This window comes from Physella acuta, unplaced genomic scaffold, assembly GCF_028476545.2.
Source record: "Physella acuta isolate Inbredline_101_S28 unplaced genomic scaffold, ASM2847654v3 ptg001456l, whole genome shotgun sequence".
Taxonomy (NCBI): Eukaryota; Metazoa; Mollusca; class Gastropoda; family Physidae; genus Physella; species Physella acuta.
The window spans coordinates 60,938-133,026 of record NW_026732971.1 but is presented as its reverse complement, the minus strand read 5'-3'; the positions used below and the strand labels follow the sequence as shown (position 1 = coordinate 133,026).

The 72,089-nt window shown below is 40.3% G+C and overlaps 4 protein-coding genes across 4 annotated transcripts; all 4 read right to left on the bottom strand.

Moving 5' to 3' along the window:
• Positions 1-18,088: 18,088 nt before the first annotated feature.
• On the bottom strand, positions 18,089-19,769 carry LOC131928041 (baculoviral IAP repeat-containing protein 8). The gene is made up of 2 exons (XM_059283939.1): positions 19,752-19,769; positions 18,089-18,657 (listed from the first exon to the last, which is right to left on the bottom strand). The coding sequence occupies exon 2, from the start codon at positions 18,622-18,624 to the stop codon at positions 18,235-18,237; it is 390 nt and encodes a 129-aa protein (XP_059139922.1). The 5' UTR covers positions 18,625-18,657; positions 19,752-19,769; the 3' UTR covers positions 18,089-18,234.
• Positions 19,770-20,292: 523 nt separating this feature from the next.
• On the bottom strand, positions 20,293-24,574 carry LOC131928040 (E3 ubiquitin-protein ligase MIB2-like). Its single transcript, XM_059283938.1, has 5 exons — positions 24,522-24,574; positions 23,568-23,736; positions 23,032-23,144; positions 21,525-21,719; positions 20,293-20,483 (listed from the first exon to the last, which is right to left on the bottom strand). The coding sequence occupies exons 2-5, from the start codon at positions 23,672-23,674 to the stop codon at positions 20,353-20,355; spliced, it is 546 nt and encodes a 181-aa protein (XP_059139921.1). The 5' UTR covers positions 23,675-23,736; positions 24,522-24,574; the 3' UTR covers positions 20,293-20,352.
• Positions 24,575-24,616: 42 nt separating this feature from the next.
• LOC131928030 (E3 ubiquitin-protein ligase MIB2) lies at positions 24,617-32,830 on the bottom strand. Its single transcript, XM_059283927.1, has 7 exons — positions 32,388-32,830; positions 29,378-29,608; positions 28,342-28,513; positions 27,557-27,669; positions 26,425-26,619; positions 25,649-25,791; positions 24,617-24,898 (listed from the first exon to the last, which is right to left on the bottom strand). Exons 2-7 carry the CDS (start codon positions 29,604-29,606, stop codon positions 24,617-24,619), a joined length of 1,134 nt encoding a protein of 377 aa, XP_059139910.1. The 5' UTR covers positions 29,607-29,608; positions 32,388-32,830.
• Positions 32,831-38,249: 5,419 nt separating this feature from the next.
• Positions 38,250-58,392, bottom strand: LOC131928029 (uncharacterized). Its single transcript, XM_059283926.1, has 8 exons — positions 57,187-58,392; positions 47,923-48,104; positions 44,867-44,975; positions 43,949-44,054; positions 43,103-43,263; positions 41,927-42,047; positions 41,402-41,637; positions 38,250-40,802 (listed from the first exon to the last, which is right to left on the bottom strand). Exons 1-8 carry the CDS (start codon positions 58,390-58,392, stop codon positions 40,050-40,052), a joined length of 2,874 nt encoding a protein of 957 aa, XP_059139909.1. The 3' UTR covers positions 38,250-40,049.
• Between the last annotated feature and the right edge of the window lie 13,697 nt (positions 58,393-72,089).

The window sequence follows — 72,089 nt, the reverse complement described above, 5'->3', positions numbered from 1 at the left end:
TTTTCCAACATGAATCGTAATATGAATTCGATTTGTGTACATTTTACATGTAGTAACTAATTGTTCAAGTGGACTGTTTCTAAAACAAAATATGCCAATTACAAAGCACTACGATCGTAATTTAGTCTGGTCTATTATAATCAGTAACCTAAGGTTTGTATCGCATATAATCAGAACAGCACATATTTTCTTCCTTCAGTTTTTCCCTTTGCTTCTGTGTACAATGAACTCATTGTTTTCTTCCGTTCACGATTGTTTTGCTGCTTCCAATAGTGCTTAAAAGAAGACTTCTGATCATAGGTTAATGTCACAATGAGCCCTATTTCTATTATTGTCCTGTAGGTCTACTCGAGATGGCCAGCAAACATAATTGTGATCAGTTGCTGTTTCAACTGTTTCTGTCTGGACAGTGTTTCTTCAAGACTTTTTTATCCGGGGGGGGGGGGGGGGGGGGCACTTGAAATTTTCGGGGGGGGGGGGGGGGGGGGGGGGCGGTAGAATTTTTTCGGGGGGGGGGAACTCTGTGTCTGGAATACACAAGTTTTCATTTAACCACAAATATATTTCTAGACTTCATGTTATTAACGTTTCTAACTTGTTGAAAAGTCATAGAACAGGTCGTGCACTGGCAGCGAACCGATAGCCTCTAGAATATGAAACCAGATTATGAAATTAAGTTATCGCTAATCTTTTTATGAGAATAAATTGACCGTCATGTATAAATTCGTAACTTTTAACTCATTTTATCGCATACGCAAGAAAAGCAATAATCTTTAACAAGCTGCTATTTAACTTGCTTTCTTCATCTGTCTGTCGTGCTTCGTCATGGATTGAAACTTCCGAGCAAAATTGTAATATTTCTAACTGACCGATTCGTTTCAAACTACGCACGTGGGTCAAGACCTGATGACAATGCAACTAGGCCTCAAATCTGACTTAATTGGATGCTAAACTAATTTTTTAAGTGTTAATTAAAATTTCCTTTATAAAGCACTATGTACCGTACTATTATACGAACATTTTTAGTCATGCAACTCTAGTGTTTAAAGGACTGAAAAAATGCCTGATAAAGTTTTATAACAAGTGTTTATGTAATAACGCACTAAATAGGAACAAATTAATAATCTTCTTAAAATATATGAGAATTAAATACTAGAGTCCGGGATTTGAACATTTTCCTCAAAAGTAATTTTCATCATCGCCACTACCGTAGTTTGATTCTGTAGCACCTCTTCATTTGATTTAAAAGTTCAAGCTTGAAAATCGCGTTTGGTATTTGAAGTAAAATTAAGATGTTATCAATTTAAAAAATGAAACTTATTTAAAACCAGACATGTTTCTTTAAAATCTGTTTTAGAAAAAAAAAACAGCTCCAATTTGTTTCAATTTTATTTGTTGTTATTTTAGATTTATTGAACAAGTATGTCCCACGGTACTCAAAGGGTTAAATGGTGTAATGTAAGCCTACGCTTTTTATATTACGGATAAAAAGAAGTAAAATTACGCTTTTGAACATGGAGGTCATTTGAGCCAGGTAAAATTGAGTTCACTTGATTCTATGAACAAGGTATATGAGAGGATAGCGTGCCCGCACTATATCCCGCCTCTTTTACTTTAACCAAGTACCCATCAGATCTATGGGGACTCAATGTTGTTCTGTACATAGTTTTATCCGTTTTCTTTTCGAGGGGAAGGGTATTGCACTTCCACCCATATACGAAATATAATTTAAATGCAAAATATGTAATTCAACCAATGTCTGCCATCTACCCTCCCATCCCCTAAAAGTTTTAAGTGCCCCTAACTTTTTGCAGAAAGTGATTAGTCGAGTATATTTGATCTGACTTTTAAACAGGAGATAGCATTGTACATGTAAAAGGTGTGAGAAATAATTTGGGAACTAGACCAAACTAGACCCAGACCATACTATCTTTTATAACAATTAACCCAAGGGGATTGTTAAAAAAACGCCAACTCCCCTGTTTCTAATAAATACCACGATTTGTTTTCCAGAATTGAACCCAACTCTTCCCCTGTCCTCTAAGTAAAGTTTCTTTTGGAAATCTTAAAACAGAGTTCGTCATATCGATACAACTATTACGTATTTCTATTTTAAAAAAAATTCATTTTAATCTAGATTATTGAATTATTAACACCTATTAGTTTTATTGTCTAATTTTAGAAGTGAATGATGTATGTAGAAAAATACTGGAAAAGTGTTTTATAAAGTAAGCGTTAGTATCAAGATTAAGGTTGGAGTTTATTGGGTGTTCATTTTAAGTTAAATTTCCCGTTCCTGTTAAAATGCTATTTCTGAAAAAAAAATTCTTTTTGATTGACAATTTTGTTTCCAACTAAGTTTAGAGAGTGCGTTTGGTTTAGAGAAAAAGTCACCATTATCAGCCTTGTTTATCTCCTTCATGGTGCCATTTATCTAGTGTTTTTATGTTAGAACACACCTACTACACAATCTACTCTCATGAATCTACACCGCTTTATATATCATCAACATCCACATCGCTCTATGGGACATCCACATCAACAGCACAGGACACAGCACTTATATCAACTCCACACAGCGCATTATCAGCATCATATTACACTTCATGCACATCCACATCTACACCACACTGCCCGTTATTCACAGCCACCTGTTACCCATGAAATCTTTACCACTCAACATTGTTATTGTCCAAAAGATTTTAAAACAATCGTGCTCACTTTAAACGTCCTTTGAAATTTACGAATGTCACACTGCATTAGTTATTGAACATACAGTCCGTGGACCATGAAAATCCAATTCAAAGTCTTAAATGTCAATGTGAATGTGAATGTGAATGTGAATGTGAATGTAAATGTAAATGTGAATGTGGATGTGAATGTGAATGTGAATGTGAATGTGAATGTGAATGTGAATGTGAATGTGAATGTGAATGTGAATGTGAATGTGAATGTAAATGTAAATGTGGATGTGGATGTGGATGTGGATATGGATGTGGATGTGGATGTGGATGTGGATGTGGATGTGGATGTGGATGTGGATGTCAATGTCAATGTCAATGTCAATGTCAATGTCAATGTCAATGTCAATGTCAATGTCAATGTCAATGTCAATGCCAATGACAATGGGAAAAGCCGTCAGAAATTCTTCTTCTACTCCGTAGTTTGGATGAATGATATTGTATCTTTAGTATTCTTCTAATTGTATTCCAAATTTCCCTACTTAACCCTTTGTGATCCATTCCTCAATGTTGTATTCTCAATTATTTTTTTTCAATTGCCTTTCTAAAAATATTGTATTGTCGTTTATCCACACAAAAAATTCTGATACCAGACCTCGCGATCTTATGAGGTTGTGCAACTTGTTTTTGTATTTTAACGATTGCAAGATTGCAAGTCGATATTTTAACAATCGCCGATTGGACCCTGTCAGATATTTCATCATTTAAAATGCACTCTATGTAACAAATGGCTTAAATTGTAGAAGTTAACTCCGCTGACCACTTATATCAACACCACACTGCGTGTTATCAGCACATTTTACACTTCATGCACATCCACATCTACACCACACTGTTCGTTATTTACAGAAACCTGTTACACATGCACTCTTTGCCCCTCAACAGTGTTATTGTCCAAAGTATTGTAAAATAAAAAGATGCACATTAATCGTTCTTTGAAATTTACGAATGTCACACTAAATTGTTGTTGTTGTTTATTTGCACTGTATAGATTTAAAATACTATTAATTTAAGTAACTAACAAATAAAACGCAAACTGCAATAAGGTAGTCACATTCAATCCGCCTTTTGAAATGTTAGTTTATATAATTGAATATACCTTCTCATCCCTTATCGCTATTCACCATTCCCCGCCCCCACAACCCACCCTGTATGAGAAGATTTATACACAATAGGATGTCCAAGTTTTACTTAGAATAAATATATAACACCTTTAAGAAGGTAATTTTTTTTCAGCAAATATATTCCCATAAATTTGACATATTTATTTTTGTTATGCATCAAGCATTTTGTTGTTTTTTTTTTGTTTTTTTTTGTGAAGGCCATGTTCTTCATTAAACGGTGTGAAGGATTGGTGGACTGCCTTGGGAAAGAGAGAGTAGGGTTCGCGAGCCCCATTTCACGCTTTTTTTAAAACAGTATGCAATAGAAGCAGGCGGAACGCTAACCCACCTCTGCCACCTGTGGAAATGTGGAGGGATAGGCTGTTGTAAGTTCAACCCTCGAGAGTTTTGGCATGTAGAAGGCACGTCAGATAGCTAAGTATTACACACCGTATTGTATTATGTAGTGTTGTATTGTACGGGACTATGCTCTAGTCAGCAATATACCAACGTGGATGATACATTACAAAACGAATACAAAACAGGACAGAGCATAATCTCTCTCACAGAGACAGAGAGAGAGAGGTTGAGAGAAAACTTAAACAACATGAAAATTATCCATGTTAAACCATCACTATGTATGAAAGCTAATTTAACATAATAGATCTTCTACAGATAAACTCACCGTGATTAAAGCCTAGTCGGGAGAAGTGTTAACTCTGTACTCACCTCCAACCAACTCCCGGATGATTTTTTCAATGCACCCCTCCTCCCCCTGAATACTTTCCACACCCCCACACAGAACAAAAAATGCAGATTATTAATTAACCTTCAACCAAATAGCCATATGGTTAGGGATTTGGTTATGTTTAAGATTTGCGTTAGGGTTGTTAAGGTTAGGGTTAGTGTAGTGACGGAATGACCCCCCCCCCCCCCCCCCATATACAACATATACTTTAATCATATTACTTGTGGTAAATCAACAAGAACATTAGAAGGTAGTTAAAACCTCCAGTACTAATGTAAAATAGAATGTACACAACTTACTAAATACGAAATCAATATTTTTAGTGTCAAAGGTATAGAGTTATCAGGTTATCTTAGAGAAAAAAAAGTCGATACGTAGAAACAAGTTCCAATAGTTATTGACCTTTTTAAAAAAAATTAGATGAATATAAATTAGTACAATTGGGAACATGGAGGAGAGATGGAAGAAGAGTAGACTACTGGCAAGACCTGGCATGAATTGAAGTGGCTCGCACAGGACAGAGTGGAATGGCGAAGATTTGTTTTTGCCCTATAATCTCCTAGGAGTGATAAGGATTAAGATAAAGATAAGAGTACAGTAGTGAATACAGTACAGTATACATTTTGGCTTGTTCTAGTTCAGGAACTGTATGTACGTCCATCGAACAATCCAAAACGTAATGCGTTTATTCATATCTATTTTTATTATTTTATTATTTTATTTTTAGCTTGTGATTGCGAGCTATAAATAGATTAAAATTATCTAGACGTTACATAATCAAAAGATAAAACCATATTTAGGACACCTTGTAGTTGACTGTTTGTTGACTTAATTGTATTTAAGTTATTCAGCGAAGTCTTAAGCTTGTCATTTCAACGTTATTGTTTCTTTTAAAACTTCTTAATGTAAGTGGATTATATTATGAAGCTGATTTATTACGTAATTTTCTTTTGTGGATTATAATATTACTAGTTAGCAAGTTGGTGGACGGTGTTAAATAAGTCAACATGACTTCACCCAAGTCAGGTGGAGTGACGTCAGATATGAAAATACGTGCTAGGAATAATTACGTCATAAGATTTCTTAAGCCAGGAGATCTGGTGAAGTTTGAGCGACCGATGTACTACCACTGGGGGGTGAATGTTGGTGAGTATATGTGTCACCACTTGGGGTGTATGTTGGTGAGTATATGTGGCACGACTTGGGTGAATGTTGGTGAGTATATGTGTCACCACTGGGGTGTATGTTGGTGAGTATATGTCACCATTTGGGGGTGTATGTTGGTGAGTATATGTGTCAACACTAGGGGTGTATGCTGGTGAGTATATGTGTCACCACTTGGGGTGTATGCTGGTGAGTATGTGTCACCATTAGGTGGTGTATGTTGGTGAGTATATGTGTCACAACTGGGTGTGTATGTTGGTGATTATAGGTGTCACCATTAGGGGGTGTATGTTGGTGAGTATATGTGTCACAACTGGGTGTGTATGTTGGTGAGTATGTGTCACCATTAGGGGGTGTATGTTGGTGAGTATATGTGTCACAACTGGGTGTGTATGTTGGTGAGTATATGTGTCACCACAGGGGGGTGTATGTTGGTGAGTATATGTGTCACCACTGGGGTGTATGTTGGTGAGTATGTGTCACCACTTGGGGTGTATGTTGGTGAGTATATGTGTCACAACTGGGTGTGTATGTTGGTGAGTATATGTGTCACCACTTGGGGTGTATGTTGGTGAGTATATGTGTCACCGCTGGGTGTGTAGGTTTGTGAGTATAAGTGTCACCATTAGGGGGTGTATGTTGGTGAGTATATGTGTCACAACTGGGTGTGTAGGTTTGTGAGTATATGTGTCACCATTAGGGGGTGTATGTTGGTGAGTATATGTGTCACAACTAGGTGTGTAGGTTTGTGAGTATATGTGTCACCATTAGGGGGTGTATGTTGGTGAGTATATGTGTCACAACTAGGTGTGTATGTTGGTGAGTATATGTGTCACCACTGGGGTTTATGTTGGTGAGTATATGTGTCACCACTGGGGTGTACGTTGGTGAGTATATGTGTCACCATTAGGGGGTTTATGTTGGTGAGTATGTGTCACCACTGGGGTTGTATGTTGGTGAGTATATGTGTCACCACTGGGGTTTATTTTGGTGAGTATATGTGTCACAACTGGAGTGTATGTTGGCGAGTATATGTGTCACAACTGGAGTGTATGTTGGCGAGTGTATGTGTCACCACTGGGTGTGTATGTTGGTGAGTATATGTGTCACCACTGGGGTGTGTATGTTGGTGAGTATATGTGTCACCACTGGGGTTTATGTTGGTGAGTATATGTGTCACCACTGGGGTGTACGTTGGTGAGTATATGTGTCACCATTAGGGGGTGTATGTTGGTGAGTATATGTGTCACCATTAGGGGTGTATGTTGGTGAGTATGTGTCACCACTGGGGTGTGTATGTTGGTGAGTATATGTGTCACCACTGGGGTGTATGTCAGTGAGTAGATTATTATTATTATCATTATTATTATTATTATTATTATTATTATTATTATTATTATTTTTATTATTATTATTATTATTATTATTATTATTATTATTATTATTATTATTATTATTATTATTATTATTATTATTATTATTAACTATATTTTCTAAATGTTAACAATAGTAGGAAATAATGACCCTATATTCGCATTTGCCGTTATGCTTATTACCGCTTACATTGCAAAATAGTGAGTTCAATTAGGTAATGCACATTTTAAGTAGATAACTAGAATACCCGTCATCCGTTGGATAACTGTGGGTTTCGGGGGTCATCCATCAAAAAACATCACGTCTGTCACTCAGAGGCATAGCGACCCTTCCCGGCGCCCGGGGACAAACTTTTCGATTTGACCCCCCCCCCCCGCAGGATTTCGATTTGCAACCCCCCCCCCCCCCCTCAAACTTTTGATGTGCACCCCCCCCCTCAAACTTTCGATTTGCACCCCTCAACCTTTCAATTTATTTTTCCAACCCATTTTGGCGTCCCCTAAGGTCGGCGCCCGGGGACATATGTCCCCCCTTGCCCCCCCCCCCCTTCCTCGCTACGCTACTACAAAAAACAGACCCCACATTCAAAAATATGTTTTTTTATCTTTTAAAAACACCGATTTCGGAATATCCCTTCCTATACTGACGTCACAAGTGACCTACTCAACTCTACTTCACCTGCCCAGTGTCCCGCCGAGTCTTAGACAACATGTTTTTATCGTTTAAAAAACGATTCCAGCCGAGCATGTCTCTGACCACACTATCCTTTCATATGCTTAGGACAAAGAAACAGATGAACCCTACTTCACCTGCCCTGTGCCCCGCGAGGTCCTGATAGTCAACCTTATCATTCACATATAGGGCTTAAGAAAAAATAATTGAAGACGTAAAAAAAAAGCTCTATTAATTTTAATGACACTGACTTTAAAATGTAGCCTTCATTCTCCATTTTTAAAATGCTTTTCTGGCATATCTAGCTCTGGACACCTATACCATGTTTAAATAATGTGAACACCCGCCATTTTGTTCGTGGTAAACATGGCCTAAAAATGGTTGGAAGTCATTCGTCCGGTCCGGACGCCATATTGTTGTTAGCAGCCGACCACGCCTCCAAGTTAGTGAGTAATCCTACTATATCTAGATATAGAACCTAGATTTTAAAAAATCCCATGTATTCTCGAATTAGATGATCATTGAAGCTAAACAAAGATTTATATAAAATAATTAAGGCCTGAAATAGATTCTAGATGTAGAATTTACATTAAGTCTAGATCTAGAATTTACATTGAGTCTAGTGACCTAGATCTAGGCTAGATCTAGGCTAGATTCATAACTTTCCTTCGACAGCTGATCTTTAGATCTAGAGAAATGTATTGTAAAACTAAATGAAAAAAGACAGTTTAAAATTGATATAAGTGTTGGAACGTAATAAATACAGCAAACGGACGTTTTGTTAAAGTTATGACCGACAGAAAATTAGATTCAGAACGCGTTAAACTTTTGAATGGGAACACAATTTTCTTCGATAGACGCCGCCATTTTATTGTACTAAAGAGTAAACAAAAACCTGTGACGTCACTATTCCCACAAAGTTTAGTCAATGTTTTAACATTTTTAAAAAAAATGGGTTACTCTACGTATGAATAAATCAATAACTTAATTAACGTCTTTAAATAAATTTGTGATTAACAGTCTGTCTGCATTAAAAAATTATTCTCTACCTACATACTATTTTACAGCTTTCCACGATGAGTGCAACCATGCGAGATATTCAATCAGCCAAACAAACAAACAAACAAACAAACAAAAAAACAAATAAATATTCAAACATGTAAACAAACTTGACTTTTAGTAGTATACTAGAATACCCGTCATCCGTTGGATAACTGTGGGTTCCGGGGGTCATCCATCAAAAAATATCACGTCTGTCACTCAAAGGCATAGCGACCCTTCCCGGCGCCCGGGGTAAAACTTTTCGATTTTAACCCCCTCCCCAAGATTTCGATTTTCAACCACCCCCCCCCCCCTCAAACTTTTGATGTGCACCCCCCCCCCCCCAACTCAAACTTTGAATTTGAACCCCCCTCAACCTTTCAATTAATTTTTCCAAACCATTTTGGCGCCCCAACATATGTCCCCCCCCGCCCTCCCCCCTTCCCCTCCCCCCGCCTCCCCTCCCGCCACCCCCCCCCCCCTCCTCGCTACGCTACTGCAGTGTCACTTATCGTTACAAAAAACAGACCCCAAATTCAAAAATATGTTTCTTCTCTTTTAAAAACACCGAAAACACCGATTTCGGACTATCCCTTCATATACTGACGTCACATGTGACCTACTCAACTCTACTTCACCTGCCCAGTGTCCCGCCAAGTCTCAGACAACATGTTTTTATCGTTTAAAAAACGATTCCAGCCGAGCATGTCTCTGACCCTACTATACTTTCATATGCTTAGGACAAAGAAACAGATGAACTCTACTTCACCTGCCCTGAATCCTGCCAAGTTCAGATAGGCAACTTTATCATTCACATCTAGAAAAAAAAAATTGAAAAAAAAATATCATTGACATATTGGTCTAGAACCTGTGCCACCCGCATGAGAGCGGACTACGCTACCAACTTAGCTATTTACTCGTGACGTCACAAGAGAATTTTTATACTATATTTTAAGTCTCCTTTTGCAACTTGTTTTACGCGCATAGATCTAGATCTAAGTCTAGTAGTAGTAACTTTCAAATTAAATTTTATCTTAAATTAGCCAAACAAAGATTTATATAAAATAAAGAAGGTCTGAAATTATCTAGATCTAGATAGAATTATCTAGATCTAGATTAGATTCTACGACTCGTTTGCTTAAGTCTTAAGTTTAGTTTTTCTTGCTAGATCTAGAATCTAGATCTAGATCTAATCATTAGGCCCGGAGCGAGCATTTCAAAATTACCATATTCCAAACAAAGATTTATATAAAATAATAAAGGTCTAAAATAGTTTAGTATATAGAAAATCATTATTATCTAAATCTAGAAAGAAAATTATCTATATTTTAGATCTACGACTGAGCTATATTTAGAATTTACGTTTATAATTTAGCAAAATTACCGGCATTTAAGCCGCGTATGAATCTTAAGCTACACCAATAGGCCCGGGAGCGAGCATTTCAAAATTACCATATTCCAAACAAAGATTTATACAAAATAATAAAGGTCTAAAATAGTTTAGTATATAGAAACTCATTATTATCTAAATCTAGATAGAATTATCTATATTCTAGATCTACGACTGGTTTGCTTAAGTCTCGTTTTTTTTTATTGTATTTATAACTAATAAATCTTTGATTTGACCTAGATTGTCCTAGATTCTAGATTCTAGATCTATAAATAACTTTCTTGGACAGATTTTAGATCTAGAGAAATTTATCGTAAAACTAAATGAAAAAAGACAGTTGAAAATTGATATAAGTGTTGGAACGTAATAAATACAGCAAACGGACGTATTGTTAAAGTTATGACCGACAGAAAATTAGATTTAGAACGCGTTAAACGTTTGAATGGGAACACAATTTTCTTCGATAGACGCCGCCATTTTATTGTACTAAAGAGTAAACAAAAAACTGTGACGTCACGGTCCCGCCGAGTGTAGTGGTCGTTCTAAACTTTTTAAAAAAAATGGGTTACTCTGCGTACGAATAAATCAATAAATTAATTAACGTCTTTAAATAAATTTGTGATTAACAGTCTGTCTGCATTAAAAAATTATTCTCTACCTACATACTATTTTACAGCTCTCCAGATAGAGTCGAACATATCACAATACTCGATCGGACAAACAAACAAACAAACAAAAAAAAAAAATATTCAAACATGTAAACAAACTTGACTTTTAGTTGTAAACTAGAATACCCGTCATCCGTTGGATAACTGTGGGTTTCGGGGGTCATCCATCAAAAAACATCACGTCTGTCACTCAGAGGCATAGCGACCCTTCCCGGCGCCCGGTAACAAACTTTTCGATTTTAACCCCCCCCCCCCCCCCAAGATTTCGATTTTCAACCCCCCCTCCCTCAAACTTTTGATGTGCACCCCCCCCCCCCCCCCACACTCAAACTTTCTATTTGAACCCCCCTCAACCTTTCAATTTATTTTTCCAAACCATTTTGGCGCCCCAACATTTGTCCCCCCCCCCCCCCGCCCCCCCCCCCCCCCCCCTTCCCTCCCCCCGCCTCCCTTTCCCCCCCCCCCCCCCCCCTCCTCGCTACGCTACTGCAGTGTCACTTATCGTCACAAAAACAGACCCCACATTCAAAAATATGTTTCTTATCTTTTAAAAACACCGAAAACACCGATTTCGGACTATCCCTTCATATACTGACGTCACATGTGACCTACTCAACTCTACTTCACCTGCCCAGTGTCCCGCCAAGTCTCAGACAACATGTTTTTATCGTTTAAAAAACGATTCCAGCCGAGCATGTCTCTGACCACACTATCCTTTCATATGCTTAGGACAAAGAAACAGATGAACTCTACTTCACCTGCCCTGTATCCTGCCAAGTTCAGATAGGCAACTTTATCATTCACATCTAAAAAAAAAAAATTGAAAAAAAATATCATTGACATATTGGTCTAGAACCTGTACCACCCGCATGAGAGCGGACTACGCTACAAACTTAGCTATTTACTCGTGACGTCACAAATGAATTTTTATACTATACTTTTGAGTCTCCGCGCATAGATCTAGATCTAAGTCTAGTAGTAGAATCTAGTAACTTTCAAATTAAATTTTATCTTAAATTAGCCAAACAAAGATTTATATAAAATAATGAAGGCCTGAAATAGATTCTAGATGTATTAAAGCCTGAAATAGATTCTAGATGTAGAATTTACATTGAGTCTAGTGACCTAGATCTAGGCTAGATCTAGATCTAAATCTAGGCTAGATTCATAACTTTCCTTCGACAGCTGATCTTTAGATCTAGAGAAATTTATTGTAAAACTAAATGAAAAAAGACAGTTTAAAATTGATATAAGTGTTGGAACGTAATAAATACAGCAAACGGACGTATTGTTAAAGTTATGACCGACAGAAAATTAGATTTAGAACGCGTTAAACTTTTGAATGGGAACACAATTTTCTTCGATAGACGCCGCCATTTTATTGTACTAAAGAGTAAACAAAAAACTGTGACGTCACGGTCCCGCCGAGTGTAGTGGTCGTTCTAAACTTTAAAAAAAAATGGGTTACTCTGCGTAGGAATAAATCAATAAATTAATTAACGTCTTTAAATAAATTTGTGATTAATAGTCTGTCTTAAAACAAAAAATTTTCTCTACCTACATACTATTTTACAGCTTTCCACGATGAGTGCAACCATGAGCAATCAGCCAAACAAACAAACAAACAAAAAAACAAATAAATATTCAAACATGTAAACAAACTTGACTTTTAGTAGTATACTAGAATACCCGTCATCCGTTGGATAACTGTGGGTTTCGGGGGTCATCAATCAAAAAACATCACGTCTGTCATTCAGAGGCAGAGCGACCCTTCCCGGCGCCCGGGGACAAAGTTTTCGATTTGAACCCCCCCCCCCCCCCCGCAAGATTTCGATTTGAAACCCCCCTCAAACTTTTGATGTGCACCCCCCCCCCCACTCAAACTTTCGATTTGAACCCCCCTCAACCTTTCAATTTATTTTTCCAAACCATTTTGGCGCCCCAACATATGTCCCCCCCGCCCCCCCTTCCTCCATCCACCTCCCCCCGCCTCCCCTTCCCCCCCCCCCCCGCCTCCCCTCCCCCCCCCCCCCCGCCTCCCTTCCCCTACCGTCCCCCCCCCCCTCCTTGCTACGCTACTGCAGTGTCACTTATCGTCACAAAAAACAGACCCCACATTCAAAAATATGTTTCTTATCTTTTAAAAACACCGAAAACACCGATTTCGGACTATCCCTTCATATACTGACGTCACATGTGACCTACTCAACTCTACTTCACCTGCCCAGTGTCCCGCCAAGTCTCAGACAACATGTATTTATCGTTTAAAAAACGATTCCAGCCGAGCATGTCTCTGACCACACTATCCTTTCATATGCTTAGGACAAAGAAACAGATGAACTCTACTTCACCTGCCCTGTATCTTGCCAAGTTCAGATAGGCAACTTTATCATTCACATCTAAAAAAAAAAATTGAAAAAAAAAATTTCTTCGACATATTGGTCTAGAACCCGTGGCATCTGCATGAGAGCCGACTACGCTACCAGCTTAGCTATTTACTCGTGACGTCACAAGTGAATTTTTATACTATACTTTTGAGTCTCCGCGCATAGATCTAGATCTAAGTCTAGTAGTAGTAACTTTCAAATTAAATTTTATCTTAAATTAGCCAAACAAAGATTTATATAAAATAATTAAGGCCTGAAATAGATTCTAGATGTAGAATTTACATTAAGTCTAGATCTAGAATTTACATTGAGTCTAGTGACCTACATCTAGGCTAGATCTAAATAGATCTAGATCTAGGCTAGCTTCATAACTTTCCTTCGACAGCTGATCTTTAGATCTAGAGAAATTTATCGTAAAACTAAATGAAAAAGACAGTTGAAAATTTATATAAGTGTTGGAACGTAATAAATACAGCAAACGGACGTATTGTTTAAGTTATAGCCGGCAGAAAATTAGCTTTGTAACGCGTTAAACTTTTGAATGGGCCACAAAGTCTATGATGGAGTCCGCCATTTTTATTGTACCAAAAAAGTAAACACATCAAGGGACGTCACTATCCCCACAAAGTTTATTCAAAGTATTAACATTTTTTAAAAAATACGGTTAATTTAACAATGAATAAATCAATAAATTAATTAACGTCTTTAAATAAATTTGTGATTAACAGTCTGTCTTAAAACAAAAATTTTTCTCTACCTACATACTATTTTACAGCTTTCCACGATGAGTGCAACCATGAGCAATAGTCAATCAGGCAAACAAACAAACAAACAAATAAATATTCAAACATGTAAACAAACTTGACTTTTAGTAGTATATAGATAGATAGATAGATAGATAGATAGATAGATAGATAGATAGATAGATAGATAGATAGATGTTTACTATTGTGTTTAATACAATTAAGTTTATGCTGTACACGGCTCAGTGTGTATAAAAATGGAGATTATGCTTTACACGGTTGAGTGTGTATAAATATGAAGATTATGCTGTATACTGCTGAGTGTATATGAAAATGAGAAAATGAAGATTATGCTGTATACGGTTGAGTGTGTATAAATATGAAGAGTATGCTGTATACTGCTTAGTGTATATGAATATGACGATTATGCTGTATACTGCTTAGTGTTTATGAATACGACGATGTTTTTGTTCTCAAGGAAACCTACGGGTGATCCACATCACCAAGGAAAGACCTTTTGACAAGACGACGTGTGAGATACGAGAGGATGACCTATTGCAAGTTGCCGGCAACTCTAAGATAAGGATAGGCAACGATAGGGACGGTAGGCACACGTAAGTGTAGGCAACGATAGTGACGGTAGGCACACGTAAGTGTAGGCAACGATAGTGACGGTAGGCACACGTAATTAGGCAAAAATAGGGACGGTAGGCACACGTAAGTGTAGGCAACGATAGTGACGGTAGGCACACGTAATTAGGCAAAAATAGGGACGGTAGGAACACGTAAGTGTAGGCAACGATAGGGACGGTAGGCACGAGTAAGTGTAGGCAATGATAGAGATGGTAAGCACACGTAAATAGGCAAAAATATTGACGGAAGGCACACGTAAGTGTTGGCAACAATAGGAACGGTAGGCACATCTAACTTTGGGCAAAGATATGGACGGAAGGCGCAAGTATTTAGGCAAAGATAGGGACCCTGTGACAATGTAAGTGTAGGCAACTATAGGGACGCTGGGCACACGTAAGTAGGCAAAACTAAGGACTCAATGCAGGAATACGTTTTGAAAAATCGAAAAACAGGCAATAATAAGATAGCATGTATTTTCAAAAATGTGAAATAGTATACCCTGTGCATGTATGTGATTGGCAAAGATGCAAAAAAAAAATTGTATTCCAGATTTCTAAAATAAATTTGAAAGTGTTATATAAGCTAGAATAATATTTAATCAAAAAAATTCACTGAAGTGTGTCTTAATGTCTTAGGCCAAGAAGTCCTGATAAAATTGTGAAGAAAGCAAAGAAATGCGTGGGCTCAGTGAGCTACAACCTGCTTAGTAGAAATTGTGAGCACTTCGCTAACTACTGCCGTTATGGTCAGCGTGTCAGTGAGCAGGTAGGTTTGTGGTCAGTGTGATGGTAGGTTTATGGTCAGTGTGATGGTAGGTTTATGGTAAGTGTGATGGTAGATTTGTGGTCAATGTGATGGTAGGTTTATGGGCAGTGTGATGGTAGGTTGGGGTCAGTGTGATGATAGGTTGGGTTAGTGTGATGGTAGGTTGGAGTCAGTGTGATGGTAGGTTTGTGGTCAATGTGATGGTAGGTTTGTGGGCAGTGTGATGGTAGATTTATGGTAAGTGTGCTGGTAGGTTTATGGTCAGTGTGCTGGTAGGTTTATGGGCAGTGTGATGGTAGGTTTATGGTAAATGTGCTGGTAGGTTTATGGGCAGTGTGATGATAGGTTTATGGTAAATGTGCTGGTAGGTTTATGGGCAGTGTGATGATAGGTTTATGGTAAATGTGCTGGTAGGTTTATGGGCAGTGTGATGATAGGTTTGTGGTCAGTGTGATGGTATCTTGTGGTAAGTGTGATGGTATTTTGGGGTCAGTGTGCTATATATACACATAAATGTTAAATCGTATATATATATATATATATATATATATATATATATATATATATATATATATATATATATATATATATATATAAAGTTAAACATAAAATACATTCTCATTACTAATGTACATTAAATGTATTATGTATTGGTTTCAGCTGCTGTTTTTAGGCTCGCCCTCGAAAGAGTTGCGTGAGAGAAGTTTACATTCAGATTCTCTCTTCAATGAATGAATTAGTTCAGTGAAATACAAGAGAAAGATTAGAACGATTGAAATGTTGCTTGTATTTTATAGGAGTGAATAATTATATTTGTAATGTAAATACAATTATTGATTCAATTAAATTTGTAATTTGTTGTTTATGTGCTAATTAGAAATTAAAATTACAATTTAAATAAAGGACTTCATGCAATTATGGGTTAATAGACTAAATAAAAGTAAATAAGTAATGTCATCTATCCAAACCTGACGCAAGTGAAGTTGAGTTCAGCTGCTTCTGTGACCTCGGCATATGATAGGATAGTGTGTTCACTACTATGCCCAGCCGCCCTTACTTTTCCTATCGTGAGTTAGGTACCCATCAGAGCTGAGTGGACTCAGAGACGGTCTACTGACTTGAACCGTATTGGAACTCGAGACTTACTAGACTAAAGTGATAGACAATTATTTACAACAACTGAAACAACAAAATCAATTTACTTTTAAATTATATTTTATTCACTTCATAATGTGAAACATATTCTCCTGAATCAGTAGCTATATCTAGACATTGCGCTGCTACAAAGCCACAGAGGCGTATCGACCCTACCCGGCGCCCGGGGACAAACTTTTCGATTTGCACCCCCCCCCCCCCCTCGAACTTTTCATTTGCACCCCCACCCCCCTGAAACTTTCAATTTGGCGCCCCCCTAAGGTCGGCGCCCGGGGACATATGCCCCCCCCCCCCCTCGCTACGCCTCTGCAAAGCCAGAGATGCTGGAATAGTGATGCCTTTTATCTGGATGGCGTGGTCAGATGTTAGGGCATACGACTGCTTACCTGAAAGTCTCGAGTTGAACGCCCATGAGTCCACCCAGCTCTTAAGGCACATAATTCGCTTCAGGGAAGATAAAGCGGATTGACTTAGTGCAGACCACAATACATAATCATATGCCAAGGTAAAAAAAAAACTGATGAACTCTACTTCACTTACGCCATGGTCCACCAAGTTGAAAGTCATATTTACCTCATCTATCTTATGAAGGTGATTAGGGTTAGGGTTAGTTGTTTTTTTTTCAACGTTTATTGGTCGAAGAAAATTGTATGCATCGGCCCCTAGGTTTCAACACATTTATGGGCCAGAGGCAATGATTCACGAGCTGACCCACAGAAGACATTAATGCGGAGACCCATACACAGACCCACACACCGACCCATACACAGAGGGTTTTTAAAGTTTACTTGCAAACTTCTTAAGAATATGTTTTAAGAATGTTTTATTAATTGAATGTTCTGATACAATTGACATCTTACAGTAAGTACCATAAAAATTGTTCCGTAATAAAAATAATTAAAACAATGTTTCTATAAAATAATAAATTAAAAGCGATTGAATGTAATATCAAGTATAATTTGGCCTAATATCACATTTGGAGCATTTATTACATTGAAATTCAATTAATACATTATAAAAAATATGCCAAATTTATGAGAGAAAAAAATATAAAACTATAACTGCCAAATTTATGAGAACAAAGAAGAAAATAATTGCTAAACGTGATGAATATTTTCTCTCGCATTTTTAATGAGAAAATAAATACATAACAAAACCTGGCTCGTTGGTCTAGGCGTATGATTCTTGCTTCGGGTGCGAGAGGTCCCGGGTTCAAATCCCGGACGAGACCCATTTTTGTGTGTTGGTTTTTAAAGTCTCTGCCTAATACTCTACCCTCATATTCACATAGAATAATTACTGCTGATATTGTTACACCCTGCACGACCCCCCTACCCACACCCACACCTATAGGTTTAGAAATACATCAATTATACTGCATTAGTCATGATATTATTATTATGATTTGCAGTACCTGATATTTTAAGCTGGTTTACGAGTTAAATTTTTATTGAAATACTGAGTTATAAAAGTTGTGTAATTTCAAATGATTGGTCAACATTGATTTTTGTTTGTTTTTTTTTTTTTTGGCGTATTAAATGTAGCTAAAAAAATTAGGACCAGTCGAACTAAGGGACATAAGTCAGTAATAATGTGTGAGCAGTAGAATCTAAGGGACATAAGTCAGAAATAATTTTTGAACAGTACTATCTAAGGGACGTAAGTCCGTAGTCTTATCTGTATCATCGCACGGCAGACCGGGCATGACGTCAGCGTCTCCGCGCAGCCCGGGCAGCAAACAATATGCCCGCACGGAACAAAAGCAACGGAACACTTCTCGGCCAAGCAGACTTTACACAAGTTCTGGCCCTCGGGTCCGGCCGCGTCGCCCTTCTCAGCGTCCGCACCCGCTTGCGAAGCTGCAGCGGTACCGTTGGTGCCTTTAGCGGTTCTGGCTTTGAGGTTCTCCACGGCTTGTTTTAGCTCCTCCACCGTGGTGAAGTCCCCCGCCCCGAAAGCGAGGTTGTGCTCTATGACCTTTTCCAAGGCCAGTCTGGGCACGTTCTGCTTCAGCGCCTCCTGTACAACCGGGCTGTCCATTTGAACTTTGACCTCATGGCTGGTGAACTTGAGCTGTTGAGTAAATGTATACACAGATTCGAGGTATACTGTTATAAATATAAAATCTAAACGTAAACTGTTTATGGTTGGCTGAAAATAAATTGAGCTCTTTATGAGGAGGGGGATTTAATCAAGCTTAATGTGAAAATGTAAAGTCAATACATATTTATTTGATTAGTATTTTCGCTACACTTGGACAGGGCAGAGTGAATGAGCATGGGGTCATCCATAAATGACGTCACGCTTTTTTTGACGGTTTTTACCTTCCCCCCCCCCCCTTCCCCTTCGTCACATGTCGTCACAAAAAGCCAAACCACCCCCCTAAAATGACGTCACACCTCAGCCTACAATCCCACTCAAAATTGCTGTTAATTTTTTCTTAAAACATCGATATTTTTCCAAAATCTTGTCGGAACTCTGTCAACATAGAGTATTTTGATCAATTCCTGTTACAATTTATAAAAACCGTTTTCTTAAACGTGAAATAACGGCTAAAATTTGTTTTCTAACATTGCTTTTTTATAATGCAAAAAAGTGACGTCACACCATCTGAACCCCCCCCCCCCCCCGTCCCCCGTCCCCCTCATCACACACCGTGTGTGACATCATTTATGGACGACCCCCATGAAACAGAATTAATGACTAGAAATAAAAACTTTAAAAAATAATTTGACTATATTTTGTCACTAGAAGAAAATCATTTGTAAAAGTATATATTTATATAATTAAATATTAGTTAGGGTGTAATTTGTATCAAAGATTTAAGGCAAATATAACACGTCAATAAGTCAACAAATGTGCTGATATTTTGTTCTAGGTGTTTATTTTAGGGTTACTTTATTTTACTCTGATTTAATAATAACACCAATATTGTTTGTACCCTAATGATTGTGTCATATTATTCAAACACCAACATTGCTTGTACATGAATGATTGTGTTATATGAATGACAGCACCAACATTGCTTGTACCTTAATGATTGTGTCATGTTATTCAAACACCAGCAATGCTTGTACCTTAATGATTGTGTCATGTTATTCAAACACCAACAATGCTTGTACCTTAATGATTGTGCTATATGAATGAAACACCAACAAAATTTGTACCTTAATGATTGTGTCAGGATTGAACCACCAACATAGATTGTACCTTAATGATTGTGTTATGTTATTTAAACACCAACATTGCGTGTACCTTAATGATTGTGTCAGGATTGAATTCTTGCGTGTCCGATTCGTCAAACACCACCGTGACGTCACCGCTCCGGGACACTGACTTGACCGTCCCTACACGATCTAGATACTAAACGTGGTAGAGAAATCAATACAATTCCGTTATGAGGTACCCGGACACACATAGCAAGTCGTCTAGATAAAAGATACTTTTTAAAGCCAATTCAAACCGTTTATCGGTCGATCGCTGCTGATCAATTTCCACTTGTTACCAATAGGGCTGGTAAGTAGGTCACCAACCAGCTTTCGCAGGTTTTATTGAGCCGTATAACCGATTGGTGACCTACTTACCAGCCCTATTCATCACGATGTACACCAATTTGTGGAGAAACCATAAAGTTAAACTGATCTAACCTTACCAGCCCTATTCATCACGATGTACTCTAATGTGTGGAGAAACCATAAAGTTAAACTGATCTAACCTTAGCTGCGCTGTCCATCACGATGTACACTAATGTGTGGAGAAGCCATAAAGTTAAACTGATCTAACCTTGGCAGCGCTATCCATCCACTTAAACCTCTTGTCCTGTAGCCGAAGCAGATTCTCCAGGTTCCTGAAACACTTGACCTTGTCCCCTTTTTTAAAATAGGGCTCAGTCTTTTTACCTGTGGAGACAGGTGTTTGGTGTATAGCGTCACGGCTATATGGTATTTAGAATCACAATCTTTGTGTATATGGAAATATGGTAGTTGATGATACAAAACGACTTTCTTGTACTTAGAATCACAATCTTTGTGTAAATAATATCATTGAAACATTGTACATACATCTTAAAAGTAAAATACACTTCGAACCTGACGTTCCATGTGAAGATGAAGTAGAGTTCACCTGTTTAAGTGACCTCAGCATATGAAGGGATAGTGTGGTCAGCACTTCTGACTAACTACCTTTACTTTCCCTAACATGAGCTAGGTACCCATCAGAGCTGGGTGGAACAGGAACGTCATACTGACTCAAGCCCGGGATGCGAACTCGATACTTTAGGTTTAGCAGTCGAACGCCCCACCATTCGACTGTGTCAATAGTACATCACTCTCGTGTATGTAGCCGTATATGTAAATAGTGTGTAGCAGTAAGACAAGAGCGTTGTAATATCAAGGTTATCTTATGTGTGGCCAGTGTTTCTTCCAGACTTTTTTCTCCGGGGGGCCACTTGAAATTTTCGAGGGGGGGGGGGGGGGCGGACTAAATTTTCCGGAGGGGGGGGGGGTGGTGAACACTGTTAAAAGTATAAGTTTTCTATATAAACTCCTTTTCGTTCGGGGGGGGGGGGGCGGTAGACTTTCTTCTGGGGGGGGGGGGGGCAGAGCCCCCCTCAAGAGATGCCTGGAAGAAACTCTGTATGTGGCGTTCATTCTCAAATGGTACGTGCATATGTGTATGTAGAAATATGGTAGTTGATGATACAACACGGCTATATTGTTTAACAATTACAGCCCAAATAGCTCCAAAATCAATCTGTAGAATAAAAGTTACAATTTCTCACAAATCTTTACTTGAGAATAAAAGTTACAATTTCTCACAAACCTTTACTTGAGAATTTGAAATAATCTTTCTCACAAATGTTCACTTTAGAATGCGAGTTAACATTCCTTTAAAAGTCTTTGAGAATGCGAGTTAACATCAAATGTTGACTTGAGCCCTACCTAAAACCTGGAGATGACTTTTATAGTAGCATCCACCGGAAGTCGGCTTCACACATTTGAGATCCACCTTGCCGTTGTGTCCGACACGACAGATGCTGTCCGGCCCGGCTGTCCACAGCACCTTGACAGCACTCCTGTAGGAGTCGGTGGCGTAGTGTCTTCTCTCCACCACCTGTCCTTGCTTCCCGCTCTCACCTGGTCGAAGAAAATAGTTGATTGATGTCATTGATATTTTTTTGTGTTGGTTAGAAAAATGGATGCTATTATGATAGGGAGCAGTGGTAGAGTACATGGGTTGACGAGATGGTTACAAGACCCTGAGTAAAATCAGCTCTAACCTGTACCTGGCATGAGTTAGGTAAAGAGCATGGGAAGAGTGCTGAGCACTAAAGCACTAAATCAATTCGAATGCCAAAGCGTCAAGAGGTGAACTCTTGGTCTCTCATTCCCCACACACTACCATCTTCATCTCCCCCACACACATTACCATCTTGATCTCCCCCACACACCCTACCATCTTGCTCTAACCACATACCCTACCATCTTCATCTCCCCCACACACACTACCATCTTGATCTCCCCACACATCCTACCATCTTGATCTCCTCACACACACTACCATCTTGATATCCCGTCAGAACCTACTATCTCTACCTCACCAATCTCCACACAACCTACCATTTTGATCTCCCCACTCCCCACACACCCTACGATCTTCATCTCCCCCACACAACCTACCATCTTGCTCTCCCCACTCACCCAACCATCTTGATCTCCCCACACACCCTACCATCTTACTCTAACCACACACCCTACCATCTTGATCTCCCCACACACCCTACCATTATGATCTCCCCACTCCCCACACACCCTACCATCTTGATCTCCCCATTCCCCACACACCCTACCATCTTGATCTCCTACACACACCCTACCATCTTGATCTCCCCCACACACCCTACCATCTTAATCTTCCCACACACCCTACCATCTTGATCTCACACACACCATACCATCTTGATCTCCCCACACACCCTACCATCTTTATCTCCCCACACACCCTACCATCTTGATCTCCCCACACACCCTACCATCTTGATCTCCCCACACACCTACCATCTTGATCTCCCCACTCCCCACACACCCTACCATCTTGATCTCCCCACACACCCTACCATCTTGATCTAACCACACACCTACCATCTTGATCTCCCCACTCCCCACACACCCTACCATCTTGATCTCCCCACACACCTACCATCTTGATCTCCCCACACCCCACACACCCTACTATCTCCCCACACCCCACACACCCTACCATCTTGCTCTAACCACACACCCTACCATCTTGATCTCCTCAATAACCCTACCATCTTGCTCTAACCACACACCCTACCATCTTGATCTCCCCACACAACGTACCATCTTGATCTCCCCACTTCCCACACACCTACCATCTTGATCTCCCCCACACACCCTACCATCTCCCTACACCCCACACACCTACCATCTTGATCTCCCCACTTCCAATCTTGACCACGAACCACCTTAGCACCAAGAAACATTCCTTTAACTTCCACTTTATTGTCTTGGCTGTCACACCGTTTCGGTACAAGTACCCTAAAAGTAAATTTTGTATTTAAATAATCGGCAACGTTTGAAACTTGAGTTATTAAAGGGGAGCAACCAAAGAATTACAAAAAACATAAAACAAGAAGAGTTACGGGAAACAAAAACAATATTTTTTCAGATTTAAACAGTATTGTGTTGTTGTTTTTTTATTCTTTTAAGCCTGTTATTTGACAGGTTAAATAAATAAAATGATTTTTCTTTGTAACTGTGGTGAGCATTTAAAATACATTATAGCACTCGCAAACGCATACGTACACGTACACAGACGCGGACACACAAACGTAAAACTACACATACACGCACACGCCCACACACTAGTACATGTACATTTACAAGCAACAACATATGCTCACGTACACACTCATAACATACATAACAGTAACAACATCAATGCAGAGATTAACCGCCAACCTCTTGAGCGTCGGCCCGTCAATCCTCAGAAACTCATGGGTCAGATCGTGCTTGTCTGCCATGTAGCACTCAGTACACAGGTCGAAATCACAGCACTCAGTACACATCCACCTGATGCCCAATATTTTACTGGACTTGCACTCTCTGCACTCGAAGTTTTGCTTCACACCTGCCAGGTGAATGAGATCAGTAGCATGTACCAGGCATGAATCAGCCATTGTTGTAGCATACTTAGTTGTCGGTGGTTACAACATTTAGATTGTCGTGTTACTAGTACAGTTATCCATTCGTTTAATAATTAGATGAGCTTCTCATCTTCCCATCAGAACCAGTATTCAATATTTACATTACATCGTTATTTCAGTTCACCATTGTTTCAACGTTTAAAGAACTACCCGAACATTATTAGACACACCCAACTCCAGCCTTCACTAACCACACCCCACCCATGTCATTACTAACCACACCACACCTACACCGGCCATTACTAACTACACCCCACCCCTGTCATCACTAACCACACCCCACCCCTGTCATCATAAGCCACACCCCACCCCAGCCATCACTAACCACACCCCACCCACACCGGCTTCTTCAAACCACCACCCACCCCTGTCATCACTAGCCACACCCCACCCCTGTCATCACTAGCCATACCCCACCCCAGCCATCACTAACCACAACCCACTCCTGTCATCACCAACCACACCCCACCCACCCCGGCTTCTACTAACCACACCCCACCCCAGCCATCACTAACCACACCCCACGCCAGCCATCACTAACCACACCCCACCCCAGCCATCACTAACCACATCCCACCCACCCCTGTCATCACAACCCCCCTCCCACCCACCCCATCACTCACCTCTAGCCGCCGTATCCATCACCAACAGATCAAGCACCCCGCCCTCCCCCACACCCCCACCCACCCCCACCCACCACATCACTCACCTCTAGCCGCCGTATCCAGCACCAGCAGATCAAACACCCCGCCCTCCCCAACACCCCACCCACCCCGCCCTCCCCCACACCCCCACCCACCCCCATCACTCACCTCTAGCCGCCGTATCCAACACCAGCAGATCAAACACCCCACCCTCCCCCACCCGGCACTCCTGCTTGGTGCCGTTATCCCACAGAACCTGGACGGTTTTCTTGGGCAGTTCAAACAAGGTCAAGGTCTCTTTCCCCCGTCGGACGGTGCCCAAATGACCTTCGCCTCCATCAAGGTCGTCGTACTTCCAGCCAGGTCCTCTGACGACCCGGAAACCAAAGCTCAGGTCATTGACACTTAACCCCAGCATTTCTTCTGGATCCACTTCCGGTTCCTATAAAAGTATAAATAGTATCAGACTAAGATGGGTGACAAGAAAGGTGCACTATGTGAATAGGCGCAACAGATGATTTTAACATATGTTTTTGTTTTGTTTTTTTAACTCGATAGTTCAAAGTCGTTTTCAGAAAATGACCACACGTAAAATCTAGCATAATAATAATAAAACAATGTTTCAAAGAAATTTGACCAAATGAAACTGTCTCCGTATAAAGATGACGAAATTTATATATTAGCATCTAGAACAGGGATCTCCAAACTACGGCCCGCGGGCCGGATGCGGCCCTCGAGGTCCTTTCACCCGGCCCGCGGAGATCTTTTTGTCCACGGAAAAAAATGTTTGCTGGAGGTGGCTGAAGAAACGTTCAAAACAAATCGAAAATATAGCATTGCGTGCAATTACCATTGAAACAAATGTGGCCAGTTACCAAGCAAATGACCTCCTTAAAGACAAGATCAAATAAGGGAGGGTGGGTTTTATAAGTATTTGCCAAGGAAGACTTTCCTAATATTAAAACTTTTGCATCAAAGTACTTTTAAGAGACGTTCTTCTCTTGTACGGACGTGCAACTTATTTGCAGAAGAGCAGCTTATAAGTGCATCTATTACCTCCCCTCGGCCTTACATGCAACTTAATATGTAATATTACCTGTGGAGTATCGCTCAAGTGAACATATGAAAGTACCTGCGGAATATCGCTCAAGTGAACATATTAAATGTACCTATAGAAGACCGCTCATCTCACCTGTAAAGTGACACCCCCTCCCATCATCTGCAGCAGCGGGTTGGCCATGAACAGCCGCCTCATCAGCTGCTCACGCTGATCCTCTACATCCACCTCACTGCTGACGTCAGCTGGTGACGTCACTTCCGTCACATTGTCTCGACCTACAGAGAGCAGAAATCATCTATGTATGGCGTGTGTACGGAGAGATGGGTGGGGCTGGAAAAGTGGACTCTTATGGACTTATGTAGACAGCTATGTACAAAATTTTATTTTCAAGTTGAGTTAAAATAAAATATTTTTTGGTTCGTATACTAGATCTATATACATGGTTCAAAAACTTAGATGCGACGGTACGGAAGCTTTAAATCAATAAATAATTTAAATGCAGTGTAATAACGACAAAAACTCCTTAATTAAAAATAGCCTTTGTGTGTGGCCTACATACTTAAAAACAGCACACTCAACCATTCAGTTCTATTATAGAATTCCAAAATATTAAACACGAAGACAAAGTATTTATAAATACTGAATAAAGATTTTCAGAAAGTTAAAACATAGATTCAAAGATTAAAAATACTAAAAGCAAATGAAAAAATTAGAATAATAAAACCGTGAGTGTATACTGTATGTAAAAAAAAAAAATAGACTGAAACAACGGAAAATATATGACTCATTCATAACATGGCTGAAATTTAACATGACTGATATAAATGACACGCATGACGGAAACCTAACATAATTGAAACAAGGGACAAGCATGACTGAATCTAACATGAGTGCAGCAAGGAACGAACCTAGCACAGGCAAGTGATTCCGGTAGAAGTTACCACCGCTGGCGGCCTTGACACACTTTAGGTCGACCTTGGCCTTGAAACCAATCCGGTAAACATTTGAGGAGCCGGCAGTCCAAGAAACTCTTGCCATACACTTGAAGTGGGTGTCGTCACCATTGCTGAAGTCTGTGACCGTGCCTTCCTTTCCGTCTCCACCTACACGCCAAAGTGTGTTCGTGTTTTATTTTTGTGTTGATAGAAAATATATACACGCAATGTTAGTGTGTTTGTTTTTTATTTATTTGTTGATAGAAAATATATACACGCAACGTCAAAGTGTGTTCGTGTTTTATTTATTTGTTGATAGAAAATATATACACGCAACGTCAAAGTGTGTTCGTGTTTTATTTATGTGTAGATATAAAATATATACACGCAACGTCAAAGTGTGTTCGTGTTTTATTTATGTGTAGATATAAAATATATACACGCAACGTCAAAGTGTGTTCGTGTTTTATTTATGTGTAGATATAAAATATATACACGCAACGTCAAAGTGTGTTCGTGTTTTATTTATGTGTAGATATAAAATATATACACGCAATGTCAAAGTGTGTTCGTGTTACATTGTTTGTAGATATAAAATATACAAGCCGACCCGCGGCGTATCACATGCCGCTATTTAGTTTTATTTTCTACTTTTCAGTAATTCATAATTTGCGAATTCAACAGTACCAATGCTCTCCAAGAAGAGAATTATATATATAGATACACGCAATGTCAAAATGGGCTCGTGTTACATGTATTGATAAATATAAATCATATACTCCACATATTTATGAATGTGTCAACACGCTGACAGATATTATTTTAAAACAGTGAAAGAAACTCTCCAGGTACATCAGCACTGTGCTGACACACCAATAGGCGTTGATCGTGCAACACACTTTTGGACACAGTGTGTGGTACATCTGAACACAGTTGTACTGTTTGGAACAATGACGTAACATATTAACACGCTGAACACACCAGCACACTGTCTAGACACACTAACATACAATATAGACACACCAAATCAATCTAGACACACCACCATACAATATAGACACACCAAATCAATCTAGACACACCATCACACCATTCCTTGACTCACCATCCTGGACTCCCCAGCTCCAGTCCCTACCCCTGACCACCGTGGCCCCCACAAATATCCCACTGGCCTCTCTCTTCTGACTCTGACTCTCGCTCCTCTTGGGTACCTCGACTCTACATTATGACAAGAATGATGTTGTATTAGTAAAATAGTATTGCACGGACCATAAAAATGGTTAATTAATGCTAAACAATTGTATATAGTAAATAGTTCATCAACAAGTATTCAAAAATAAGATTTCATAAGTTTTTTTCATGATGCTAAAATTAACCATTGACAAGCAATGTTGACTGTAACACAAAAAAAACGTGTTGAACACTGATAATTAATGTTGACTTGTTACCGAAGAATCGTTGACCTGTTACATAAAAAGTCGCACTTTGTCAACAAAAATTGTTGAGCCATTATAACACTAAACGTTGACCAATAACAACACAAAACTTTGACCAATAACAACACAAAACTTTGACCAATAACAACACAAAACTTTGACCAATAACAACACAAAACTTTGACCAATAACAACACAAAACTTTGACCAATAACAACACAAAACTTTGACCAATAACAACACAAAACTTTGACCAATAACAACACAAAACTTTGACCAATAACAACACAAAACGCTGACCAATAACAACAAAAAAACGTGTAACAACACAAAACTTTGACCAATAACAACAATACCAACATAAACTTTGACCCAAACAAAAAAAGCATGACCCATAATAACACAAAAAGATAACCTATAATAACAAAAGTTGACCTAAATAAAATTGACCTACCCTTCTGACGTGGCCGTATCAAAGCGCCGGAAACCGTGGGCCGTCTCATGCTTGTCTGACATGTAGCACTGAGTACACAGGCTCACACCATGGCACTCAGTACACTGCCACCTCATGCCCACAATGCCAGAGTACAAGCACTCAGAGCACATGGTGTCGGGGTGTCGGACACCTGGGATTAAATAAGGATTAAGTGAGGTGTCGAACACCTGGGATTAATATCAAGGATTAAATGGGGCGTGGCACCTGGGATTAAAACACGGATTTAATGGGGGGGGGGTAGTTCCCTGAATTAATACTAGGATTAAATGTGTCGAACACCTAGGATTAAAACTACGATTAAAAGGGGTTTTGGACACATGCAATTAAAAATAGGATTAAATCATGTTTTGAACACCTGGGATTAAAACATGGATTAAATGGGGTATAGGACCTGGGATTGAATGGGGTATAGCACCTGGGACTAAATGGGGTATAGCACCTGGGATTAAAACATTGATCAAATGGGGGTATAGCACCTGGGATTAAATGAGAATTAGCACCTGGGGTTAACTGGGGTGTAGCACCTGGGATTAAATGGGGGTATAGCACCTGGGATTAAATGAGAATTAGCATCTGGGATTAACTGGGGTGTAGCACCTGGGATTAAATGGGGTATAGCACCTGGGACTAAATGGGGTATAGCACCTGGGATTAAAACATTGATCAAATGGGGGTATAGCACCTGGGATTAAATGAGAATTAGCACCTGGGGTTAACTGGGGTGTAGCACCTGGGATTAAATGGGGTAAAGCACCTGGGACTAAATGGGGTATAGCACCTGGGATTAAATGAGAATTAGCACCTGGGGTTAACTGGGGTGTAGCACCTGGGATTAAATGGGGTAAAGCACCTGGGACTAAATGGGGTATAGCACCTGGGATTAAATGAGAATTAGCACCTGGGGTTAACTGGGGTGTAGCACCTGGGATTAAATGGGGTATAGCACCTGGGATTAAAACATGGATTAAGCTGGGTTTGAACACCTGGCACTCACCACACTGGGCACTGTCCAAGACGACCAGGTCAAACGCCCCCTGGTACCCCACCCGGACGTTCTTGACCGCCCCGCAGTCCCAGACCACAGTGACGCACTTCTCTGGCACCGTGGACTGTCCGCCACCGCCGATGTCCACGACTGTCCCTGCTTGACCTTCACCCCCGTCGACGTCATCCCACTTCCAGTCCGGCCCCCTCACCACACGTAGCCCTGCCTTCATGGTCATACCTGGGGAGGTAAACATCATATAATTCCTCTTTCTTCTAAGTTTTTAATGGATGAATGTTTTATAACAATGTACGATTACATCAAACGATGAGAGAATGCTTTATAATAATGTGCGATCGTGTACGATATAGCTACAGTAATTGAATCTTAGGTTTTAAAATCAGTGCTACGTTACTGGGAATAAGTGGCCTAGCGGAAGACAGCTGGACTGCTAACCCATAAGTCTCGAGTTCGAATCCGGGTCCAAGTAAGTAGACCGTCACGGAGTCCACCCAACTCTGATGGGTACCTAACTCACGTTAGGGTAAGTGAAGGTGGCTGGGCATAGTGCTGACCACACTATCTCTTCATATGACGAGGTCACAGAAACAAGTGCACTCTACTTCACTTGCCCAGTAGACCGTCAAGTTTGAACGGGAACTTTACTTCATTTACTGGTAATAAACTATGAACTTCTTTAGATCAACGCTAGTCTTATTTCTAACCCAATGGTTTTAATTTTTTTGGAGGTATCCCTCCCCCTACACGTTTAAATATGCGCATTCACCGAGCCCCTCCTAAATAGTTCTCACTGACTATATCCGATAGCTGATCTTTGAGTCAGGTGTGTATCTTGACCTCCGCCAAACCCGTGAGATTGACTCACTCAACCCCTGGGGTTCGATCGAACTTAGGTTAAGAATCACTGTTTAACCCAAACCATAAGCCAAGTCCTAATGTAGTCCTAACATTCATTCCGGCATTTCACAGTACATTTTACTTCCTCATACACCTGTTTGATTATAAATATCCATTATCCTTTATCCGTTATCTGACACTGGTAGTTACAGTTATGCAGAACATTATGTCATACTGATAGCATAAGGTTACGTAACATACACACATACAATGAGAAAAACACGCACACACAACTATAGAAATACATACACAGATACGCAATTAAACATACTGGTGCAATTTAGTACACACATACACATTAACAAATAATAAGTACACATACATATACACACATACACATACTGATACAAATAAGTACACCTGCACATCCAGTGGCGTAGGCAGGGGGGGTTAGGGGGTCATAACCCCCCCCCCATAGACCCCTCGGTATATATAAAAAGTATGAGGGGGGGTGCAAATCGAAAGTTTGAGGGGGGGTGCAAATCGAAAGTTTGAGGGGGGTGCAAATCGAAAGTTTGTCCCCGGGTAAAAATTGGAACCCCCCCCCCCCCCCCTTGAGACGATCCTGGCTACGCCACTGTGCACATCATAGACATTGACACACATACACATAAGAGCACACACTACTATATACACAGATATTGGTATACAGTCGAAAACGCAACATGTTGTAAGCTAGCGTTACACTACCATGCAAAAAATAACAGAAACACATTGGAAGAACATCTCACTAGACTTAGGTTATGACTTTTATTTAAACAACTAAACAGATCAGGAATTGACACACTAATTTTGTAACCCAGCTGGTACATACCCTGTGTGTTATCTAATGCACCTGTGCACGCTTCGTGTATTTATGTGTGCTACTATCTCTGTCATGTATGAGTGAATTCAATCGATGGTGTGTTGTGTGTTATTGTGCAATCAGAGATATTGTGTGTAGTGTAGCTCTAGAATACCGTTTATGGTCCTGTAATTGTGGCTACAGTCTCAATTACACGGGAGATAATTAGCTATGGAATACCATTTATGATATAATATTGTGGTAATGGAATACTAATTATAAAATAGTAATGTAGCTAACTACATTACCATTTCATAAATGGTATTTCATAGCTACATTACCGTACGATAATTGGTATTTTAAAACTACATTACCATTTCAAAAATTGTATTCCATAGCTATATTACTATTTTATAAATTGTATTCCATTAACGCAATATTATATAATAAATGCTATACCATTTGTGAAATAGTAAGATAGCTATGAAATACCATTTATGGTGTGTTAATATAGCTGTGTAATATCATATATGATATAATAAATGTAGCTATGAAATTCCAATTATGGTATGGTAATATAGCTATGGAATATTATTTATGAAATGGTAAGACAGCTATGAAATGCCAATTATGGTATGGTAATATACCTTTGTAATACCATATATGATATAATAAATGTAGCTAAACAATTCCAATTATGGTATGGTAATATAGCTTTGGAATACCATATATGATATAATAAATGTAGCCATACAATTCCAATTATGGTATGGTAATATAGCTTTGGAATACCATATATGATATAATAAATGTAGCCATACAATTCCAATTATGGTATGGTAATGTAGCTATGAAATACCATTTATGATATGCTGCATGAATAAACTTACTAGTAATGTAAATAGTACTTTGTGTCCGTTACTAACGTGATGTCTGTATTGTTGCCTGGCTTAAGTAAAGGTGTACATTTGGAGATTTATTCTTCCCTATGAAATATTTCTTTCCATATTGTTTATTCCATAATTTACCAAACCTAAGTCTAAAACACCATTTGAGTATTTTCTTCGATAAGAGAAATTACAGTAATTTTATATTCAAATTCTAGATCGTGAAGTAACAATTGGCTACTATTTTTAACCGTACAAAATGCAAAAATCAAAACTAGTGTATTCAAAAAACAGAAGTTTTATCCGAAATATTTCCTTGTGTTTCGAATACGGATAAGGCTTAGAGTTATTGTTTTGTTTAATTTAATTAATAACCGATGACTTAGTAATGCTAAAAATAGTCTCAATAATACAAAATGCAAGCACTTACTTCCTATATGTTGTTTAGATTCTCTAGTTGAAACTTGTATGTTTGTCCACAGCTCTTCAGATATTGGCCTTTATAAGGGGCAATAAATGTAGCCAAATAATAAGGGAGACAAATCGGGGGAATTTCTTTCCTGTGAATTCCTACTGTGTATTTCTGGTGACGTGTAGCTTAAAATTGCCACAGTTTAACTATGGGGCAATTATTGATGTGTGTGTACTTGAACGATTTCCATTCATCGAAGACTGACTCGGATCTGCCGTGGTGTGTTGATCGATTTATTCATTGAACTGTATTGATCAGCCGATTAGTACATTCAGAAGAAGTTTCATTTTAATTTATTAATTTATGGTATTTATATATTTTATAATGTTAATTGAATCAAAAAATTATCAAAGATAAAGTAGGCCTAATAAAAAATAAATTAAATAACTTCCCACCATGAAAATATCCGTTAAATGTTCTAAAAAAAAATAGGGCCTACATTTATTTGAAAATATCAGTCGTCTGTTACCTAAAATAGCTGCACGATTGTCCACGAGATTTTCCGGGAAAACCGAAATTCTAGGAAAACACCGGCGTGTAGCTGGGTCAGATTTCTCTCCGATTTCATTTTTGTTTTGTTTAACTTGCCGTACTACTTTCTCTATGTGCTGAATTAGATTCTTTTTTACTAGTTATTTCTTAGTGACCATGATCGTTATCCAGAGTTTCTTCCAGGCATCTCTTCGGGGGGGTGGGGGGGGGGCATTACCCCCCCCCCCCACCCCCGAAAAAAAATTACTGCCCCCCCCCCCCCCCGAACGAAATGAAATTTATGTAATTTATATAGAAAATATATACTTTTAACAGTGTCCGCCCCCCCCCCCCCCCCCCGAAGAAAGTCTACCACCCCCCCCCCGAAAATTTCAAGTGCCCCCCGGAGAAAAAAGTCTGGAAGAAACACTGTCGTTATCTTTTCCCGTTCGTGCCCAAGACACAATGGGTAGATGAAGTAGAACGCTTGTAAAATAGTGTATTATTGTTATATCGATTAGCGTTACACAAATTCGTACAGCTGTTGTTATTGATAAGGATAAGCTGTTATTGATAATATGACATTTGAAATTCGTGTTAAGATTAAACAAGGGTAGGGTTGGGCTTGTATATCAGTCAGTTTACGTAAAGTGTAAAGCGACATTTTCAAATATTATAGGTAAAAAGTTGTTGAGAAAAACGTTGGAAGTGTTTTGGTTTTACACTGGAGGAATGTTTAGGTTTAAGTTTAGGTGTATGTTTAGGTTTAGGTTACTTGTATATTTTGGGGTGGTTCTTGTTACACAAGTGTAATAGACAAGTATTATATATAAAAAGTATTATTTTTAAACATGTATAACAGACTGAATTTGCAAGGACTGTTGTACTGTTAGGCCCATTTATAGATTGTCTATAATTAGAAAGTCAGCCGAATGAAATATTAGATAATTTTATTTAGATGGCGCAAAGAATTTGGAAGGAATCCAAGTAGGGGATTGTTTATTTATGTTCTCTACGTCACCCACTTGTTTCACTTGTTTCTGTGACCTCGGCATATGAAGATATAGTGTGGTCAGCACTATGCCCAGCCGCCTTTACTTTCCCTAACGTGAGTTAGGTACCCATCAGAGTTGGTTTGACAAGTGAACACTACTTCACTTGCCCTGTAGACCGTCAGGGTTGAAAAAGGGAACTTTTACTTTACGACACACACCGATTACAAAGTATTGAATGCCCTATACCGCGCTACACTGCACCACACTGTACGATAACACTCCGCACCAAACCACACTACGCCATACGAAACACTGCACCATACCAACTGCACCATCCCATCCCACACTACACCATCCCACACTACACCATCCCACACTACGCCATCCCACATTACACCATCCCACACTACTCCATACCACACTACACCATACCACATTACGCCATACCACACTACACCATCCCACACTACACAATACCACACTGCACCATACCACACTATACCATACCACACTACACCACACCACACTACACCATCCCAAACTACACAATCCCACACTACACCACCCCACACTACACCATCCCACACTACACCACCCCACACTACACCATACCACACTACACAATACCACACTACACCACCCCACACTACACCATACCACACTACACCACACCACACTACACCATCCCAAACTACACAATCCCACACTACACCATACCACACTACACCATCCCACACTACACCACCCCACACTACACCACCCCACACTACACCACCCCACACTACACCATCCCACACTACACCATACCACACTACACCATCCCACACTACACCATCCCACACTACACAATACCACACTGCACCATACCATACTGTACCATCACACTGCACCATACCACACACCACCCAACACTGCAATTGAGACATTTTTCAGCATGCCATAAAAAAAATTATTTCCACCGTGATCAACATTGAGTTCATATTTCTCAGAAATTTTTTCTCTTTCAGCTAAAACTGGAAACTAAAAAATAAAATCTAAATATTTACTCGTACCTACGTGCTTTTATTTTTGTAACACAGAAATAACTTTCGTTACATCTAACGTCAGCTTGGATTTCTACGACAAGCGGTATAAATAACTTATAGATATCGAACAGTTGTATTGATTAGTTTGACGTGGCATTTGTTTAATTTTGGTATGAATGTTTTTTTTTTCTAGAAATGGCAGACACTCCTTGAGTTACACTTGCGGTACGACCGAAATAAACGTGATAATCAAGTTTTTCAATAGCAAATCTACCAACCCCTACCCCTACTCCAACCAACCATATCCCCCCTCCACACACACACACCACCACCACAAACACGTATACACATTTCTATCAAAGCAAAGCCCCCTTCCCATGCACCCACCTTTCATTATTTCATTTATGTCTTAAAACTTGTGGGTTTTAATTATTTTACAGCCCTCAGAGGCGTAGCGACCCTTCCCGGCGCCCAGGGACAAACTTTTCGATTTGCACCCCCCTTCCCCGTCAAGACTTCGATTTGCACCCCCCCCCCCCCTTCAAACACTTTCGATGTGCATCCCCCCTCAAGATTTCGATTTGCACCCCCCCCCCCCCTCTCAAACTTTCGATTTCCGCCCCCTCAACCTTTCAATTTATATTTTCCAACCCATTTTGGCACCCCCTAAGGTCGGCGCCCGGGGACATATTCCCCCCCCCCCCTCGCTACGCTACCAGATCGAGTTCTAGATACGAATAGGTTTAGTGTTACGACTGGTTAATAAGGGTAGACTCAAGGTTAAAGGCTATGTTCTTGCTGCTAGCTTGTGTGTTTTTAGATTTGGTTAGGGTTAGGGTCAAAGGTTAAGTTCACAACCAGATTCACAAAGGTTAAGTTCACAACCAGATTCAAATTTCGCATTCTTAACAAAACGACGCACCTCAGTAATCCGTCCGTTGACCGAAACGTTCGTTAAACGATGCGTTCTTTAACCGAGGTACCGAATTGCATTCGATCGTTGACATTTGAAAGTGTAAAGCAGTTTACACAAAACTGGGATGATTGCATTAAAAGAATCGTTGCATGTTTTTTAAGAAAAGCTCTCTCTAACCAACTTGTCCACTCCTTACTTGGGAAGCCCTGGATTAAAGCAGGATTTATTATTTCAAAAACTGTATGAAACTTTTTGGCAATGTTAGTCTGAGGGGGTTATTTCCCATAAACACGGGTGGGGTGTGCGAAGCTTGAATGATCTAAGCAGATAGGTTTACCATATGATTACCTAGCAATCCATTGGGCAGATGTTTGACCTCGGCATATTCAGGAATTACGAGATCAGCTCAGTGCCAGGACACCTTTACTTTCCCTAACACAAGCCAGATGTACTCTAGGACGTTCGGTCTCAAGTTTTGACCGAGATGCGAACTCGAGACTTTCGGGCTAGCAGTTGAGCGCTCTACCACTCGACCACTCCGTCCTAACTCTAAGCAGACAGACATCACGTGATGTCTGTCAATCTCTACCCCCCCCGCCCTCTCTCCATGTCACAAGTCGTCACAAAAAGAGTGTCATTTAGAATGAGTCGCTCGCCATCTCATGATTCTATTTTTAAAAATGACGTCATTGTTTTCCTTCAAATTATTGACAGTGTAGTGGTCATAGTTTAGCTGTCCCCCGATTTCGATATACAACGGGATTTCGTTCTTAGAAGGCTAGTGTGATGCTTCTTTACAGTTCATGTAGGATTTCAAGCAATTTTAGCGCATTAGCGAATTTTAGCGAATTAAATTACGAAAGTTTAGGGAAACTGCAATAGAAACTAGAACTGATTCAAATAAGTTCGTAATTTACCGATCTGGTTTATCGCGAACTGACTTGAAATTTCCGCTCATTTCGTTATTAAATGGAATTTAATTGAGCGGCTAGTTAAAATTTCAAGCCATCGTCATTTTTAAAAAAAAACTGATTCAAGGGCACATTACCCCCTCCCCCCCATATTAGTCTAAATGTGCTACTTACTCTACCGCTTATAGTGATCTAGCTAGTTTGGTGGTATAAACTATAAACAATTATCTAGTCTTAATCGCCAATGGATAGTTTTAAATAAAATACTTAAAAAAACTTTTTAAAAAACCACGTTTTTCTTGTGGACTAAAAAGTAGAAAATAACTATTTACATACATTTGATGACAAAAAACGTGGGTACGTTCACCATCAAATTTCCCGACCCATCTGCCCGACCCACGTTTTTTGTCATCAAATGTATGTAAATAGTTATTTTCTACTTTTTAGTCCACAAGAAAAACGTGGTTTTTTAAAAAGTTTTTTTAAGTATTTTATTTTCTCCTTTTTAGTCCGTTGCTACACATGAAAAACGTGGTTTTTAAAAAGTTTTTTATATAGTTTATTTTCTACTTTATCTAATCACTTGATTAAGTATGACTTGACTAAGTGTTTTTAAATACACGGACTAAAAAAATCTTGAGCGACCGATACGCTTTAAACAGAGAAAGGGTGTAATTTACGTTGCTGGCGTGGAGATCTACTCACGAATCACGTGATCAAATCTCCCATAAACAAACAAATAAACGCGAAGCTGAGTTAAGGAAAAACGTGTTTATGTGTATTTTAGCATGCCCAGCGTACCAACCGTGTCACCGTTAACAATATGTTACCGTGTCCGTTCTCCTTTTTAGTCCGTTGCTACACATAAAAAACGTGGTTTTTTAAAAAGTTTTTTTTAAGTATTTTATTTTCTCCTTTTTAGTCCGTTGCTACACATGAAAAACGTGGTTTTTAAAAAAGTGTTTATAAATACACGGACTAAAAATCTTGAGCGACCAGGATTTGAACCTGGGTTGTCGCGGCCACAACGCGAAGTACTAACCACTATACGATCACGGCCAGCGCGCTCACATCGATTGGGGCCGAAGTAACTGTGTCGATAGGCCTCCAGTCTTGTCGGTATCTTTAAAAATCATGTCCTCAATTTTATGGTCCTTGGGGCGTAATTAAATTAAGCTAATTACGGTCACTAATTGCTAGTTTTTATGATTGCATCTGAAATTGTTAGGCGAAAGTAGCATGCATGCCAAATTTCAGGTCTCTAGAGCAATCAGAAGTGGGCTAATTTTCGATGTCAATTTTAACAACAAACATCCAAACAACCAAACAAACGCGAAGCTGAGTTAAGAAAAACGTTTTAAAATGATAATATAAATACTCATCATAGGCTCTTCTCACAGCAAATATTTAGTTATTTCTTAGTATTAGCGTGTCTTTTTTTTTTTATTTGTAAACTTGTTTTTACTAACAACAAACAAAAAAAAACAAATTATCACATCCATCAGAACTTTAATGGCATTTTATACGTACATCATTCATACCATTGATGTGTGACATTTCATGATCATACACATATTAAAATTATTTGACATTTTACACAAAACTTTCACACCGGTAAATAAATTACTGTTTCTAAATACAATTTTTAACCTTCGCTTGTTTCAAATCACTCAAAGCTAGCATCTGTTACACGATGATTTGATGATTTGTGTGTAGTGGAGACATGTTTTATTCACACTCTGATGCGCAACTTTTTACACAACCAACACGCCCTGCAAGTTTTCTAAGAAACGAAACTCGTTCATCTATTTTTAGAATCGGTAATTTCCCCTTCCACGAAACGTAACATTGCGTGGTGTGTGTTAGGAAATTCTCATAGTGCGTGAATAAATTTACAAGCGATTTATGACAGCATTCTATTTTTAACAACATTTGCTTAATTTGCAGACCAAAGCATTTAGAATCAATATGGACATGTAAAATGGATGTAGATATAAAAGCTACTACGGTAAAATGATCTATGTACAATGAGATTGAGTAAAAAGATGTATCACTTGTCTATGAGATATAAACATAAGATTTTGAAAAATGTACAATTTAAAAAAGCATTCACACACACACACACACACTCGCGAGAGAATAATTACTAATTACAATTAAGATAATACACTCACGAGTAAATGATTACTAATTACAATTAAGATAATTAAAATTGATTTTTACAATTGCTGTACAAAAGGAAAGACTAAAGCATCTGACAAAATTTTACTGACGGAATAAAGGAGAGGGAGGGGACGATTTGACCAGAGACCATGTTTAATGTATATTTGGGTCTAATTTAGTGTTGCTGGGAATATTCAAGATCTTCAAAACTTTACGGGTCTGTCACGTTTAGTGGCACGTTTCTTTGGTGTGGTGTACAGTTACCCCTATTGTTAGATTTTTTTATTAAAAGTTTTGAGGACTAATTTTTTAAGAAAATTGTATGGCAATCCAATGTAGTCTATTCTTTTCAATTTTTTTTTTGTTTGTTTCTTTATGACGACCCTCAATTTTTTAAGTTCAATTTTTTTTATAAAACTTAGAAAGTGGATGGAATTTATAAAAATGAGATTTATAAACAAAAAAATGAAACTTCCTTACACAAGAGATATTCACTCACGATTCTATAGCAAGACTAAATAAAACAGTATATGTAGGTTTTCACCAGAACACCAAATGTAAGCAGTCTTTAGAGCTTCCCAGAGGTTTCTTTTGTTAGAGTATTTTATGTGGAGAAAAATACGGTGTGGGATTGTCATTCAGTTGTGGGAAAATACGGTGTGGGATTGCTATTCAGTTGTGGGAATATTCAGTGTGGGATTGCTATTCAGCTGATGTTAGAAAATACAATGTGGGATTGCCATTCAGCTGATGTGGCATCACATGTCTGATTGAAATGTCTGCCAAAGTTTATAAAAACAGACATCAGAATTCATTGTTTTGGTTTTTCAGATCCTGCTCTGCAGAACTTGCTTCGGCCAATCAAAACTTTCCATTGTGTCAAAATTGAACTCTCCGTGTTCCTGCGATTACATCCCTTTATTAAGTCTGTGGCGGGTCCCTTTTGTTGCAGGATAAACTTGTAGTTGATCTATTATCAAATCATATCCACCTACCCCCCACTTTTTTATAGGGTCTACGAGTAGAACTGTTAATGCGAAAACATGAACCAACTTTTGATTTGTCTTTAAGTACTCACGTAGAGAAATAGTTCCATTAGCTTAGCTCTCTTTAAATTATTTATGTTTGTTTGATCAACGTTACGAGGAATCACCGCCGTCTGTGAAAAACGAATTCCCGCCATTTCTCTGGAATCCGTTTCCGGTCTGGAAACCGAACTGGCCGGAGCGACCGGGTAGAGACGGACTAGCACAGGATGCCCTGGTGTAACCTTGACCGTGGCTGAACAGGTGTGGGCTGGTTATTCCAGAACCCCTGCCCTGACCTTGAGAAAAATGACACGGGGGTGAAGGGCAGTTCTGCGAGGGCTGGGTCAGGCCGTTGGGGGCGAGGGTGAAGCAGGCGGGCGGGCTTGATCTGGCCGTGGGGCGGGGGGCGCTGTCGGTGAACAATTGCTCGTGGCTGCTCCCGTGGTACGGGGAGAGGTGAGGGTCTCGGTGACCCAGGAACGAATCCGGGCTGGAACAATGCTCGCCGGAAAGTGGATACATTGATCCGTATCCGTTACTGTACATGTTGTAGTATCCACCGTACAGGCCGTACGGAGAATCCACATGGTGGAGCGGTGGATGTTGCCGCTGTTCGTGATACGTCATCATCCGCCGCAGCTGCTGGTGCTCCAGGGATTCGATCTTCAGACCGCTGGGCTCAGGGTACTTGTCGCCCAGGACAGAGCTCCTGAGGGCGGGGAGGTGGGGCGCGGAGCCCAGTTCTGAGCTGCAGACGCCGTTGGTGGAGGGGCACTCGTGGTTGCCGGTGCGGGTGAGGTCCTCGGATGGGGTCTCGTGGGGTGGGGCTGAGGGGGTCGCCAGGTCGGAGAACTGTGGGCTCATCTGGAAAGACAATTTGCATTTCTATATTACAAGTAGACCTATAGTGTAAGTTTAGCGACAAAATCACAAGTTACTCGATTACTAAAATTTTGTTTTCTTTAAAAAAAAAACAGGTTTTTCCTATCGTAATACTCATTTTGGTCGTCAGCAAAAACTATTTGACAATACCCTACTCCTCCCCCAACCACACACCTTACACTGTTCTGCACATAAGACCTTAGCACCCCCCTCCAATTTCCCCCCCCCCCCCCCTCAAACAAAATGTGTATTTATTTTATTTTAATGCAGCACAACGACATGAACATGAAAACTTATGACCAACTTCAAACAGGAAAATGACTAAAGGCAGACCCAGGCTTAGGTCAATAGACAATATTGGAAACAGACCTCGGTGTCTAAACTTGAATGAAGAAAACAAAGTCTGAATAGTATTAGTTGTATTAAGCAGGCAAAAGCTATCAAGTTTCTGTAGAGACTGATAGATGGATGTATGAATTTCGGCATAAAAGGAAGGAATGTTCCTAGATTTCCACGATTATGGTAGTTATCCCCTAATCTCACTTCATCACCAAAATCAGAAGACGTCAAAAATGTTTTACCTGTTCCCGTGGGGTGTCACAGTTGGTCAGGCTACCCCCCTCCCCCAGGGACGAAGGACCGGCGGAGTTGTGGCATGTGGGTAGACACATGAGCGGGCCTCCCACGGGCGTGCTCATGCCAAAACCGGAGTCGAAGTGGTTGGGGCGGCCCTGCTGCTGGGGGGACGGGGTGGCGTACGGCTGCTCGTCCAGTGAGCTGGGGTCAAGGCTGTTGTCCCAGTCCATCGATTGAAGGTCTGTGGTGGAATAAAAATGGATTAGACAAAAACGTGACGCAGAGCCTATACCTTTTGCTAAACTTTTTTTTGTTGTAACATGGACCAAACAAATAGAGAGCTTTCCTTGGTTGTATTGGTGTTTACAGAATTTATTTTTTATTTTATAATATTCATATTAAATTTATTTTAAAGTAGCATAGTTGGACCTAGTTCAAGAAAAAAAAATGTTACTATATATATGTATGTTAAATGATTTAGTAAATAAATAATAAATTAATATCGTGTTTAAATACTTAACAAAAATTACCGTGTAAACTAGTAGGGCCTGCAACTCCGTTACCGTTGGTGGGGTTCTTATTTTCCTGATTACCGCCCTTAGTGTTGTTGGCAGATTTCTTGAGGCGCGCTCGATTGTTTTGAAACCAGACCTGTAAAAAGGAAAACAGAAAAATATTTAGGAAACGTTTTCTCATTTTGATCTTACAATTTTTATACTGCAGGAATGCAAATACAGGGGGGGGGGAAATACTTCTCGCTCTCCGCATTAACAAATTATTTTATTCAAACTTTCAAATTTAAAATTTCCCACTTTATTAAGCTTTTCTTCTTCTTCGTTCTTAATGTTAATGTTGGAAGGGATCCCCTCCAGCACAATTAAGTATACGTGTCAACTGGTTATGCGCCATTTAGGCCATAGACTCAGATTTCAGCCTGCTTTTCTTTTTTAATTTGCTTCCATAGCCTTAGTCCAACCAAGAACAAACTACAAAGCAGCAATTTTTTGATTTTGGAGTTGTCTCTCCTAGAAGGATGGATGTCCGAGCTAACGAGCCTCATCTGCCCGAGGGTTCGAACTCGAAACTTTTCGGTTTAGCAACCATGGGCTATACCTACTCGACCACGCCGACTCCTTATTAAGCTTTAATTAATTAATTTTTAACAAGTTTAGGACTAATAAAAGATGAAACGAAAAAAAACTCATTAACGCATTTGTTTTGTCTCTGTAAATAAAAACTGGGTTACCCTTCGTAAACCTGTCAGAAACAATTCCGAGTTTAACTCGAAGTAAATAAAGTAACTTTTCAATCCTAGTTTTATTAATAAATGGGCTTTTTATCTATTAATCATCAAACTGAAATCTCTACTATTGACCATATGATTCTGCATCGAAGTTTTTTTTCTTATGTATTCATCAATACATTAGATGCTTTATATACTGTCAACAAGAAAATGCCTTTATACAAAGAATTAATTAGACGCTTTGTTTATGTTCAACCCACCACATAAAAATTTGTTTACAGACAATCAACCAATCCAAAGTGTCGTATAAAACAATCCCCCAATTTAAAAATTGTTTACAAAAAGTCCACCAATGAAAAGTTTGTTTACAAAAAGTCCACCAATGAAAAGTTTTGTTTACAAACAACCCACCAATGAAAAGTTTTGTTTTCAAACAACCCACCAATGAGAAGCCTCGGCTCACCTGAACGACTCTCTTCTTGAGGCCGATGTGTTTAGCGATCTTCTCCAGCTCCCCACCGTCAGGGTTGCTGTCCCGCAGGAATCTATCCTGCAAGAACTTGATCTGGGTCTCCGTGTAGGACGTCCTGTTGCGTTTGGCTTTCTTGGGCGGCTGCTGGCCGTCTGGGCGAGAATAAAATGGCGGGTTATTGACCTGGGCTTACGTGGGCTTAAAAAAAGAGGGCTGCCGTAAAGTAAGTCTAACGCATAGGTGTAGTTGATGCCCTTTGCTCCCCAGGGGCTTCAGTGGAATAAGCCAAGTCAAGTTTAATCATGTACCCTTCAATAAATTATCTTTATATGATTATAATCAATAAGTTGAATCAATATAAACAATACAAGGTGAATTCTAAAAGTTTTAACAAAATATAGACCCCCCCCCCCCCCATTTCATTAATACGTCATGCCCATTTCAATAAAATATAACCCATTTCAATTGAGCATAAGGCCCATTTCAATAGAACATAGCGCCCATTTCAATAGAACATAGCGCCCATTTCAATGAAACAAGGCCCATTTCAATGAAACAAGGCCCATTTCAATGAAACAAGGTCCATTTCAATGAAACAAGGCCCATTTCAATGAAACAAGGCCCATTTCAATGAAACAAGGTCCATTTCAATGAAACAAGGTCCATTTCAATGAAACAAGGCCCATTTTAATGAAACAAGGCCCATTTCAATGAAACAAGGTCCATTTCAATGAAACAAGGTCCATTTCAATGAAACAAGGCCCATTTTAATAAAGCACACAAAAATCTATCTCAACACAAGTTACGTCCCTGTAACCAAAATGACTGTCTAGTTACCTGAGTTATCGCCGTTGACCATGTCTCTGTAGTGATTGGTGCAGTAGATATCCGTCCCATTGACCAGGTGATATTTCTCGTTGTTGCCAAGTTGTCTTTTGCAAATCTGGAATTTAAACATTTTATTTTTTTCACTTCAGAAATACACGTTCGCATACTTTAACTTGCACCAACATAAACCAAGTAGGCCTATATACAAATTCAGTGAAGATTGTTTTAAAGTAGAAGTTGAACACTGCGAACCATGAGCTCAGTCAGTGGCGTAGCGGGGTCGGGTGTCACCCGGTGCGGCACTTAATGGTGTCACCCCCCTCCCCAAAGGCATAGCGACCCTTCCCGGGGACAAACTTTCAAATTTTCGATTTGCACCCCCCCCCCCCCCCCCTCAAACTTTCGATTTGCACCCCCCTCAAGTTTTTCTCTATATATTTTGCTATTTTTTGCCTTGGTGTCACCCCCCCACCCTAAATGGTGTCACCCGGTGCGGTCCACACCCCCCGCACCCCCTCGCTACGCCCCTGAGCTCAGTAACTATGTAAAGAGCAGATTTTGAGGTATAAAACCCACCGTACTGATCACACTAAAAAGGTGGTGGTTGAGGAGTTTTTTTTTCGATGTTTTTCAATCTTCTTGTGATTTGTTCATTTGCTATAGTTGATGCAATTTGTACTTTGATAAACGATAATGCCCTATTGTGTAGGTTATCAAACAAAATGATTATTGATAGTTTCCTATAGTATAGTCCTATAGTATAGTCCTATAGTATAGTCCTATAGTATAGTCCTATAGTATAGTCCTATAGTATAGTCCTATAGTATAGTCCTATAGTATAGTCCTATAGTCCTAGAAACGAAGTATCGACATGGCCCTCTTTTATACTTAAAGTTGAGTATCGATACTGTACTTTCGGGTACTCACCTTACAAAGGAAGCAAGCAATGTGGTATCGATGCTGACCAGCCACACGCATCCAGTCCTGTTCTTTCTTGAACTGAAGTGAACATTTCACGCATGAGAGGCCAAACAATCTGGGCAGACGAGAATAAACACAGAGGTCAAGGACGTCAACTCAAGGTCGTTGACAAAGGGGAGGGTTTGTTTTTTTAAGAGAGTGCTAGAAGAAGTTAATTTTACAAATTGAAAGTTTAAGGTATAGTTCACGTTGTATTTTGGTGGATTTCTTATACCAGTGTCTGATAAAGACAATAATCTTTTTTTTTTAAATGGGTGTTATGTTACTGGTAGTTAACTAAATACACATTTGGCTTTGCCAATGTCAATCCTAACCCTATCCCTAACCTATTCCTAACCCTATCCCTAATCCTACCTTACGCTTAACCATAAAACTAGAGGTTTAAATACTATACTAGAAGAGCCTATTATCGAACATCGATGTCCTCAGTCATCAATCATATCAGTTCTACAATAATCAAACCTGAGTCTATGCCAGTATATTGGAGTGTTTGATGCCTAAAACAAATCATGCCTGTACTAGCCCTTTTAACTTGCACACGTTGTAACATATACAGCGTGATCAGTGTTTCTTCCAGACTTTTTTCTCCGAGGGGCACTTGATATTTGGGGGAGAGGGGTCTGGAAAAAACTCAGCGCGTAATAGCGCCATGGCTAAGCATGGAAGTGATACTTGCTAAAATAGGTAGTGCCTCTAATGTAGTCAGGTAGTAACCTCTAGGTAGTCAAGTAATGCCTCTAATACAGAAATGTAGTGTCTGTATAGTCAAGTGGTGCCTCTAATGTAGTCAGGTAATGCCTCTATATAGTCAACTAGTACCGCTATTTAGTCAGCTAGTGCCTCTATATATTCAATTAGTGCCTCTATATAGTCAATTGGTGCAGTCCGGTAATGCCTTTTAACGAAGCCAGGTAAAACACAAACCCGAGTCCTGTATAACCTACCTTCATATCCGTATACACCAAAAGTCAATCGTCACAATTCTAAACTCTCCATCCCCTGAATACTCCCCCCCCCCCCACACCCACACGCCCACACATACACGGTGTCCACTCCCAGAATCACCTCATCGATCCCCTATCTCCGTGTCCGTCTAATTACGAGCCGGTCTAATTAGTACTGATTAGCGGGCTACAAGAGGGCGGGGACACGCCCACTCACCCGTACACCGGAAACGGAGGATGAGATGAAGACAGTGCTAGTTTTTAATTGACCGTGAACACCCGGATTTTGCCCGTAGTGCGCATGTAGGATAGAGGGGGTGGGGGTGGGGGGGGGAGACTAATTTGTTAAAAAACTTTGGAGTCCGTATTTTGAAAATTCTCCGGAATTTTAAGAAATTCGTAGTAAAATAAAGTAAATGAATAATTCGTTTTTCGCGTACAGCTTAATTTAATAGGCAGCATATCTCTTTGTAACGTGAACGATTTTAAAACTTTTTCTAACTTTATTGAAAGACCGACAGTAACATTTGACAAAACTTAGCTGGTCGTTTTGTAAAAACGAGCCTACCCGTGGCGTATAATGATACGCCGCTATTTAGTTGTTTTGTTTTCTACTTTTCAGTAATTCATAATTTGTGAATTCGACAGTACCAACGCTGCCACTGAATATATTTGCTTTAAAACACTATCAGTAGCTGGTTAAGGAGATAACCCCCTTCCTTTCCCCACCCACCCCCCCCCCCCCGATGAAAGTAAACTTAGTTACCTCCCCTAAGTTTAAAATCGTTTCAAACTAAATTATCTGCCCCTAATAGCCGTCACTAAACCCGGCTCTACGATTGTAAACATTTAGCGTGAACCACAGCTCACCAGACCATGTAGGGGTGGGGGTGGTAGGGAGCTTGGTGTTTTCTATCGTCTCCAAGAAGAGAATTATATATATAGATAGATGTGTTAATATTTGTTTGTTAGTAATCAAAAATGGACATTATATATAGTTTTAGTTTTACCCACTATTCACTAAACTTTAAATATGTGGTTGTATGAGTGATGTGTGTTGATGTAGAGTTACTTGTGTTTTACTTACGTCGATAGGATGTGGTGTGGGTTGGTGTGGTAGTGTGGAGTGGGATGTGGTGGTCTGTTGTGATGGAAGGGTGGTTGTGTACTCACCTGTCAAATCGTTAAGTGGGGAGTATTAAAAGTGTGGAGTTTTTGTGTGGTGGGGTGTTTGAAATGTGAAGTTTTTGTGTGGTGGGGTGTTTGAAATGTGGTTGTTGTAGCCTGGCTTACTTGTAATGTGGGGTATAGTACTTAAAGTGTAGCTATGTTAAGTGTAGTGTCGTTTTTGTGGGGGTTTAGTGTGGGGTGTAGTGTCGTGTGAGATGCAGTAGTTTTGTGGGGGGGGGGCTACAGTGTCGTATGGGTGTAGTATCGTGTGTGGCGTGGAAGTGCAGTGTGTGGGGATGCAGTGTGTGGGGATGCAGTGTGTGGGGATGCAGTGTGTGGGGATGCAGTGTGTGGGGATGCAGTGTGTGGGGATGCAGTGTGTGGGGATGCAGTGTGTGGGGATGCAGTGTGTGGGGATGCAGTGTGTGGGGATGCAGTGTGTGGGGATGCAGTGTGTGGGGATGCAGTGTGTGGGGATGCAGTGTGTGGGGATGCAGTGTGTGGGGATGCAGTGTGTGGGGATGCAGTGTGTGGGGATGCAGTGTGTGGGGATGCAGTGTGTGGGGATGCAGTGTGTGGGGATGCAGTGTGTGGGGATGCAGTGTGTGGGGATGCAGTGTGTGGGGATGCAGTGTGTGGGGATGCAGTGTGTGGGGATGCAGTGTGTGGGGATGCAGTGTGTGGGGATGCAGTGTGTGGGGATGCAGTGTGTGGGGATGCAGTGTGTGGGGATGCAGTATGTGGGGATGCAGTGTGTGGGGATGCAGTGTGCGGGGATGCAGTGTGTGGGTCCAGTGTGTGGGTGCAGTGTGTGGGTACATTGTGTGGGTGCAGTGTGTGGGTGCAGTGTGTGGGTACATTGTGCGTGTGATCTAAATGTCTACTCACATGTTATAATCGTTCCTGCAAAAGACCTGCTCATTCTTGACGTAGCAGCTCTTGTGTGTGCTGAGGTTGTCCTGACAGTTGCTGCACTTGAGGCACTCTGCGTGCCAGTAGCCGTGGTCCTTGACGTGCAGGACGTAGCGGTCAAAGACCGGCTTCTGGCAGCCCAGGCACAGGTGGGAGCCCTGGGGGGAGGAGAGGTTAAAGGTTAGGGTTGGTTGTCTGGGGGATCGGGGAACAGGTGGGTCGGAGCTTGACGAATGGGGGTGGGGGGGCGGTAGCGTTGTAGTTGGGATGCTGGTTCATTAAATTTAGTGCTTTTTTTTTTATTATTCTCTAAATTAAGTTTTAATGAATAGTTACCAAACTAGATTCTCTTTCATCGTTCTTAATAGTAATGTTGGACTGGATTTCCTCCAACGCAATTTAGTATTTCGTGTCAATCACACATTCGCCGATTTCAGTCTGATTCCATAGTTTTTATTCATCAAAGAATAATCTACAAGGCAGTAGGGTTCTATCCTAGATGATTGGCTGTCCTCACCTATCGAGCCTCATCTGCCTGAGGACTTTTAGCAACCATGAGCTCTACTGACCCGACCACCCCGCCTCAATGTTAGTGCATTTTTTAATAGAAAAATATAGCGCTATGCTCTGGATTAGTGGTGTCTTTAAATACAACAATTTTCAATTCAAAACAAGCGCATCAACGAAATAATAGTTTCTTCTTCTTCGTTCTTAATTACTTTCTCGTATATACGAAGTATAGAGAAAGTATTGTAATCGTGCAACAAAAAAAAATCGAGATTTTTACAAATCTCGACGTTTTACACCTCACTGATACGGAAGAACATAATTTTGCAATCTTGTCCGTATGTCTGTGTGTGTGCGTGTGTCTGTGTGTCTGTGTGTCTGTGTGTCCGTGTGTAAACACGATAACTTGAGTACCGTTACAGCTAGGTTGATGAAATTTCATATATAAGTATTTTATCAAAATCGTAGATCCGTATAAACTTTTGAGCGATTTCCGATAACCGGAAGTGGTACTTTTCCTACTTTGAATTTTTCAAAAGCCTATAACTTGAGTACTATTTCAGATAGTTAAATGAAATTTCATACGTAAGTGAAAGATCTAATTCTCTACCTTCTATTAAATTTTGAGTCATTTCCGTTGACTGGAAGTAGTAGTTTACGCTACTTCCGATTTCTCAAAAAACTAATGTAAATTTTAAAAGTAATAATAATATTGCGCACTATTATGCGCTTTTTTATTTGGCGTTCACTTGGTGTGCAATTAATTTGTCTACGAGATTTTATTCTATTTTTAAAACTTTAAGTATTTAAAATGGATTAAAAATCATGTCTATAGCCCGAGTTCCCATCCCCTGTTATTTTATATAAGAATATTTGAGAAAGTTTAGGGGAGATCACTCCCGGTTTATTTTAGTGTTAGAAGGAGAACCAATACAATTAAGGATCCGTGTCAACTGGTTATGCGCCATTGAGGCTATTGACTCCGATTTCAGCCAGCTTTTCTTTTTGGATTTGCTTCCATAGCCTTTGTCCAACCAAGAACAAGCTACAAGGCAGCAGTTGTTTAATTTTGGAGTTGTCTCTCCTAGAAGAGTGGCTGTCCCCAGCTAACGAGCCTCATCTGCCCGAGGGTTCGAACTCGAGACCTTTCGTTTTAGCAACCATGAACTTTACGGACTCGACCACGCCGACCCCAATAATCGTTTAAATATCTACAAAATCAATTCTTAAACACTGCCACAAAAGTTACATAATGCCATTTAATATTTGGAATAAATAAAAAAATTAAATTATATCAAGTATCAGTTTTAAAATGCTGTGTGCTATTTTTATCCACTTTTCCATGTGATGGCGGTCACATGATCAACATGGTCACAATCGTCGCTTAGCAACAGCTGGAACTCCTCTATAGGAACATGTTCCTTCTGACTTTCTGAATTCATAGATCGCAGCACAGACTTTCTTATTCTATATTTCTCCGTTTCTCCCTCTCTGAGTCAGATTATTTAGGTGGAGTATTTTTCTTCTCTCTGTCTCTCTCTCTGTCTCTGTCTCTTTGTCTTTCATGAAGACAAAAAAAATGGGATCATCAATGCTTTCATCCACTCTTTGCCTTTCAACCTTTCTCCTTCTCTAAATGCTGGACTTTGGCACTGGGCTATTTTTCTTTGACCCATTCTTTCCTTGACGGTCTATAAGGCAAGTGAAGTAGAGTTCACTTGTTTCTGTGACCTCGGCATATGAAGAGATAGCCTTTACTCTCCCTAACGTGAGTTAGGTACCCATCAAAGTTGGGTGGACTCTGGGACGGTCTACTGACTTGAACCCGGATTCGAACTCGAGACTTACGGGTTAGCAGTCCAGCTCTCTACCGCTAGGCCACTCCGTCCTTATACACCGTCTGGTTTGAAAAGGGAACTTACTTTACTTATTCTTTCCCTGCGCGTTGTTTCTTTGACAGAGATCTCTGTGATTGGACAAGATTCTAAGTATATGGCAGAATCAGTGGACAGTTCTTCAGGCATCTCTTCGGGGGTGGTGGTGGTGGGGGGGGGGCGAAGAAAGTCTACCGCCCCCCCGGAAGAAAGTCTACCGCCCCCCCCCCCCTCCCGGAGAAAAAGTCTGGAAAAAACACTGCTGGCAGCTATGAGAAGTGACCTCTTCATGACATGTTCACACTTTGAAGCAGTAGGGGCAATGTCTCCATAAACAGAATAGCCTGGCTTAATTCTGTACCTTATGTAGTAACACCATGAGTATTTGGGTAAATACTGTAATCAACTAGCTCTGTTTTTTCTTTATCCACCGGTTTATCACAAAATAATTTTTCAACAATAATTCCTCTATGTACATGTTTTTTTAAGCGGCATTGGTCTTGTATTTTTAAAGAAGGATCAGTTTGAAGATGCAATGAACTCGAAGACAAATCTGTGCATGGTCAATAAAAGTCTTTACTCTGTTTATTCATTTGCTCACCAACGTTGTTAGTTCTATCAGGGGGTATTGTATGCTTTGTTTTAATCATTGAATGCTTGTCTAAGTGGTAAGATATTTCACAAGAATTACTTTCATAATTTTTAATTTCATAATTTAGGTTCAAATTATTTTCTTTGTCCTCATTCATGTTGAGTTATAAGAAGTAGCATTATTCAGACATCAGTAGAAATATGCTTAGTGGCTTAGTAATGGTAGGCTGAGTAAGTTAGTTGTTTTCTGAGACAAGTAGAGTGAGCACCGAATCGTCTGAGTGGTGACAGTGGTCTTAGATAATTTTTTTAGTATTAATAACGTATTCTTCATACTTGGTTTCCTTTTTTTTTCGTTTATATTTATTTATTGTTTAAAAATACTTTTTTTTCCAACACAATGAAGCTCGTCACGGAGTGGGGAGTATCATTAACTTGTAATGAATTTTATTTGTTAGAAACTGGATTAGAAAACATTTATTGTTTTATGTTTAACTATTATTGTCATTTAAAATGTTTTTATACACATAATACTTATATTACTTTTTATAATTATTTAAATTTAAAATAACTACATAATAAACATATTAATAACATGCTACTTATTTTGCTAGTTTTAAATTTAATTATTTTTCACTTTCTGAAATAATGTTTACATTACCTCCCTTGTATTGGTTTAAAACATGAAATTAAAACTAAGGGTTGTGATAACTTAATAAAAGTATTATTCATTACGTTATTTACCCGAAAATCACAGAATCTATATTAATCTAACCTGACTTCTTGTGTATAAATCTAAGTAATAATATAATTATTTCACTCGTGGAATCATTTATGCTTGGGTGATTTCCCCTTCTCCAAATAAAAGTTCAAGGGCCGGCAACTTCTGTCGCCGTTATTAACTCCCCTTACGCTTCATGACGCGCTAGTCACTACAGACCGTATGGTCGGCGCGCATACATCACCGCGGGCGAAATGCGGGTATTCCCACTCGTCTTAGACAGGTACCTGCTCATTGTGGTCTGACTACAGAGCGAGAGGGGGGGGGGGGGGGGAGGGGACAATGAGCCCAGTGGGGCGTTCGATGTTGTGATGACATGGGTTGGATTGTGAACGGTGTCAATAGTGGCGTTAAGATAAGGCTCGTGCTTATGCCCATCACAGAATAGGGTTTTGTTGGTTAAAGGACTTTATTGCGTGGTTGAACAATGATGTGGCATAGCGTACGATCTCAGGAAAGCCCAGAGTGGGGTGGGGGTGGGTTTGGTGGGGGGGGGGGGGTGAAAAAAAGGGTGAGGGAGTAGGTGATATGGGACACTGATGAGAGTGTCTACAGGTAGCATTAGTGAAAGTAGATGAAGTATACCACTGTTTAACGTAGAAACGTACGCGATACCATTAAGTCCGCTAAATCGAACAGCTAACAGTAATTTTTAAAAAAAAAAAAAAAAAAAACACATTTTCACCCTACCCGCTGTAGGTAGACAAGTGTCTTCGACACCCCCTACCCCCTTATTCTTACAGGCATGTGTGAGGTGGGGTTAGGGTAAGGGTCGGTTTATAACCAGAAAATACCTGTGGTTTTTCGATAGCACAATGCTACCAAGTGATTTTTTTAATGGTGCACGGTTAGGATTAGAACCAAAATTAGCTTAGGTATTCTAGCTTAATATGTAACCAGGGTAAACCATTGTCCTGCTAATATTTTGATAACTACCACATCTTTCTAGATAAAACTTTCTCCCCCCCCCCCCCCCCCCCACCCGCCAAAACCTATTAACTTTTGCGTAGGGGCAAAACGTATAAAGATGTAAGGAATATCTTTTTATTCCTGTAATTCCTCACTAAAATCGATAGGAAACCCTTCTGCGCATGACAGGAAGTGAGTACGACAAGATCACGTGGCATGGAGTGGAACAGCGGCCATGCTAAACGCCCCAGCGTCCCCCTCCGTGTTCCTGAAGTGAATTACGTCATTTCCGCCGCTGGACTTCCGAAGGTGTCAGATGGAATCAAAGACGAGAGCTGAGCGACCATTTTGTTTTTATCTCCATCAATCTGAAGGGTTTTTTTTTTTACTTCTAACTGCTGTGTTTAATATTAGTTTGGATTATCGGCCTTTGCTCCGAGTAATTGGCCTCCAAACAGTCAAAGTTTATCATAACTAACCCAACATACACCATCATAAACCCTCCATCGTACGCCATCCATCATAAATCATCCATGGTAAAACCTCCATCGTAACCCCCCCCCCCCCCTCCTCTCACCAAAACCCCTCCATCGTAAACACCCCATCGAAAACCATTCCAGTACAAACCACCCCTTGCATCTACCTATGAATATACCACCCATAACCCATTACCCTCTCATATACAACACAAAACCCTTTTTAAACACTTCTTATCCCGGCGCTAATTTAGCCCCCTGATCCTAACCAATAACCAAACACGATTGAAACAATAACTTTTATCCTGTGATAACATTTACTGGGGAAAGTTACAGGGAAACTACAGTAACCTCAAATGTCAGAGAATAAAACCTTTACGACAACCTACAAAGCTTTTTCGACAACCTACAAAGCTTTTTCCACAACCTACAGAACTTTTTCGACAACCTACAGAACTTTTTCGACAACCTACAGAACTTTTTCGACAACCTACAAAGCTTTTTCGACAACCTACAAAGCTTTTTCGACAACCTACAAAGCTTTTTCGACAACCTACAAAGCTTTTTCGACAACCTACAGAACTTTTACGACAACCTACAAAACCTTTTCGACAATCTACAAAGCTTTTTAGACAATCTACAGAACTTTTTCGACAACCTACTAAAATTTTACCTCTACCTACTAAAATTTTAGGACAACCTACTAAAATTTTACGACAACCTACTAAAATGTTACAACCTACAAAACTTTTACGACAACCTTTTAAACCTAAAACCGTGAGAACAAAGTTCAGCTTTCGTCTCTGACAAATTTATGGTCGTCATTACGTCAGAGCTGCTTTTGACGTCAGCGTGTAGCAAGCCTCGTAAAACGCTTGCTCTGACGTCATAGACCCAGCAGAAGTAAAAATATTGACTCACTTTAGACAATAAACCAAGTGGTCCGACTGGTCAGCTGACCATCACAAACATGTCACGTTGACACGCTGTGTGGATGACCACTAGTCACACTGTTAAACACATGTGGTGTGTGGTTAGCTCGAGAACAACTCACCACACTTCCACACGGTAGTTCATGTTTATCATTATACAAATGTTCGTTTTTCTTATGTAAACAGCAGTTCATATTAATCTTTACACAAATGTTTATTACGTAAACAACTATTACGGGTCTTAAAATTGTCTAGAGAACATGTGTTGTAGAAATACATTTTAAAACCTAATGAAGAATGTATGTTTTGGTCTTATAGCTCATTGGGTAGGATTTTTTTAAATAAATATTGTTCAATATTAACTGGTGCAAGCAACAACACATGTAATTTAATTAGCTTTGACTTTCACGATGTCTAATTATGTGAAATTGTGTGAAATTTTTAAATCCATTTCTGACGTAGTTCATCTTTTCACAGGCATGCATCCCTAGTGACTATGCATTAAAATCAGATTTATTTTATTTGTAAATGTGTTGGCATATAATTTAATTTAAAGACAATTACCAAAAGGGTGAATAAATTGCTTGTAGCGATCACTTACTCATTCAGGTAATTATATGATGCTCGATTAGTGCATTTTCTCTAGCTACTGATCGAGTTTCAAATATTTTTCGAGGAGAGGGTGTTGGCTTATGTAAGGTACAAGATTAAAATCATTTTAAAAGCGAGTATATTCACTTATTCTTTATACTATCATATTTTTATAATTCCAAAAAAAAAGTCGAAACTATACATTTAATTAAATATCTTTCGTGATAAATGTTCAATAATAGCGTTATATGTTTCTTGTAGGGTTTTAATCAAATATTTATTAGAGACTATGCAAGTATCTTATTTAAACACATGTAGATACATGTGTTACGCATGCGATTGGCCCAGTTACAGCGCGTTTAACACGCCTACGAACACACGTTCTTAAGCAACAGAACACGTGTCTAAACGCTTCTCAAGTTTTAAATTCGCAGATGTCAACACTATTCGATTCCTTTACTAAATCAAACTCGCGCAGTGTCAGTCACAGCACACACAGGTATGACAGATGACAGACGACAGATGCCGCACAACTCCACCTGCAGGGTATTAATTAACCTCATTTATTAAATCACCTACGGCCGTCCAGGATCTCGCTTGACCACAAAAAAAGTACCAAGAACGACAACCCTGGAAAGTCCATTCCGTGATTAGCTCCCTTGTTGGGATTCTCCCCCACAGACTCCCCTGGAACATTAGGGTCTATTGTATGTTTACGTCATACTTATGATCTAGTATTAACAACTGGGGGTTGGGTAGGGTGGGGGGGGGGGACTACCCGTGGCTTGATACGAAATACGTCTGCTGACGTAGAATAGTTCATTAGAAGGTATTGTACATTTCCCATGTTTAGACCGATGTTCATACCAGAAATATAAAAAAAAAAGAACAAGTCACTCATAATTTTTATGTATGTAGAAAAGGCGGGGGAGAGAGATATTTATTTATAGTATTATTTAGTGTAATATACAGAACCTTGATCTAGATTTAGATTGTAGTATTATATGAACTAATTCATATTCAGATTTTGATTCTCAATTGCGTCGCTTATTTATGTCTCCGCGCTTGGTCAGAGTTAGGGACCCTTGTAATGTGTAGACACGTCGAAAGATACTCTTTAGTTTAGGAGTTGCAGAAGAATTTAATCAGTTCGGTACATAGGGGAAGCCATACAATGAAATCACATAGGGGAGATAAGGAAATTTTCTTGGTGAAGATGGCTATCATGGAGAGGGGGCGGGGGGGGGGGGGGTATGAAGTAAAAGTGAAGATTTTTCTTTAGACCAAGCGATCCATTGGGTAGATGAAGTAGAGTTCATGTGTTTCTTTACCTCGGCATATGAAGGAATAGTGTGGTCAGCACTATGCCCAGCAGTCGCCTTTACTTTCCTTAACGTAAGTTAGGTACCCATAAGCCCTGAATAAAGTCAGCGATCCGTTGATTTAGACCGAGATTCGAACTCAAGACTTTTTGGGGTAGGAGTCTAGCACTCTATCCCAGGCCACGCCGTCCCGGGGGGGGGGGGGGGTATGAAATTCATACATTTCTTGTTCTTAGAATTAAAGTAAATATAAAAAATTAATTGTTCTTAAAATTTTTAAAAAAATATTTTTAAAAAAATTATAAAATTATGTTATTAGGACTTTCTTTGATCGGTCAGTTTTTTTTTTGTGACAACGTGTGATGATACAGGGGGATGATACAGCTGTCAAATGGTATAAATCTGAAGAGTTTCATCAAAGCATTGAAGCACGATCCCATCTATAGGTGAAAATCTATATATATAATTCTCTTCTTCGAGCCGTTAGAAAACAAGCTGCAAACGCTCTCCCTACCTCCCCACCCCTACATGGTTTTAGTGAGCTGTGTTCACTCTAAATGTTTACAAGCAGAGCCAACGATTTTAAACGTAGGGGGGGAGGAGGGGGGGAGGGAAGGAAGGGGGGGGGTTATGGTCCTTAACGAGCTACTTATAGTGTTTTAAAGAAATATTTTCAGTGTCAGCGTTGGTACTGTCGAAATCACAAATTATGAATTATTGAAAATTAGAAACAACTAAATAGCGGCGTATGTTATGCCGCGGGCCGGCTCGTATTTAATAATTTTTGTTTTAAATGTACGTGTGTGGGATAAGCGCGACGTTTGTAAAGTATACAAGTGTACAATGTAAAATCATTTTTAAAATAAGTTTATCCTACAGTGTCATTTTTGTCCCAACTGCGTACATTGGTCATAGATAGAAGAAAAGGGTAAAAGGAATTAATTGGTTCTAGATGTACAGTCCGCGTCAAAACCGTTATTTTTTTTTTGTCTGTTGCAATAAATGACTTGAGACGATCTAACAGTAGTGACTTGTCTGGGTATAGCGTGACGTATTGTACAGTGACATGTTATGAAGCTAGAATCATGTATTTCCATACCACAAATAAAATTAAGTATTCGTCTAAAATTGAAAGGGATTTAGGTTGTTAGTGATGATCAACTGAAACGTTAATGTAAAAAATAAGACTAATTGTTAGCATTAACAATATCATCCGCAATACTCTCCATACATGACAACCCAGAAAAGTTAACCTACCTTTTGTTCTAGTTCCAGAGTGTTTACCTGGACAATGTCCACATCAGCTAACCCTTGACCACTTTTCGTGTTTACATCCAAACTCCTTTTTCCTTTACCTCGCCGACTTTTAACGCCATTTCTCTCAGCATCGAAACTACCATGGACTGTCCCTTCTTCAGTTTTGTCACTTCCCGAATATTCGGAGTCTCTGTTTTGTGATTCCAATAAATGTATAGGCTTCGTGTCTTGTGTTTTGGATCCAGTATTATCAGTGGAACTTCCCGAACCGCACACACAACTATGGCATAAAAATGTGTGAGCTGTTGGCGTCGAAGCTTTCTCTGGAACCGCATCCGTACCATCCGAATACAGCACCGGAGTTCCGATTAAAATTCCGCCATCTTCATCTGATGTTTCGTCTTCGTTGACCGAATTCTCCGTTCCGCTCGACGTTTCGGATTTCGCTAAAGTGGCACCGTTTCCAGAATCCTCCACGGAGCTTGGGATACTCCAAGATTCGTTGAACATGTGCTCGGTGGTGCTTTTGTTCCCGGGACTTGTCGCGTTGGTGATTCCAATCTGGGATTTGTCGTCTGTGGGGATTGTTCTGGTATAATCGAAGCATGGGTATGAAAGTTGGTCGTAGGTGGAGGATGCTGATTCGTCGGCAGGGCTTGAGAAAGCCTCGCTCCCGGTCCCGCTTTCAAAAGAGCTGTCATAACTGTTCACATTGTCGTAGTATTTGTTGTAATAAAAAGACGGATCGTAGTTGTGTGAGTACTCTGTGACGTCACCAGAATGGTGAGGGGAATCCTGGTAGTCGTAGAATTGGTTGACTGGCGAGCTGTGATTCGTGCTGGGGTAACTGGTGCCAGGACTTGAGAACTGACCAAACGACATGTCGCGGAGATTTCGTCTGGCACTGCGGTACGTGTAACCGTTTTCTGATTTGACCTTACCCGGCGCTCCCATAGAAAATTTTGTATCAGAGCTCGGATGAGCGAAGATTGAAGAGTCATTGACGCAGGTGGATTTACCGACCACTGGAGTGGTTTGGACGAGATGACCCATGGTCAACACTGGGCTGTTGGTCGAGACCATGCTATAGCTTGGAGTGTTCAAGAAGTTGGTGCCACGGTGGGTATGATCGTATCCAGAAACAAAAGATTCACCTGTGTTTGGACTGTTGACCTGCGCTACTTGAAGACCCGCGTTCGGATCCATCTCACACAAAGAAATATTTCCTTTCACCAAAATAATTTTTTTTTAAAATTGAAACAAAAATCCAAATCGCTTTTGAAGAAAACACCACAATCACATTATCAGAAAATTATTAAAACTAGAAATTACTTAAAAACTTATAATCTACCTAATTCTATTTAAATAAAACTTCGGTTTAAATTTTTGTTCCTAAGTTCTCTCTACGAAGTTCTAATAAAATTGCTCTAAAAAAATGAAGCACACAACTCAAGCCGAACTTCCGTGTCGTGAGTTTCGCTCAGATAGTCCTGTGTTCCTAAAATCGTTCTAACACGCCTAAAAACCACCCAACGACTTATTTGTCAATAAATAAGTCCCCGATCATTCGCTCCTTAACACTCCGAACCCATGACCTCTGAACTATGAATACCTAAAGTGAACACAACTTTACGACCCAACCCCTTTTTTTTCTTACATTCGCGCGCCAGTGAATATCATGCGCAGCGAAGCGAGAACGGACAAACGCGGCGCTTTGCGGCGAATTTGGTCAGTGTGACACGCGAAAGTTTTATTGTCTCCAAACTTGGACCTTGTCATGTCATTATGACCTATTGTGCTCTGGAGGCTTTATCGTCTGCGCTAGAAAATGCCATCCAAAAATGTCCTTGCTTTCAAATAAATTTTCTAAAGTTAAACTAGAGTTGAATCATTTTAGGAATTTTTAAGGAGAGTTGTAGACTGTCTGTTTTATAGCATGCATAAAAAGTGGAATTTAGAAATAAATTAAAAATTATATACTGTGATGTAATGTTTTTGATATTCTTGAATAACATCAAAACAAGACGTAGTTGGTGTTTTCATTTCTTACAAACAGTTCAGATAAAAAATGTGGATTTGCGTGCAAATTATGGCAATATTATGTGATGAGTTGTATATTTGTGTGGTGGGGGTGTATATCTGTGGAAGGGGTGTATATTTATGTAATGGGGTGGATATTTGTCTGATGGGGTGTATAGTTGTGTGATGGGTGTATATTTGTGTGATGTGATGTATATATGTGGGAGGGTTATATCTGTGGGGAGGGGTGTATATCTGTGGGATGTGGTGTATATCTGTGTGATGTGGTGTATATCTGTGTGATGTGGTGTATATCTTTGGACGCCCCATCCACTCTGCTTAGCCTGGTAAAAAAATATGTGCACAAAACCGAAGAATCAGTCTAATAAGCTGTAAAGAAAAAATAATATTCACCCAATAACAAAATACAAATCCCGCACAATAAAAAAACTACACCCAAAAATGAAAGGAAAACAAATGAAACCAAACTGTATATACACAAAAACCACGAACTAACCACCAAAAATAGTCTGCGATATAAACGTAAGTTTGAAAGCGGACTTTAAACCCCAAAACAACAACAACAACATATCTGTGGGAGGGGTGTATATTTGTAAAGGAAATTTTAGGACGGAGTGGTAGCCTACAGCGTTAGTGATAATGGTATGTTAAGGGTTAAAATAAATAGATTACATCACTTATAGGGGGGAGCACAATGGGCTTTTTGTTGGGGCATTGGACTCCAATTAATTAGGAAAATGAAAATCTTAATTATTTTTAATTACCATTTTTTTATTTTTTTGAAACCGTAATTCGAAGAACAAAAGAACCGACCAACAGTTTTATTTGTCTAACTAAGTGTACATTATCAAATGAAGAAGAAATTAACATTCAACATCGTCATCGTCTTTTCCTCTGCGCACGAGGAGATGGTATAGTCTGCACTATACCCAGAGCTGGGTGGACTAATGTACGTCCTACAGACCCGGGATTCGAACTCGTGATTTTCGGGTTAGCAGACATAAGAACTACATGTCGACCACGCCGTCCCACATAGTAATGCTTACTAGATAAATGTAGGGTGCTGTGAGCTCAGTAGTATATAACGACCACCAAGGGAGATAATTCGTTTCATACACCATTTCTTACATGGAAAACTTTGGACAGTAAGTGACCAGACTCTGGGTGTAGCCTTTCATCCACCGCAATGAAATAATGGACAGACTTGTATTGGTCGGTCTAGACGTCACATGGGGAGGGCATCACGTGGTACAGCGTCACAGCACAGCATGGTTTCCGTGGGGGGGGGGGAAGACAGCTCCAATATGATATCTTATTTTAGCTTGTTTCTTCCCAGGCGCCGAGGTTATTTAGTGTACACGGCTCTCACAAATTAGACTTTAAAAAAATTTCTTTTAGGTACATTTAATTCATTCCTTAAAATAAGGCTCGCTAGATATGTTTATTTTTATGAGCCCATCTCCCTCCCAATAATATGTCCCCTGAAAAATTGTTCGCTCTTCACTTTACCCTACCTTTACAATGAAACAAACCCAGGATTAGAGAAATTGATGTCGTCGTTTGTTAAGCAAAAATTATTTGATGCTTCTAAAAATACAGGCCCTCAATACAAACCTAATGGGCCCTAAAATTGCTGGCCCCCACAACCAAAGGACTTCTAAACCTGCGGGACCCTAGACACAAGGCCCCTAAATTCAATTTCCCCTAAAATCGCTGGTCCTAATTCCTTAGACCCCTAAATTGGATGGACCCTAAAATTACGGGTCCTAAATCCATAGGGGCCCTAAATTCGATGGCCCCTAAAATCGCGGGTCCTAAATCCATAGGGCCCCCAAATTCGATGGCCCTTAAAATCACGGGTCCTAAACCATAGGGCCCCTAAATTCGATGGCCCCTAAAATCGCGGGTCCTAAATCCATAGGGCCCCTAAATTCGATGGCCCTTAGAATCACGGGTCCTAAATCCATAGGGCCCCTAAATTCGATGGCCCTAAAATCACGGGTCCTAAACCATAGGGCCCCTAATTTCGATTTCCCCTAAAATCGCGGGTCCTAAATCCATAGGGCCCCTAAATTCGATTTCCCCTAAAATCGCGAGCCCCAAAACTCATGGGCCCCTAATTATAGCTGGTTAGGGTTCCCATTGATTCTTCACTGCCCCACCCCACGGGCCGTCTGAAGGCTGGACAGTGCTGCCCCAGCCTAAAGCCACCCCCTGGGTCAAGCACAATCGTGTCATTAACATTCTACTTCTAGCGTAAACCTATGTTTCTAAACATCACATCCGAGGTTTCAAATCACAACCCCTTTTCAAAATACGTCGTTGTTTAAATATATTACCTAACCAAATCGGACATTTCAATAAATCTCCACCGTTAAATTTAATCTAAAAAATTTCTAATACTTCCATTTTTTTTTTCTTGACCCCTCTTAAACATTTTCTTTCCCTCACATTTTTTATTCTTCCCCTCGTCTTTTCCTCCACATTTTCATCAAACTCGGACTCCACGATTCCCGGAAGCTCCGATGTCGGCATCCAAAATTACATTACACCCGACAGGGGAGGCAACACTAAATTTATTCAAGACATCTGTTCATTGTTTGACACCGTGAGTGGCGTCCCTTGTCGATCGAATCGTGCCCCTCTCCTAGCCTGCTCCCCCTGGGGTGGCGGGTGAATATTCACCACGAATTCGAATTGCATTTATGTACGGCTGTGATGTGTGATCACAAGGGCCGATAAGTCCTATTTTACTTAAAAGATTTCTTCCACGGAGTTATCCCTTCACTTAATAATTTGGTTTATTGTTAGATTACGAATAATATAGGCTAATGTATTTTATATTTTATTATCGTTATTGTTTTAAGCTCATTATGGGTCGTGGGGGCACCAGAGTTTCTTCCATGCATCTCTTCGAACAAGAACGAGATGGAATTTATATAGTAAACATATACTTCTACTAGGGTCCGCCCCCCCCCCCCCGGAAAATGTAGACAGCCCCCACCCCTCGAAAATAGTACCTCCCCCCCCCCACCCCGGAGAAAAAAGTCTGGAAGAAACACTGGGGGGGGGGGGGGGGGCACTAAAATTATAGCAGCGGTTCCAGAATTTAATGGCCATAATTTGAAATGAATTATGCTAAGAATTTATACATTATACTCCATGTACATAAATATTGAGTAATAAATATGTTTAACCCATAATTTCTTAATGCGTGTCTATTTTCTTTTCCTCTTCATAAATTATATTCGCGTTCTATTTTCAGCCCCGGCTCCAATGCCAGGCTACGAAGACCAAGAACCGAAACCAAAATGGATGGGCCAAATCGAGGGTAGGGAAATATTTTTGAGAGGTCAGAAGGTCTTAACAGCATTCCTCTTCCGGTCCTGGGTCCCTACTAGCCCGCGCTTTTGTGCCCCCTAATGGAATCGACGCCAGGCTGAGAAAGCGAAAGTAGAATGTCTGAGAACCTCACCGGAAATGTCCATTCCAGTTCATCCGGAAATAGACTAAGTGGGACCGAAACGCATGCGTAGTAGAGGCACGCTCGCGCAGGTCTAACCCTGACTTCCGGGTCTGCGCGAATGGATAGAAGACTTCCTGCACGATCGAAATTACTTCCGGTGAAAGGGCGAAATGCGTGTGGAATAGCGTTGTAGTTGTGTTTTAATCCGTGCTTAGACCCAGGCGAAAGCTCTTTGCGGTAATGTTAATATTTGAAGAAAATATTTTGTGAGAATTGCAATTTTTTTTTTTCAAAAGTAAAGTTTTCTTGAAAGAAAAAAAAATAAATAAGCCCTCTTGATATCCAAAAAAACATCAACATTTGAATTGTTTTAATCAAATGTATACATGCGCGCTCACACAAATTTGTAAAAAGTTGGTCAACTTGAACGAAGGCGTTGTATGCATCGTCTTCATTACCAACTATAAAATTACTGCTGTAAACTAAATGTACAGCTTATTGAAGAGTAATTTATTGTGCTGTCAACATTATTTTCTTATATATCTATGTCTATGAAACCTATGAAACTGATAAACTCTACTGTATCTACTTTTGACATTTTTTTTTCTTACGTTTATTCTCATTGATTTTTTTGAAACATAATTACTTACACTAATTAAAGTAGACCTGGTTATTCAATTTCGAAGATTCATTTAAATCGACTGCTAACCCGAAAGTCTCGAGTGTTACGGGTCAGCAGTAGGTTAGATAGAAATAGGTTAGAATAATCTAGAACTGGGGCAGAATGCGTGTGTGAGTTGAGTTTACCCTAGAGTATTGTTAACCTTGGTGTGTCTATGTATGGTTATCCCAAGGTCGAATGCGGTATAAAAGCCGGTGTGAATGATTGTAAGGGGTTAGTTGGTAGCGGTAAGGACGACGGCTACTCTGTTATGTGAATTTGAACCAAACCTGGATGTAACATCCAGGTCGAATACCGGGCCTGGTCTGTGGGACGTCTCTGAGTCCAACCAGCTCTAATGGGTACCTTAACTTTAGGGAAACCAAGGTGGCTGGGCGTACCACAATATCAGACATATGCCGAGGTCATTGAATTACATGAGCTCTACTTCAGTCCGATATGTCTCGAAAGGGAGAAAAGGGGTGGGATGGAGTGCGGAATAGTATGACAATGGCCGGAGACAGCGGGCCGGAGTCTATAACATTGATCATGGAACAAAATGGAACGATGGTGTTAAAAAACAAATCGTATTCTCAAGACACTGAACAAATATCAAACACTTCGTAGAATACATATGTGTAAGCTATAAATTTGTGACGTTATAGTCTCATGTAGTGGCGTTGATCAGTTTCTTGTATGCTTCTTTTATGAGCAACCACTTCAAAACGAAAGATTCACAGCCAAATAATGAGCATTTAACTAAACGCCAAACTATAAACTAGTTTTTGAAACAACACAAAGGAGTGGCTCAGTCTGCTTAAATGTATGTAAACAGAGATGGTTTTCGCAATGGATCATTTAAACCTAGGAGAAATTGGTTTTTGTTTCTTTTTGTGTTATGAATTTGATGTTTGTGAATCCCCACATGATAAAGCCACGGAGACAGTTTTTACGAAATTCTTTAGTCATAAAGTTGTAATTAATAAAAGATAACGCATTCCTATGTCATTGGTCATTTTATTGTATAAAAATTAATGACCAAAATTTCAAAAACGCTGTTTAAAAACAAATAAACACACACACACACACACAACACTTACATAAATGAGTATATATATATATATATATATATATATATATATATATATATATATATATATATATATATATATATATATATATATATATATATTAAGCTTACGCACTAAGTGAAATGTTATAACTTAATTTCGTAAACTGGACAGAGCACATTTGTCGGCGGATTAACACTTCACTCCGGGCGGTGACGCGCATGAATACAGCTCTATTAAACGTCCTTGTCTAGCTGGTCTACCACAGATAGGTCCCCTGTAAAATGCCCGCGCCACTCTAACGAGCCCATTCTACTTGTGTCGTGCTGACCTATCAAGCATGGAGACTTGCCTGCAGCAGACTAGTAGCCACGCTTACAATGGTTGGTATTCGTCCCACCCACCCCCACCACCTCAAGGCGACACACATACACACAAGTAGACAAATTAGCTCCCCATATTGTCGAAACTGTCCTTTGAAGTTTTGGTATATCCCTATATTACGATAACTTTTGTATTGTTGAAATCTCCACGACACACTAGCCTATAAAGGTTGTATTATGATTAAGATCAGCAGTGAGATAAACTTCCGCCTTGAAAGTTCAATCGTATGAAATCAACTAGTTTGTCTTTCCAACCACAAATATGGGATCGCGCACGTCTCATCATGCTATATTGTTATACGGTGATATAGAGGAAAGTGTTATATAACACATGTTTTTATTTTATTTATTTTTTATTTCGGATAATTTTATTCAATTATTTCGTAATGGGTAAAAACATCAACTAAAAATGTAACCACATCTACCAAAGCGATTTATTTCAAACTTGACAAATAGGTTTAAGACTCGATAGCAATACAATATGACATAGAATTTGACATAATTAGATGATTTTCTATTTTTTAATAGTTGCTTTATAAAGTAATAATTTCGTTGGACTTTTACAAAAAGAAATTGTAAAATTTAAACAGTATTAAATAAAAACATTAATAGTAAATTTTATGAAAGCAAGCTTTTATATAAGCACCTAACAGAAGAAAGAATTATATATATATATATATATATATATATATATATATATATATATATATATATATATATATATATATATATAGATGTAACTGGGGTAGGCCTAACTACCAGTTACAAATGATAACGAACGAGAAGCCGAGACACAGTGTTGGTCTGATGCAACCGATAACAGGTGGCTTATTGGGTCGGGCTGATAACAACCTCAAAGCCGGCGCGTGCTATTTTGGGAAACGGTATTCAGACGGCCTGTCAACTTTGATGGATAGGACGCAGATGTTATTTTACGGTCTGTACGTTTGAACTACGCAACTGGTGGTCGGAGATCGAGTACAAGTATCGATTACGGAGGAATACATGTACGGGGACGAGTACGGATACAAGGCATAAATAGGAGGGCACGGCAGGACTCGTTCTCTCTCTTCCCGTTTCAGCGAGCTCTCTTCCATCTTCATCGCTCGCTTAGATCAGTCAGTCTGTGTGACTATGTCAAGTCGGTTATAGAACGGGTTAGCCGTATTGTGTTAAGGAGGATTATAGACATGTGGATTCAGTTATATAAAGCCTAGTGAAGGACTGTTAGGGGTCAGTTGATTCAGACTATTATTGAGAAGCATTCCTGTTGATTTATTGTGTTATTATGAAGCATTTCTTGATTCATGTAATAAAGGATCAATAGCGAACCTGCATCTTGAGTATCTATACTGTGGTCAATGTTGTCTAGAATGAGTGGTTAAACTCGTTAACACGTGGCACTACAGGCAATTAGGTCTCATTACATGTGGCGTTGCGAGCATGGTAACTGTTGGCTCGTTACAATTGGCGTTGTCGGCAGGATAAATGTTCGCTCGTCACAATTGGCGCTGCGATCAGGATGAATTCAACTAGACTTGCCGTTTAAGGCACCTATAGTCAACCTTGTGCATAACTGTGTTTAGTGTGTGTGTGAATTCGGACATTCAGGAACTGTGAAAATTGAGGAACGAGGAAAAATTTTTCATACACACACGGTAAGAAAGAACTCTTTTTTTTAGTACTTAAGGAAGAAAATGTCTACTCTGGACGAGAAGCAGACCCATATAGTGGTCCTACCCAGAGAGTCCCATATTAACAAATTTTACGGGGACGGAGATCCAACTTTAACCAACAGGTTCAGTGAAGAGGTCAAAGCGGCCTGGGCCTCGAGACATATGTCACCAGAGGAAAGATTAAGACTGCTGATGGGCAGTATAGGTGAAACGGTTAGGGCAGAGGTTAAGTGCCACGATAGGACCGTCCAATCAGATCCAGATAAGGTGCTAGATCTGATTATGGAGACCTTTGGGGAGAGACGGTCGGGAGTGCAACTGCTATCGGGATTCGTGGGCTTAAAGCAGAGAATGGCGGAGAGTGTGATGGAGTACTCACACAGGATGAACAGGGCCTTTGATTTGGTAAAGGGCAAATCACCGGACATTGATGTACGCCTACTGAGGGACCATTTCATCGAGGGGCTAGCAACCCCGATCTTAAGGAGAGAGTTGAAAGAGGAGGTCCACAAAGACCCGCAGTTGACCTTCCTTCAGGTCAGGAACTCAGCGATCCGCAGGTCCGAGGATGAGGACCAATCGAACTGTTCGGTGGACAAAGTCTCTGTGCCTGAACAGAGACAATCCCCACCCACAGGGGCCGACACGATGGAGACCATGATGGCTCAACTGTTGGCCCACCTAGAGAAGGTTGACCAACGTTTGGAGAGGTTGGAAAGCAGGTCAACAGCTGAGAATCAGGAAAAGAACGGGACAAAACAGGGACGGGTTGGACGGCCGCGTCCTGCCAAGCCATCACTCCAATGGACGGCAGACGGTCGACCAATTTGTTTGTCTTGTTCACAACCCGGACATATGGCACGGTACTGTCCGGTGAAACGATCGCCCTCTGTACGGCAGGTCAAGGCTACAGAGCGGCGAGGTAATGACTTAGTAAACAAAATGACAAAGAAACACAGTAAGGAGAAAAAGAAAGGCAAAACACAACTAATGAAAAAAATGAACTGTGAAATGAACTTGAATGTTGAAAAGTTTCAAGTGAACAATTTGTTGGTAGAGAAAAATGATGATAGGAAGAAAATTGGTAGACTTAATAAAGGAATTCAAAGTCTAACCAGGAAACTGGATAGGAAAAGTTCATGCAAATTAAAGGCACAGGAGAAATGTTCATCTTTAGAGTGTCTGTTATCGGAAGAAGTAAATAAAAATAGTGGACAACAGAACAGTGTGGGCAAACTAAAAAAATTATCAGATATTGAAAAAGAACTTCAAATTACAGCAAAGTTGGGATCCATCGAACAGCGATGGGCAGCAGAATTGGCACTCTTTGACCTGGAGAGAAAATATCGCCCAGGGCAGTCCAATGGTAATGCTGACGCGTTATCAAGGAATCCTTACGAGAGACCGGGTGATGAGGAAGAAACACTGACAGGAATATGTGAGGTCAGAGCGTCAACAGATATCCCTCATGGGGTACAAGTGATGCAAAACGGGCAGACCGGGGTGGAGCACATATCCACGGAACCCGAACATATGGACAGTAGTGATTTTATTTGCCTTAATCACAAAAAGATAAGAGATGCCCAGAGAACGGATAGTGGCTTACAACCGCTATTGAAATACGTCCAGGAACAAAAATTCCCAGGAAGAAGGGAAAGAGAACAATTTGGTCGAGAAACAAAGAAAATACTGAGTCAGTGGAACCGTCTCAGTATAAAGGATGGTGTTCTCATGCGGAGAATTCATGACCAAATTGATGGCACAATACACCAGGTGGTGGTGCCGGGACAATTACGAGAAGAAGTGCTAAGGTTGGCACATGACAGGGCAGGACACCAAGGTCAGGACAGGACGCACAAAATATTACGACGGAGGTGTTACTGGCCCAATATGGAAATGGAGGTCAAACGCCATTGTGAGGCTTGTGTGAGGTGTCAGCATGCGAAAATGCCAGTTGTCAAAATGAGACAGCCATCAGGACACCTACTGGCGACAAAACCACTAGAGATTGTGGCTATGGACTTTACGTCGTTGGAGCAATCATCGGATGGGACGGAACATGTGTTGGTAATGACTGATGTATTCACCAAATGGACTGTGGCGGTGCCCACACGAGATCAGACTGCCAAAACAGTGGCAAAGGTCTTATTACAACATTGGTTCATCAAATATGGCATACCAAGACAATTACACTCTGACCAAGGAAGGGCCTTTGAGTCAGAAGTAATTAACCAACTGTGCAACCACTACGGGATCAACAAATCTAGAACAACCACATTTAATCCGAAAGGAAACGGACAGTGTGAACGGTTCAACCGCAGCATGCATGATTTGCTGCGTACGCTAGAACCTGAACAGAAAAAACGTTGGCCTGATTTTCTCCCAGAGTTGGTATATCTATACAACTGCACACCACATGCCACAACCGGCTTTACGCCATACATGTTGCTGTTCGGACGAGAGGCTCGACTCCCTCTTGATTTGTTCCTAGGAAAAAGGGAGAGTATGACTGGCTCATACACCGCACTGGAATATGTGAATGAACATATGAGAAGAATTAGAGAAATGTACAGGGTAGTACAGGAAAGACTAGAACATGAATCTCGGCGAAGGGAACCGCCGATACAGACGAAGGACCCGCCACTCAAACTGAATGACAGGGTATTACTGCGTAGCCACCCGTTAGGCAGAAACAAAATCCACGATCTCTGGGGACAGGAGATATGGCAAGTCGTGGAGATGCCTAAAGTAGCAGGTGGCCCCTTTAAGATAAGACCCATCGATCACGCCAAACCGGATCGGTGGGCGAATATTGCTCAATTAAAGAAATATTGGAATAGGCAAGAAGAGCAGTTACACACACAGAAACCCAAGACAATTAGGGAACCGGAAGTTATAACGGAAATTCACATACCCATTCCGGAACCATATCACCATCAACAGAACAACAGCGATACGCAAGGGGAGGATACCGGCAACAATGAGGATCCCGGTCCCTCCAGAAGCAGAGAGACAGTAGACCATCAGATAAGTGGTCCGCGGAGAAGTTTAAGGAACAGAAGGAATACGAAATTTTTTGTCAGCAACCATCAATTCTTTCATGGTCGCGCTGGTATGAAAACAGACTGTTCAAAGAGCTATAGAAGTGAACTGGTGAAGGCACCAAATGGAAAGGGTGGATGTGAATTCTAGAACTGTTTTGTGTCTCAGAAAGATGATGTAGACACAGTTGATATGTGAAATAGGTAGAACTGTCAATCGTATACGAATGGAACGTCGTGGACAGTGAGTGGAACAATAGATTTTTTTTTACGACTGTGCGATTGACTTTGGAGGAGTGCACCTGCCAGGCGTTGTTTGTGGTTGAAAACACACAAAAAAAGCAGGGGTGGATGTAACTGGGGTAGGCCTAACTACCAGTTACAAATGATAACGAACGAGAAGCCGAGACACAGTGTTGGTCTGATGCAACCGATAACAGGTGGCTTATTGGGTCGGGCTGATAACAACCTCAAAGCCGGCGCGTGCTATTTTGGGAAACGGTATTCAGACGGCCTGTCAACTTTGATGGATAGGACGCAGATGTTATTTTACGGTCTGTACGTTTGAACTACGCAACTGGTGGTCGGAGATCGAGTACAAGTATCGATTACGGAGGAATACATGTACGGGGACGAGTACGGATACAAGGCATAAATAGGAGGGCACGGCAGGACTCGTTCTCTCTCTTCCCGTTTCAGCGAGCTCTCTTCCATCTTCATCGCTCGCTTAGATCAGTCAGTCTGTGTGACTATGTCAAGTCGGTTATAGAACGGGTTAGCCGTATTGTGTTAAGGAGGATTATAGACATGTGGATTCAGTTATATAAAGCCTAGTGAAGGACTGTTAGGGGTCAGTTGATTCAGACTATTATTGAGAAGCATTCCTGTTGATTTATTGTGTTATTATGAAGCATTTCTTGATTCATGTAATAAAGGATCAATAGCGAACCTGCATCTTGAGTATCTATACTGTGGTCAATGTTGTCTAGAATGAGTGGTTAAACTCGTTAACACGTGGCACTACAGGCAATTAGGTCTCATTACATGTGGCGTTGCGAGCATGGTAACTGTTGGCTCGTTACAATTGGCGTTGTCGGCAGGATAAATGTTCGCTCGTCACATATATATATATATATATATATATATATATATATATATAACTTCGATACAAAAGCGTGGGTCACTATATTATGTATTGAAGACCAATACTAAAAACAGTGTACACATATACATCAATGTTTTAAACTAACATTTTGCTTAGGTGATAAACTCTATCCACGTCAATTAGACTGAATACACCTATATACTATCACCTCTATCACAGACACCCCCACCACCATAGACACCTCCACTAAAATGTCAAACACCTCCGCCATAAGCACCACTATCACATACACCCCCACCACCATAGACACCTCCACCATAAGCACCACCATCACAGACACCTCTACCACCACAAACACCTTCACCACCTCCACCACCATAGACACCTACACCTACACGCCAAACACCTCCACCATAAACACCACCATCACAGACAGCTCCACTACAACCACCCCCCACCACTGACACCCCCACCCCCACCACTGACACCCCCACCCCCACCACTGACACCCCCACCCCCACCACTGACACCCCCACCCCCACCACTGACACCCCCACCCCCACCACTGACACCCCCACCCCCACCACTGACACCCCCACCCCCACCACTGACACCCCCACCCCCACCACTGACACCCCCACCCCCACCGCTGACACCCCCACCCCCACCGCTGACACCCCCACCCCCACCACTGACACCCCCACCCCCACCGCTGACACCCCCACCCCCACCGCTGACACCCCCACCCCCACCACTGACACCCCCACCACTGACACCCCCACCCCCACCACTGACACCCCCACCCCCACCGCTGACACCCCCACCCCCACCGCTGACACCCCCACCCCCACCGCTGACACCCCCACCCCCACCACTGACACCCCCACCCAGGAGGAACCTCTGAGATACAATACACCCAGCTGCCACCACCCCCTGCCTGCTGAGCTGACTGAGAGTGTGGCATGCTGGGAGTTACACATCATCACCTGCAAACGTTTCGTGTCGACTTACCACTCAAATGTTGGGTTATGTGAAATACGTTTTAAACCATTCCATCACAATGTTGGGTTATGTGAAATACATTTTAAAACCTTCAATCGCAATGTTGGGTTATGTGAAATACATTTTAAAACCTTCAATCGCAATATTGGGTTATGTGAAATACATTTTAAACCATTCCATCACAATGTTGGGTTATGTGAAATCCATTTTAAAACCTTCAATCGCAATGTTGGGTTATGTGAAATACGTTTTAAAACCTTTAGTTGCAATGTTAAGTTATGTGAAATTCGTTTTTAACCCTTTAATCGCAATGTTGGGTTATGTTAAATACGTTATAAACCCATTAATCGCAATGTTGGGTTATGTGAAATACATTTTAAACCCTTTAATCGCAATGTTGGGTTATGTGAAATACATTTTGAAAAGAGTCGTCTGGTATCTAAACTATATGCATTCTTT

Excerpts from the sequence above, each read along its gene's own strand:
- LOC131928041 (XM_059283939.1), bottom strand. The coding sequence starts at position 18,624 with ATGGACAGCCCGGTTGTACAGGAGGCGCTGAAGCAGAACGTGCCCAGA.
- LOC131928040 (XM_059283938.1), bottom strand. The coding sequence starts at position 23,674 with ATGTGTACTGAGTGCTGTGATTTCGACCTGTGTACTGAGTGCTACATG. Across the intron at positions 21,720-23,031 it reads GAAGTGGGGAGATCAAGATG|GTGAGAGCGGGAAGCAAGGA; the intron begins GTAGGTGTGTGG and ends TTCTTCGACCAG. Across the intron at positions 20,484-21,524 it reads AAGTCATCTCCAGGTTTTAG|GTAAAAAGACTGAGCCCTAT; the intron begins GTAGGGCTCAAG and ends CTGTCTCCACAG.
- LOC131928030 (XM_059283927.1), bottom strand. The coding sequence starts at position 29,606 with ATGACCATGAAGGCAGGGCTACGTGTGGTGAGGGGGCCGGACTGGAAG. Across the intron at positions 27,670-28,341 it reads GATACGGCCACGTCAGAAGG|AGTCGAGGTACCCAAGAGGA; the intron begins GTAGGTCAATTT and ends GTCATAATGTAG. Across the intron at positions 25,792-26,424 it reads GAATCACTTGCCTGTGCTAG|GTCGAGACAATGTGACGGAA; the intron begins GTTCGTTCCTTG and ends TGCTCTCTGTAG.
- LOC131928029 (XM_059283926.1), bottom strand. The coding sequence starts at position 58,392 with ATGGATCCGAACGCGGGTCTTCAAGTAGCGCAGGTCAACAGTCCAAAC. Across the intron at positions 44,976-47,922 it reads TGCAGGAACGATTATAACAT|ATTGTTTGGCCTCTCATGCG; the intron begins GTGAGTAGACAT and ends TCGTCTGCCCAG. Across the intron at positions 44,055-44,866 it reads TTGCTTGCTTCCTTTGTAAG|ATTTGCAAAAGACAACTTGG; the intron begins GTGAGTACCCGA and ends TTTAAATTCCAG.